This window comes from Heptranchias perlo, chromosome 9 (genome assembly GCF_035084215.1).
Source record: "Heptranchias perlo isolate sHepPer1 chromosome 9, sHepPer1.hap1, whole genome shotgun sequence".
NCBI classification, from domain to species: Eukaryota; Metazoa; Chordata; class Chondrichthyes; order Hexanchiformes; family Hexanchidae; genus Heptranchias; species Heptranchias perlo.
Window position 1 is genome coordinate 9,530,699 of NC_090333.1, and position 72,089 is coordinate 9,602,787.

Sequence of the window (72,089 nt, forward strand, 5' to 3'; positions counted from 1 at the left end):
TGTTCCTATGTTCCTATGTTCCTACCCTAAAGTCCATTTCGCATGCCAATAAGTCTGTCTATATAGAACTTCGTAACATCCACCCTAAATTTGCCTTTAGTTAGCTTGAGCCTGCGGCCACTTTTTACTACTGGTACTTTAGCTCCCAGTTCGCCAACACTGCAAATTTTAAATTCTCATCCTCGTGCTCAAATCCCTCCATGGCCTCACCCCTCCCTTTCTCTGTAATCTCCTAGAGAGCTAGAATTTAAAGGGGAGAAATCTTTGCTCCAGCTATACAAGGCCCTGGTTAGACCACATCTGGAGTACTGTGTACAGTTCTGGGCACCACACCTTAGAAAGGATGTATTGGCCTTGGAAGGAGTGCAGCGCAGATTCACCAGAATGTTACCAGGGCTCCAAAGGTGAAACTATGAGGAGAGATTACATAAACTAGGCTTGTATTCCCTGGAAAATAGAAGGCTGAGGGATGATTTGATTGAGGTTTTTAGGATTTTGTAAGGAATTGATAGAGTAGATAGAGAGAAACTTTTTCCACTGGTGGGGGGGTCTAGGACAAAGGGACATAACCTTAAAATCAGAGCCGGGCCATTCAGGAGAGAAATTAGGAAATACTTCTTCACACAAAGCATGGTAGAAGTGTGGAACCCTCTCCCACATAAAGCAGTAGGTGCTCGCTCAATTAGTAATTTTAAATCTGAGATCGATAGATTTTTGCTAGCCAAGGGTATTAAGGGAAATGGAGGCAAGGCGGGTAAGTGGAGTTAGGATGCAGATCAGCCATGATCTCATTGAATGGCGGAACAGGCTCGAGGGGCTGAATGGCCTGCTGTTGATCCTATGTTCCTATGTTCCAGCGGATAGGCATATGCAGGAGATCCACTATCTGAGCTGGAATGATCTTGATGGTTGAAGGCAGTCTTTATCTGAAATATTCGTACGCAATGTTGATAGAGGAAGCCCAGTTTATGGCTAAAGGAACAGCAAGTAGTCATCGTGTAAAAGCAGAAACTTCCTCTGCAATGAAAGTGCAGGGAAGAGGTGTAATCTTCATGGATCCACCAGGATAATAAAGTTTCAAACCATATCTAATGCAAAGACCTGTAGAACTTCAGTATCTAATATTATTTTGGTCTATGCTTCTCCTAAAGCACTAATTGTTTCTATAAGGGGATAGGTGAGAAAAGGTTTTGGCGTACAGTGTAGACCCAAAAACTATCAGAATGCTAGACAAGGCTCCAAAGAGCCGAGGGCTGGACATCTTGTTGACAAGGAGCGATCCTGGGGCATCAAAGTATAAAGGGGTTATAGTTGAATGGAACAAAAAGAGACCTTTTCTTGAACGATAAAATCCTTTGGGCCTCAATGGGTCGGAGGTCACAAAAGGTTCACGGTGAAACCTGGAAGGGAAATGAAACTTCAGCTTGGAGGCGGATTCGATGGAAGTGAATTCTTACAAGATTTAGATGGGTCAGAGAGAGTCAAGTGATTCAGGGAAAGAGAATATAGCGTAGTCGCTCCACAGTAACCCCAAAATAATTGATTGAAACAGCGATTCTAAGTTTCCAGTACTGAATTTAAATTGTGCTGGGATATGCAGTTCGACGCTGAACACAAAAATTGGCTCTCAAAATAAAAACGTGCCAAAAAAAAAATAAGAGTTCGACATTTTTCTTCTGAAAGGATCCCGGCACTTTTTGTTGGTTAGATACCTGCAGAAACCAATTACAATGCTGAAGAGTCTTCACAGCCAAACTACTGAGAAGTCCTTGTTAGTGGAGTCTGCAGCCTTTGACAAGGTTGACCACACCATCCTCCTCCAACGCCTGGACCCAAAGCTCGGTCAAAGAGGTAGGTTTTAAGGAGCATCTTAAAGGAGAGAGAGGTAGAGAGGTTTAGGGAGGGAATTCCAGAGCTTAGGGCCTAGGCAGCTGAAGACATGGCCGCCAATGGTGGAGCGATGAAAATCGGGGATGCGCAAGAGGCCAGAATTGAAGGAACGGAGAGATCTCAGAGTGTTGTGCGGCTGGAGGAGGTTACAGAGATAGGGAGGAGCGAGGCCATGGAGGGATTTGAAAACAAGGATGAGAATTTTAAAATTGAAGCGTTCCCCGACCGGGAGCCAATGTAAGTCAGCGAGCACTGGGTTAATGGGAGTTAGGATACTGGCAACAGAGGTTTGAACAAGCTCAAATTTACGGACTAAAAGTAAGGACCAAGAGTAAGCACCCCCCCCCATTCCCCACTGCTGGAGTATAATCGGCTAAAAGATCCAGCTTGTCAGTGCAAGTAATTGGCGAGTTTCCTGATACTTGTCCAACTAAAAGCACCCTAGCTGTAAGGAAACTGGCTTGCAAGTGTCAAACGGAGTTACTGTGGATGTACTGGTATCAGATTACTAAGCCTGCCGCAGGGGATTGACTCAGTTCAGTCTTGCAACACTACATATGCTATGGTGAAGCCAATTTGACTCCAAAGAGATCCTGCATATCTCTGCCTCAAGGAGGATAGTTACTAGTTGGCCAATGTTAACAATTGACAAGCATGGGTTTCAGCCCTAGCTGGGCAAATAACAGATATCATGAGCTGTTCATCAGTAGCATAGTAAAGAGTTGAACTCATCATGAAATTTGTTGATGCATTTAGGTTATCCTCCTGTATATAACATGGATATACACTCTACCCCACTCAACGATGTTTCTACCAGTTGGAGATGTGGAGCTTCAAAAGCACCTACTTACAATCCAATTGCGGTAGGCACAAAACCCTGGGTACATGTCCTGGCACAGGCACGATGGGTCGAATGCCCTCCTTTTGTGCTGTACCATACTATGATATGAGCACATGTTCTCAAACCTGACCTCCAGGTAATACCTTCCAGCAGTTGTCCTCCCAATCTTCAGATCTTTTACGTTTGTTATACGATGGACATCTGCCTTTGGTGTGGCGGAAAGATCGTATGGACCAGCTTGCAATGTGCCAGGAGCATGGATGTTTTAGACCTCCAAAACTAATGTTATATCTCAGGCTTACTCGTCACCAGATGCTTAACCCAAGTAATTATGTGACGAAAGGTCTTCGACCTGAAACATTAACTCTTTCTTTCTCCACAGGTGCTGCCTGACTTGCTGAGCTTCTCCAGCATTTTCTGTTTTTATTATTAATTTTGTGAGGGATTCTGGCAAAGGGATTTACCTGCCAAGAGGCTGAAAGTCCCCTTGAGGGTATTAAGCTACAATTGGTGCAAGTCAGAGTCTTCCCTCACTGAAACCATTTCTCCCTTTATTGCCACAAACACACTCACAGCTTAGTCCTGAATCTCACATGTAGGCCATTGCACATCTCGGAGTTACAACCCATGAAGGAGATCTCCCGAGCCCAGGAATTGGATCGTTTCCGAATCGAGGTGTGACCCAGGTGCACGCGCCTAATGAAGCCGGTGGCAGGACCATGGGAAATTGGTCTGCCGGGAGCATTCGTGCTCGTCCCGACTCCACAATAAGGTAAGTAAAGTCAGGTAGCGAATTTTGTAAAGTGGGCCCGAAACAAGCATTAGGCCCCCTGTTCGCATATGTAAAAGGCCTAACCCTTGTTTCAGACACCGGACATGGGCGCCTATGCAGGAGCCTTTAACAGTATGATGGGTGGCACACTTCCGGCGTGGAATGTGGGCACGCCTGCCATGTTGGAATGCTGTAAAACAGGCGCGCCGCCAACTAGGCCTCTGGACTCAATTTATGCGCCACACTCGTAACCCGCACAAGGACTTTCTGTCATTGAAGGATGACGACAAAGTCAAGAGAGCTTTTCGCTCCTTCTCAGCACAATCCCAAAGAACTGTGCTCAAGCTAAAACTGGCATCCAACAAATCATTATTACTAATTAACTGGATTTAGTGGCCTGAATGTGCTATGTGGAAAACAAGCTTACAGTAATTGGGTACAGAATCCAGGTGCGTAGCAGAGTATTACCAAGCTGAGAAGAATTAAAAGCGTTACCTTTATAAAACAAAACCTAGGAGAAACTGGGGAGTAAGCCCTGGCAAGAAAATTAGATGATACAGAACAATATTGATGGAACAAATCCAAACTGCAGCCTTAACTAAAAGAGTAAAAGATGCTGATATGTCAATCTTATCTTCTGGAACTGATTGGTCTAGAGCAAGAAATGAGACAAAAATTTGAAATGCTCACTGTCTGGCGGCAAAATCAGATTCCGCCCATGGTGCATCTATACTTCCAGTTCCAAGACAACAGGTGGATTCTGAAAGCAGCTTGCAACAAAGTCCACTGGGGTTATAGGTGTCAGCCTTGGCTCTGTGCAACACCCTTGCCTTTGAGTCAGAAGGTCACGGCTTTAAGCCCCACTCCAGAGACTTGAGCACCTAATCTAGGCTGATAATTCAGTGCAGAACTGAGGGAGTGCTGCACTGTCAGAGGTACCGTCTTTTGGATGAGACACTAAACCGAGGCCCTGTCTGCCCTCTCAAATGGAAGTAAAAGATCCCAAGGCACTATTTGAAGAAGAGCAGGAGAGTTCTCCTGGTGTCCTGGCCAATATTTATCCCTCAACCAACATCACTAAAAAATAGATTTCTCGATCGTTTATCTCATTGCTGTTTGTGGGACCTTGCTGTGCAATAATTGACTGCTGCGTTCCTCTACATTAAAACAGTGACCATATTTCAAAAGTACTTCAGTGGCTGTAAGGCAGTTTGGGACGTCCTGAGATCATGAAAGTTGCTAGCTTTTTCTTACAGTAGCTACCAAAAAATTGGTAGCTTTTGCAGAATAAATGAGCAGAGGTGCAATAGATAACAGCAGGTTTTTGCTGATCAGGAAGCAACTGAAACAGCTGGGTATTCATTAATGTCTCGTTTCAGGCATGGACTTACAGTGGGGCCCTTGAATTATCTGAAAAAGCTAATGCCCCCCATGGACTGAGCTGGGGTATTTTGCTATAGAAGGCAATACTTCTTTGTTAGGCTTTTCTGCAATGGTGGCGCCTGCAGGGTCCCTTCTTAGGCCCAGCCAAGGTGTGCCAATGAATAGATGAGTCACAGCAGAAATACCGCTGTGTTCTTTTGATTAACAGGCACAGAATTGTTGGTTATGTATAAAGTGAATGGAGCTACATTGAGGCAGCGTGTATGCTAAGATATTAAATTACTGCCACATGCACAGTAGAAGGAACCTCACTCCGCTCCACTGTGGAGTCCGTTTGGGACATTGGCGTGAAGCCATATCTGCTTTGCTCTGGGCACTAAACTTGTACTGTGACTGCATCTCAGGAGGTGGGTCTCATAGGGATATATGACATAGTAAATGGTAGAGGAAAGATTATATCAAATGATACAGTGACAGGTTCAAATTGGCAAAAGACGGACGTAAGACTGATGTCAGGAAGTTCTTCTTCATACAATGAATGGTCAACACGTGTGATGGGCTTCCAGGTATAACAGTACAGCCATAAATCTTGGAATCATTTAAGAAACATTGGATGCTTGACTATTATTGGAATAGTTTCTCCTGGCCAGCCTCCCATCTTCCACCCTCCGTAAACTTGAGCTCATCCAAAACTTTGCTCTCCATATTCTGTTTTACACCAAATCCCGTTCACTCATCACCCATGTCCTCGCTGACTTACATTGGCTCCCGGTCCGGCAACACATTGATTTCAAAATTCTCATCCTTGTGTTCAAATCCCTCCATGGCCTTACCCTTTCCTATCTCTGTAACTTCCTCCTGCCCTACAGCCCTCCGAGATCTCTGCGCTCCTCCAATTTTTGTCTCTTGCGCATCCCCCACTTTCTTCGCCCCTCCATTGGCGGCCGTGCCTACAACCGTCTAGGCCTTAGGCTCTGGAATTCCCTCCCTAAACCTCTCCACCTCTCTATCTGTCTCTCCTCCTTCAAGCCGCTCCCTGAAATCTTCCTCTTTGACCAAGCTTTTGGTCACCTGTCCTTCACCTGCCTAGGCCCTAAACTCTGGAATTCCCTCCCTAAACCTCTCTGCCTCCCTAACTCTCCCTCCTCCTTTAAGATGCTCCTTAAAATCTACATCTTTAACCAAGCTTTGGATACCTGTCCAAATATCTCCTTATGTGGCTCAGTGTCAAATTTTGATTGATAATCGTTCCAGTGAAGCACTTTGGGATATTTTGCTATGTTAAATGCTCTATCCAAATGCAAGTTGTAATACTGTGATGGGGGAAGAGCGTAGCCTTTTTTCCTCTGTTTGGGAGAAAGGATTGAATGGCATTCCTCACCGTGTGAGTTTCTGAGCGTAGAAGTGGACACCAAATACACACTGAGCAAAGATGATCTTGTATTCTGTGCACAGTATGTGTTATGGGTGAGATCCTTACAATCTGGGGGGGGGGGGGGGGGGGCAGGGAGAATTCTAACCAGGCTCCGGTATTGTATATCTGGATGGAACATCCAGAGTCAAACCAGGTCATGGTCAGTAGGGCAGACAGGGCTGACCAAGAATGGACTGAAATAATGCAGCACGTAAAACTTAGTCTTTACTTTTTTCACGAAATACTTATGAAGTAAACTGGCAAAACAACACAATGCAGAGCTGTGTAGTAAAACAAAAGAGCAGCTGTTTGTGTGACTTCAGGGAAGCAGAAAACTAGTGGTGTCAGTTAATTTAGATCCTTAGGGACCGGCAGATATTGAGAAGCCTCTTCACTGATTTACCTGCTTCTTCTTATCTTCCAACGCACCACGTCCAAATTGCCATTAACTTATCCAGCTTCCTGTGGGAGATGATTAGCCGCAAGTAAGATCTCCAAGATAAAAAGCCTTGTGAAATTTCGCCCCTCCGTCCGAAGAAAACAGAGCAAAGATGCTGGATTTTAATCCGACACCATAATTTTCATTATTTAACCGTGATCATTTGCACTGTACAGATGTCTTTCCCATTGTTCAAGAGGTTTGATTATTTATCTCTATATTCATCCTAATAACCTTTGACCCTGTTCTCAGCCAAATGTTAGTCCAAATTATTTTTAAATGAGTTGATTAAAAGGGCGCTGACTGCTCTGCAGCAATTTATCAAATGTCCTTTGACAATCCATATGTACAAATTCCACTGTCTTTCCTTTATCAGTAATTCCTCAAAGAACTCTATTAAATTTGTCAGACACTATTTGTCTTTTACAGATCTGTGCTCTGAACTTTCCCATATCTTTCTAAGTGAGTATTAATTTTATCCTGTATTACTGCCTCAAAGAAGCTTACCCATTGCCATGTTCGGCTGACTGGTCTTCCAATGCATCTCTTTCTCTCTTCTTGAACAGAGAGGTGTTAGATTGGCAACCCTCCAATTCTCTGGCACAACTTCCATATCCAAGGAAGTTTGTAAGATTGTAGTCACAGCTTCTGCTATTTCCTCTCGGACATCCCCGAGCATTGCAGGATAAATGTCTTTTCCACTTTGAGTTCAATCAATTTTTTCAGTACTTCCTTATCCATAGTTACCTCATTTCTCCACTGCCTCCTCTTGTACTCTCTCATTTCCAAAATCACGCTCTTTTTATTTAGTATCTCCACCATTCCTTCATTGTCCACGAGATTTCCTTTTTCATCTTTAATTTCTCCTACCCTTTCTTTAACACTTTGTTTACTTTTTCTATGCGTTTAGAAACTATTTTCCTGTTCATTCCCTTCCAGTCTTCCTCCACAGTCCCTCTTAGCCTTTCTAATTTCCTTTTTTGCTTCCCTTCTTTAACTTTTAATATTCCGCTTGATTCTCTTTTGTGTGATTGGCTTTAGATTTGTCACGTGCCTCTTTTTTAGATCTCATTTTAATTTTTCTACTCACCCTAGAAACTCTGGTGTGTGGGGGAGGGGGTAATTCCTATGGGATTCTCCCACTCATCCAACGTAACTTTGGTGGAAGAGCCATGGAAAGTCCGGGAAAATGGAGTAAATTCACCCCGTCCAGATTTTGCCAAAACAAATTTGCTTCTTACACCTTCACCAAACACCCCAAGCACGTCATTAAATTGTCTCAATATGGATCCCAGGATTTGATGATTTTTGTGGACAATACTCTAGCACTGGCCAGGTACATTCGGAGATTAGTCAGTAATCTTATCGTTCCCCCCTCCATTTTGCAGAAGTGAGCTAAATTTAAATATTTACAAATAAACTCAAATGGGTGAAGATGTCCTCTGTGGATTAGAGGTAATGAGATTGGGTATTCAGGCTTCATGTTTCTGGTGCCAATGTTCATTTCTTGGTCCATCCATTTAAGTCATCCAGATCCCATGCACAAAACCTGTAATGGGGAAGAAGGAGATTGAGACCGATCGACAGACAAGCAGACTGTCACGTCTATAAACCTTTCGCATGATCGATTGTTCACTCCAGCTTGGGGTTTATGTGTTTTCCCAGGACCAGATGAGGTTGCAAATACAAGTGATTAAGGATGAACACATGGGTTCGTTGCAAGAACTATAATTCAGGCCTAGGCAATCTCCAATGCTGAAGCTAAGACTGTATCAGCAATAGGATGGAAGGAATATGAACAAACAAGCCTGCCACCACTGGCACAGAATAGCAATGAATAACCGAAAGTAGACAGACAGAAAAATGTATTCCCTATCTCACCGCTGAAGCCTGATATTCGATGGCCTCATTAGCCAATTTGGGATTCCATGAATAAAGGTTGTTAAAAATAAATTGGATGTGCAGTCTGCTACTAACCCATCAGTAATTCCTCCCACCTATACTGGACAACCAGGTAGAAAAATAACAATCTATCTTCTAAGAAATAACGAATCAAAGTTATTGCTGGTGCAATAGATCCAGTCACAGATGTGAATCACTGCCTACGATAGTGCCAGGAAACTTCATAATGGGACATTGAGAAAATGATGTATAAATTTGACAGCATTAGTGAGATGGATGGCAATGATGCTGCTCAGGTAACAGAATGTAAAGTTGCCCAAACTCAGCTAAATCCAAATATTTAGGAAGAAGCTCAACTGATACAATAGGCAAAGAAATAAAAACAGAAAATGCTGGAAATACTCAGCAACTCAGGCAGCATCTGTGGAGAAAGGAACAGAGTTAACGTTTCAGGTCGATGACCCTTCGACTTTGTTTCTTTCTCCACAGACGCTGCCTGACTTGCTGAGTATTTCAAGCATTTTCTGTTTTCATTTCAGACTTTCAGCATCCGCAGTATTTTGCTTTCAATAGGCAAAGATGTCTTCTGTGGATTAAATGTAAACCCATTGTTTGTAAGAGCGCAGAGAGAAAATTACCCCAAATGTGGACCACAAATTTGGTTCACATCTAATCCCTACAGTTTGTCACTGATAAGAATATGGCATCCAATTAGCCAAGACTATTACTTTTAGCTGCCCAGTAGCTTTAATGGGCACCACACTTTAGGAAGGATGTCAAGGCCTTAGCCAGAGTGCAGAGAAAATTTACTAGAAAGGTACCAGGCTTGCAGGACTTTAGTTAAGAGAAGGTAATGGAGAGATTTAATAGAGCTGTTCAAAATCAAGAAAGGTTTTGATAGAGTAAATAAGGAGAAACTGTTTCCATTGGCAGAAGAGTCGGTAATCAGAGGACACAGATTTAAAGTAATTGGCAAAAGAACCAGAGGCGAGATGAGGAGAATTTTTTTCACGCACCGAGTTGTAATGATCGGCAATGCAATAATTGGATAGCTCTTTCAGGGGCAGCGCACTCGCAGATTTCCTATGAAGCCGCCCGCCACATGCAAGGGCACAGCAACGGTGTGAGATCTCGTAAAACCCCATCCGGTGCGTTCACGGCATCATCCCTTTGTCTGCAACTTCAACGCGGGTGTTCAACCGTTTCTTATTGATGGGTCAACTTTGCAACTGAGATGGCAGGCAGAGGAATATCGGACAAGTACATATTGGGGGTAATTTTGAATTTGGGCGATAGTGTAAGTCAGACGATATTGGCACGGCCGGCCGTTAAGCACCTCTCCCGATTGTCGTTTCCATTGACTTCAATAAAAACGAAAATCAGGAGTGGTGTTCAAAGGGCTGCCGAGGTGATATCACATGTTTTACTCTATCATCCAAAGTCTAAATGATCCCCATTATGTATTTACATAGAATTACAAAGGGCCTACAGCAGAGAAACAGGCCATTTGGCCCAACTGGTCTATGCTGGCATTTATGCTTCAGACAAGCGTCCTCCCACCCCTCTTCATCTAACCCTAACAGCATATCCTTCCATTCTTTTCTCCCTCATATGCTTATCTCACTTCCCCTTAAATGCATCTATGCTATATTTGTTTGCTAATATCGCCAGCAGCGATTGCAAAGATATTAATTCTGCTCACCCTGACTTCTCCTTCCCCTCCTTATTTCTAATCTCCTTCATTCTCTTTCTCTACCATTTTAACTTTAGGTTTCCTTTTGCTATCTAACCTCACGTATTCTAACTTCTTTGCTCCCTTTACAAATAGCTAACTACACCTCTCCTACTGGTTCCTCATGTCCCTTTTTGGTGATGAAAGCCTTGAAAGGCTGTTTCCACGAATTGAAGGTGCCATAGATATGACCAGGTCAATCGTTGCTGTGTAGAAATGCACCAGGCCCTGAAGGAGTGCTTCCTGGATGGGTTGACTCATCAACAGCCTGCAGAACTCAATCACACCTGGCCAATTGGGCCTGGATTTTCCCATAACAAATTGTCGATTCCAGGCGGCCTTCAGAGATAAATGTGTTGGAGACGCCTTGCACCGAATCAAGCCAACGAGTACCAAGACCACCCGGATGCATCCTCCTCCTGGCCACCGCCGCCCGATTGACTATGTTATTGTGCGCCAGCGTGACATTCAACATGTTACGATCGCCCGAGTTGCTGATCTGACCACCGGATGGTGAGGAGCACCATGAGAATGACCATTCGTCCAAAGCAACCTCCGGCATCGCCAATCAGGTGGCGGAAATGTCGATCTGGAGGCGCCGGGCTCCTCGTCACGTGCTTCTCTCCGCAAGCGTTCCGCACCTGTGAGGGACACCAAGGACGCTCATTTGCGGAAGGCGCTCTGTGATTTTCGAATCAGAGAAATGAGGCTGAGCAAAGGCAGAATGGATGCAGAAGGCCAAGGGAAACACGGTCAAGTGCTGGCAGGCGGACGGATGTGAGGAAGTCACCTTCCGCCATTTTACTGACGCTTTTGAGCATCCGTTCGTTTCTTCTCTTTAATGGTTTTGTTTAAACAATGCCACCTTCAAAGATTTGGGCCACAGCTCAGAAAGGGGTGAATTTTTAATCAGCGGGTGTCACCATCTGTACCCCCTTTATAAAAAAAAAGAAACAGGCAGTAATGAAGGAAAGTACTGATGCCATCACCAGGAGACCCGGCTTGTTGTGGTTACTGAGCCAGCCGATTTGTAAAAAAAAAAGATCAATTAACATTGACATGCAGAGTTATACAGTCGCATGTCACATTAATGCCTGACTCTCTACTGATGCCAGTTCAGCCTTGTCAGATTAGTGGTGCTTAGAAGCTCCTTGAAACCAGTTCTCTGAAGGTGGCATCGGCATGTACTGTTTAAAGAAAAACATTAGCAGGAACAAATGAATGCTAAAACATTGATCATAACTCTGTGCAACTCTTTGATTTTTAAAATGAAAGAGTGACGCCAACCCTCATTCTAACAGATCTGATAGGAAACCGGAGGCAACAACTGGCGTGTTACTGAAGGGGTTGCAAACTGCCTGGACAACAGCTGCGGTTTTCTCCATTGTGAATTCAATTCATAACATATGTTGTGGGAAAAATCACCACTCGGAGTCAGACTTAAAGATTCAACATGCAGTTTATTGGACAAAGTACTCTGGGAGAAGGCTGGGCATTCCGCAATGCGCGCAGACAGCTTCTCAACTTTAAAATGGTTGTCATGCTTTTTTATACCTTTGAAATACAGATTTCAGTAGCTTTTACATCATAAATCTTGATTACACACATTAACCAATTAAGTCCGCACAGCAGTTAGTCTAATCTACACAAAAGCGCATTTCAGTGTGGTTTTAGGGTAAATACCACTGTCATATACCCATAAGTCACTTCATCGTTGCCTTTAATTCAACAGTCCAAAATCCACGCTAACACATATTAAGGAAAAAAAAATCGGTGCAAACCACCACAGGTAGTTTTATTTCAATAATTTTAATTTGTTATAATCATCAGCATCACAGATTAGGCACAGCACATTTTAAAAATTTGCTTTCAACCAAACGCCAGTTATTATTTTCCCCATCCTGCTGTCTGGGACCGAGCAGGTCTAATTTTGAATGGTGCACGTAATTGCTACTTTGGGAGGCTGATTACCAATTCAGTAATGCTGAAAGTCCCAACGCTTTCAAAAGTCAGGTTTATATGGCAATCAAAATCAAACTTTAATCTTTCTTCCTTTTAATTCATTCTTGGGTTTATAGATGTAAACAATTTTACAACACCAAGTTATAGTCCAGCAATTTTATTTTAAATTCACAAGCTTTCGGAGGCTTCCTCCTTCGTCAGGTGAACGATGTGAACGAGCGTCATATCCTGACGAAGGAGGAAGCCTCCGAAAGCTTGTGAATTTAAAATAAAATTGCTGGACTATAACTTGGTGTTGTAAAATTGTTTACAATTGTCAACCCCAGTCCATCACCGGCATCGCCACATCATGGGTTTATAGAGGGAGAGAGTGCAAAAAACAAAGAAGTTATGGTAAACTTCTATAAATCACTAGTTAGGCCTCAGCTGGAGTATTGTTAGATGATATTGTCAACAGTCCCCTCTCCTCAGGTACTATCCCCCTCCTCTTTAAATCTGCCCTCATCAACCCCGTCCTCAAAAAACCCACCCTTGACACCTCTGTCAAGCTACCGCCCCATCCCCATCCTCCCTTTCCTTCCCAAAGTTCTTTTAACGTGTTGTCAACTCCCAAATCCATGCCCATCTTTCCAGCAACTCCATGTTTGAGTCCCTCAAGGAACCATCCTTGGCCCCCTCCTATTTCTCATCTACATGCTGCCCCTCGGCGACATCATCCGTAAACACGTCAGGTTCCACATGTACGCTGACGACACCCAGCTCTACCTCAACACCACATCCCTCGACCCCTCCACTGTCTCTGATTTGTCACTCTGCTTGTCTGAGATCCAGTACTGGATGAGCAAAAATTTCCTCCAACTAAATATTGGGAAGACCGAAGTCATTGTCTTTGGTCCCCGCCACAAACTCCGTCCCCTATCCACCGACTCCATCCCTCTCTCTGGCCACTGTCTCAAGCTGAACCAGACCGTTCGCAGCCTTTGCGTCTTATTTGACCCTGAGATGAGTTTCCGACCACGTTTCCATTCCATCACCAAGACCGCCTACTTCCACCTCCGTAACAGCGCACGTCTCCGCCCCTGCCTCAGCTCACCTGCTGCTGAAACCTTCATCCATGCCTTTGTTACCTCTAGATATGACTATCTCAATGCTCTCCTGGCTGGCCTCCCGTCTTCCATTGTCCGTAAATTTGAGCTCATCCCAAACTCTGCTGCCGTATCCTAACTCGCACCAAGTCCTGTTCACCCATCACCCCTGTGCTCGCTGACCAACATTGGCTCCCAGTCTGGGAACGCCTCGATTTTAAAATTCTCATCCTTGTTTTCAAATCCCTCCATGGCCTCGCCCCTCCCTATCTCTGTAACCTCCTCCAGCCCCTACAATCCTCCGAGATCTCTGCATTCATTCAATGCTTGCCTCTTGCACAATCCCAATTTTAATTGCTCCACCACTGGTGGCTGTGCCTTCAGCTGTCTAGGCCCTAAGCTCTGGAATTCCCTCCCTAAACCTCTCCGCCTCTCCACCTCTTTCTCTCTCCTCCTTTAAGACACTCCTTAAAACCTACCTCTTTGACCTGTCCTAATATCTCCTTATGACTAAGTAGCTAAGTGTCAAATTTTGTTTGATAATCGCTCCTGCGAAGCGTCTTGGGACGTTTTACTACGTTAAAGGCGCTATATAAATGCAAGTTGTTGTTGTGTCCAATTCTGGGCACAACACTTCAGGAAGGATGTCAAGGTTTTGCAGAGGGCGCAGAGGAAATTTACCAGAATGGTACCAGGGATGAGGGACAGACACAATGGGCCGTGTGGTCTACTTCTGTGGTGTATGATTCTTTGATTCTATGATTGGTGTATGGGTTTCATTAGCAAGGCCGACATTTATTGCCCATCCCTAGTTACCCTTGAGCAGGAGGCGGTGAGTCGCCTTCTTGAACCATTGCAGTCCGTGTGGTGTAGATACTCCCACTGTGCCGTTAGGTAGAGAGTCCCAGGATTTTGACCCAGCGACCATGAAGGAACGGCGATATGTTTCCAAGTCGGGATGGTGTGTGACGGGAGGGGAACGTGCAGGTGGTGTTGTTCCCATGTACCTGCTGCTCTTGTCCTTCCAGGTGGTGGAGGTCGTGGGTTTGGGAGGTGCTGTCGAAGAAGCCTTGGCGAGTTGCTGCAGGGCATCCTGTAGATAGTACACACTGTAGCCATGTGCGCCGGTGGCGGAGGGAGTGGATGTTTAAAGGGCTGCTGATCAAGTGGACTGCTTTCTTCCTGCTTCTTTGCATAGACTTGCATAGAGGCTTTGATGAGGTCAATAGGGAAAAACTATTTCCACTGGTCAGTAACTTGGTAACTAGAGGACAGAAATTTAAGGCCATCTCCAATAAAGGGAGAGGTTATAGAATCATAGAAGTTACAACATGGAAACAGGCCCTTCGGCCCAACATGTCCATGTCGCCCAGTTTATACCACTAAGCTAGTCCCAATTGCCTGCACTTGGCCCATATCCCTCTATACCCATCTTAGGAGATTGTTTTGTGTGCAGAGTGTTGTTAGAACATGGACTGTCCAATCAGGAACAGTGGTGGAAGCAGATTACATTATAGCTCCTAAAAGAGATGTGAATAAATATTTGAAATTGGGAAACTTAAAGGGCTGTAGGAAAAGGGCGGGGAAATGGAACTAAATGGATAGCTCGATCACAGAGCTGGAATAGGGGCAATGGGCTGTAAAATTCTATGATTATAAGTAAAACCATTCTGCACGGAACAGTTTCATCAGTGATGTGGAGAATAGAGAAGCATTGAATTTTACATGGGCTGCATATTTCCCCAGAATATCACCCAATCTACACCTCTACGAGGGGAGGAGGGGGGGGATTTTAATTCCCCTGCTGGGCGGGAACGGTGCAGGCGAACAGTTAGAATCGGGCGGCTCCATTTCCCGCTCCGTCCCCGCCAGCCTCCGATTTTAACGGTGCTGGTTTTGGCGGCGGATGTGTCGCCTGTCAGACTCAGGCAGGAACCTCGTGCATATCTGCTAACTGGGGACCTACGATGTCAATGGGACCCCGATGGCATTTTAACCGGGGCCTGAGCAGCGAAGTCGTCCGGACTCTCCAGCCGGGCTGAAGCAAGTGGGCAACTGGTGGGAAGGATGAAGAGGCCGCCCCGGGTAAGTGAAAACATTTCCTTTGTGGGGCCCACAAAGTGCTCCTCCGAGCCCCACCAGGAAAGTCACGGCCTCCCTCTTCCCTCCCAGGAGTCCCTCTCGAAACCCGCTACCCGCCACTCAAGCTGGCAGGTGGCCAAGGACTGCACGATATCAACCTGACGGCCAGAATGGGAGGGAAGTGGACAATTGGCATTTAAATGAGGCCCAGGAGTTAAAATACCTTAGGCCTGAACCTTAGGCCAGTCAGTATATTTCTCATGCACTGCACCGCTCCCCGCCCACCATCTCCTGCCCGAAACCCACTCAGGATTAAAATTGACCCCTTTATCTTGGGTCAGAAGGTCGTTGCTTCAAGTCCCTCTCAACCTGGGCTGACTCTCCACTGTGGTACCGAGGAAGTACTGCACTGTTGAGGTACCATCCTTTGGATGAGATAAATCTGGAAATAAAAAAAAAACTGGTGTCAGCAAAAGGGACCACGATGCTATCGGATTGTCCTAAAAACCCAACTGGTTCACGACTGTCCTTTAGAGAAGAAAACCTGCCATCCTTACCTGGTCTGGACCTATATGTGACTCCAATCCCACACCAACATGGTTAACTCTATAAAGGCCCTCTGAAGCGGCCTAGCAAGCTACTCAGTTGTATCAAATGGGCAACTAGGGATGGGCAATAAATGCTGGCTTTGGCAGTGACGCCCACATCCTGAGAGTGAATTAAAAAAAGACATTAACCCAAGGCTCCTACTGAGGTGGATATTCAAGATTCTATTACACTTATTGAAGAAAAGCAGGGAGCTCCCACAGTGCTTTAGGCAATTATTCCTAACCTCAAGCAATACCGCCAAATAAAACAATTAACTGGTCATTCGTTTCTTTGCTCTTTGTGTGATGTTGCTGGCTCAGAATCATACTGCATTATCCTCTATAACAGTTACTAAATCTCAAACAGTAACTCCTTGTGTGGAAGCCTTGACAACATGTTGAGGCACTTTATAAGTGGATGTACTTTTTTCAGTCATTCCCACTGCTGCTGAACCCTCATCCACACCTTTGTTATATCCAGGCCTTGATTTCCCCAATGCTCTCCTCACCAGCATCCCAATCTCCTCCATGCACACATTTCTACTCAACCCTGCCATTCAGAGTCCTGTCCCTAGCCACCGACTCCATCACTAAGACCGCCTACTTCCATCTCCATAACATCACCCCACTCCGCCCCTGCCTCAGCTCATCTGCTGCTGAAACCCTCATCCATGCCTTTGTTACCTCTAGACTTGACTATTCCAATGCTCTCCTGGCCTCGATTTTAAAATTCTCATCCTTGTTTTCAAATCCCTCTATGGCCTCACCCCTCCCAACCTCTGTCACCTCCTCCAGCCCTATAACCCTCCGAGATCTCTGCGCTCCTCCAATTCTGGCCTCTTGTGCATTCCCGATTTTAATCAATCCACCATTGGCGGCCGTGCCTTCAGCTGCCTAGGCCCTAAGCTCTGGAATTCCCTCCCTAGTCCTCTCCACCTCTCTACCTCTCTCTCCTCCTTTAAGATGCTCCTTAAAACCTATCTCTTTGACTAAGCTTTTGGTCGCCTGACCTAATATCTCCTTATGTGGCTCGGTGTCAAGTTTTGTTTGATAATCGCTCATGTGAAACGCCTTGGGACATTTTACTATGTTAAAGGCGCTATATAAATGCAAGTTATTATTATTGTTGCCCTGGCCAACCTTAGCTGGCTCTCTGTCCCTCAGCACGTCAACTTCAAAATCTTCATCTTCACAGGTGTCAGCCACGACTCAGTTGGTAGCAGTCTCGCCTCTGAGTCGTGGGTTCAAGTCCCACTCCAGAGACTCAAGCATGTAATCCAGGCTGTCACTCCAATGTAGTTCTCACCAGAGTTCTGGCCAGTATTTATCCCTCTACTAACATCACAAAAAAAACCAGGTAATCTGGTCATTATCATGTTGCTGTTTGTGGGACCTTGCTGTGTGCAAATTGGCTGCCGCGTTTCCTACATTACAACAGTGACTACACTTCAAACCTATCTCTTTGACTGTGCTTTCAACCACCTTTCCTACCTTCTCCCCTGGCAACGACTTCTACCAGTGTTCTTTATAGTTGAAATCACTTAGGGGGTAAATTTCCTTGGGGCTTCTCCCGCTCTGCCTCTGTAACGTCAGAGGAAACCCTGTTTACATATGCAAACGGGGTTTCTGCCAAACTTCTGCTGAAATTATGCTGGCGGAGTGGGAGAATCCACAGGGAATTTCTTAGCCTTATACATAAAGCCACTTATACAAAGTGGCAGAGTTCACTCCATTTTAAGATGATTGGCAAAAAAAAGCCAGGGGGGAGATGAGGAATTTTTTCTTTCACTCAGTGAGTTGTTCTGATCTGGAATTCACTGCCTTGAAAGAGTGGTGGAAGCAGATTCACTAATAACTTTCAAAAGGGAATTAGATAAATACTTGAAAAGGAGAAAAAATTGGAGGGCCACGGGGACAGAATAGAGGGTGTGGGACTAATTGGGCAGCTCTTTCAAAGAGCCGGCACAGGCATGATGGGCTGAATGACCTCCTTCTGTGCTGTATGATTCTATGATTTTACAGCACATCATCTCCTTTCAGATAATCCTTTAGACAGTTTCCATTAATTTAAACATTTGAAGCAAGGGCTCCAAATCTGACTATTGAGCCCACCTGCTCGCTTTATAGACCTCACATGGATCATTTTAATGCAACAATCTGGGCAGTTTTTGCAGATTGCTCTTATTATGTCTGAAGCAATGGAGATTTTCATTATAAAAACATCAAAGCTCGAACCAAAGCGAACTTTACCCCTTATAACACAAAGTTAATGATCTCTCCTGTGTTCTCTCAATAAAATACGTTTAGCCACCTGTACTTTCTGGTTCAACTGACATTTAAAGATTTATGGTAAACGGTTGTGCAGCAAACCGCAGAGAAATATGTTTGAGTGAAAATATTTATTACTGCGATTAAGGTTCAATCCACACAATGTGGAGATTTATTATAATGAAACCGCCATTACACACTGTATGTGAAGTGGATTTGTTATTTCTTATAATTGGAACAAAAAAAGAATGGGATGCAAAAATGCTCATTTGCAATATATCAAACAAAGGTGTAATTTTAGCATCTTTAACTCAGACCTTTACTATGGCTTAGACTCATACAACACAAAAGGAGGCCATTCGGCCCATTGTGCCTGTGCTGGTTCTTTGAAAGAGCTGTCCAATTAGTCCCACTCCCCTGTACTTTCCCCGTAGCCCTGCAAATTTTTCCTTTTCAAGTAAATATCCAGTTCCCTTTTGAAAGTTACGATTGATTCTGTTTCCACCACCCTTTCAGGCAGTGAGTTCCAGATCGCAACAACTCGCTGTGTAAAAGAAAATTCTCCTCATCCCCCCTCTGTTTTTTTTTTGCCAATTATCTTAAATCTGTGTCCTTTGGTTATTGACCCACTTGTCAGTGGAAACGGTTTCTCCTTATTTACTCTATCAAAACCCCTCACAATTTTGCACACCTTTATTAAATCTCCTCTTGACCTTCTCTGCTCTAAGGAGAACAATCCCAACTTCTCGAGTCCCTCCGCATAACTGAAGTCCCGACACAGGCACAATGGGTTGATTGGCCTCCTTCTGTGCTGTATCATTCTATATCCCTGGTACCACAGTGGCAAATCTCCAGCTTGGTTGTGACAGTAGGAGTTCTCTGCAATGATGGACGTTGTTCGCTCCGTGATAGCTCCGTGCAGCCAGCGCTACCTGCACTGCTGAGAGGCTGCGTGGAGCTATCATGGTAAGTGGCAGGCAGCTCGAAATTCAGGTGCTGCCTGCGTAAGAGCCATCGGGCGTGGGTTAATAACGGATTGCGCTATCCGTGCCCGATAATGGGCCTTATCAAATCTTTTTCCCCCCTATACCTTTGCGATTGTACAAGTGATTCAGTCTCATCATTAGATTTTGTTTAATGAACTGCCTGAGCAAAGCAAATGGCAACTGAAGCAGGGTGATTATATTTATGTTGGTTTGACTCAGTTGGCAGCACTCTCTCCTTCAAAGTCAGTAGGTCAGGGGTTCAGACCCCACTCCAGGACTGGAGCATATAAGGCCCTGAAATTCCATGGGTGGGGTGGAAGGGTTTCCCTCCTCTCCATCTGCATCTTTGGCGGGAGACAGTGTGAACTCTCAGGGAAATGGTGGAGACCCAGTTGGGTTGGGTATCTGCCATTTCTGGGAGTAAGGGATGAAACTTCGGACCGCCCCTTACGAGGAAAATAACAGGCAAGGGGCAGGGCCAGGGGGTGGCAACTCCCAAATCCAGTAATCTCCGCTCCTGATCCATATTGGTGCAGCAGTGGCTGATGGTATGCCCACTGAGGTGAGGTGTACTGCTCAGGAGGGGCGCGCACAGGGCCCCACCGGAGTTTCCAGCTGTGCCGATCAGCCTCCCTTCCCTCCCCTCCCCCGCCCTAAATTGTAAGGGTCAAGCCCAGGTGTGCTGTAATCCTGAGAGATTGCAGCATGTTCCCTTCCCATTGCAGGACTTCCCCTGCTGATTTGCGGGAGCCTGTGGGAGATCCGTCTCCCAGCCCGTTCAGAGTGGAAGAGAGGGTTGAGCCCGGCCTGTTAATTGTTTGATTTATATCAATGAGTGTTAATTGTATTCAGGTGGTGGGTATCGATTGAGGGCTCTCTGGTATGCTTTTGATAGGAGAGCTCATCTAGGGATGGTGTGTAAGGGGAATCTCTATGAATAAAAGCTTGGAAACAGCTAAAAAAAACTCCAGTATCCTTCACTACATGGCTTTCCATTTATAACATGGCCCTTGCCTGAGCATCCCTCAGAGATGCTATAACCGGGGCCACACACTCCTTCCAGGAGGGCCCAGCTGTTGCGTACTTTGAGGTAACCGCCCGCGCCATGGCAGAGTGTCAACATCATGCACGAGATCCCCACACCAAGGTGGTGATGGACTGGTCAGCGCTCTCTGACATGCTGCGGAAGCTCCCCCCGCCAGGCAGTCCAATGCAATCGGTGATGAACGGAAATCATCCTTCTATGATAGGCTGGGCCCCTCTGCATCTTTGTTCTCTTCAGCAAAGCTTGGATGGGAGCTTGGCGGTCCAGCAAGCTCTTTCCTGGTCCATCCTTTCCGTCCGCACTTGCTGCTGCTCATTTTGTGCTTGGTAAATCACCCAGCGCCGACCCACTCTAACTCATTATCTATACCAGGTTGGGGGGTGAGTGGGGGGGTGGTTCTCATCTCTCTGCTGGTCCTGGTGAGAGTGAGTGATGGTACATCTTCAAGAGGGTTCTTCTCCTCCTCACAGTCTGCTCCAGCACAGCCCGAGACTTCTGACGGACCTAGAAAGAGGAGAGAGGGACAAGGGCAAACAGATGATGGCAAGGGTGTTTATTTAATTCATTCTTGGGACTTGGGCTTCACTGGCAAGGCCGGCATTTATTGTCTATCGCTAAGTGCCCTTGAGAAGATGGTGGTGAGACGCCTTCTTGAACCGTTGCAGTCCGTGTGGTGACGGTTCTCCCACAGTGCTGTTAGGAAGGGAGTTCCAGGATTTTGACCCAGCGACAATGAAGGAACGGTGATATATTTCCAAGTCGGGATGGTGTGTGACTTGGAGGGGAACGTGCAGGCGGTGTTGTTCCCATGTGCCTGCTGCTCTTGTCCTTCTAGGTGGTAGAGTTCGGGGGTTTAGGAGGTGCTGTCGAAGAAGCCTTGGCCTTGGTGTCAGTTGATTGGTAGCCCTGTGCACCACACGGGCGGTCATGTTGTCTGTGTCAAGAATAAAGATCGATAGAAGGGAAGATGCCCAGAAATTCCACTGTGTGTGGCCTCCGGCCTCACCATCTCCAAGGTTGCATGCTCTTGCTGTGAGCACTTGCAACAAGGCAGGGCCCCGTCCTAATCATGCGTGCTACAAAAATTGCGCCATTCCTGTTATTAATTTCAGCGGTGCACTTGCTACACATCTGTGCTCTGTCAGTTCTCGTTATATTGGACAGGTTTGCTTTGAAGCTGTCGGCATGGTGACAGCACTCTGTTGTGCATTGTGTCGATCACTGCGTCAATGGGCCTCGAAGAGGCACAGGCTTCAGCTGAGGCGAGTCGACTGAATTGTCTTCATGCCAGTGGGTGAACTGGATCTTGACGCTGGATTTTCCACGAGCGAATGAATTTCTGACCGTTGAATCTTTATCATCCGAACCAAATTACTTTTTGGTCAAATGCGCCAGCAACGGTTCACGTTAAATATCGAGACGAGATGATAACCAAAAATAATTGAGGCCTGCCAATTAGAGGACGCGCGAGTGCTGGGATGCAGTGAAGTATCAAGAACTGAGCTTTTTGCAGAGTCCTCATTACAATAACACCTGTTCAGATGTCATTTTTATTTTGAGAAATACCGATTGCAATATTTACATTTCTATAAGTACTTTGGAAAAAAACCTTTTTTTTTCCTGTGAATTTTATGCTCATCGGTGTTAATGTTGGGAAATGGAGCCGTTCCCATTTCAGGCACACAATGTCAGCATCGAGCACGCCCAGGTCAGGTAGAGTACAAGTTGAATGCACAGTAAGGCTTCTTCTACACCGCTCCAGCACTGTCTCAGACCCAACCTCAGATGAGCACACCCTACTATGGAACTTTTCCATTACACTAGTATCCCGTGCTCCGAGTGAGATTGACAGTTTTGCTGTCAAATTAGGGGCAGTTTTATGCTGTAGGCCGAGCCCAAATTCAATCCACATAGGCCCTGAAAAGTCTCTCTGCTACTTTAATGGAGCCGTTAACCCAATAGCAGAGAAAGTTTTCATAAGGAAACAGCAAGTGTTCATGCAACAACAAAATCTTGCATTTATACAGCGTCTTTAACATGGGAAAACTTCTCAAGGCGCTTCACAGAGATATGAAGAAAAATGGACGCCGAGTCAAAGGAAGAGAGGTTAAGTGGTGTGACTAAAAGTTTGGTCAAAGGGTTTGGCTGGATACCCATTTCCCCAAGGTTAAAGGCCAGTGTCTAATAACCCACTGCACTATCCACAACCCTTAACAAAAATTCTATTTACAGTTTTGTCAAAGGAAACCATTTAATGGAGTAGGCCATTCAACCCCTTGAGCCTGTTCCGCCACTAAATTAGATCATGGTTGATCTGTACCTCAACTCTGTTTATCCGCCTTAGCTCCATATCCCTTACCTAATGGAAGGTTGTGAGTTCAAGCCCCTACTCGAGAGACTTGAGCAAGGCTGACACTCCCAGTGCAGAGCTGAGGGAGCGCTGCACTGCCGGAGGTGCCGTCTTTCAGATGAGACGTTAAACCGAGGCCCCATCTGCCTTCTCAGGTGAACGTAAAAGATCCCATTGCACTATTCGAAGAAAGACGGGGGAGTTTCTCCTTGGTGTCCTGGTCAATATTTATCTCTCAACGAACACCTAAAACAGATTATCTGGTCATTGTCGCATTGCTGTTTATGGAACCTTGCTGTGTGCAAATCGGCTGCCGCATTTCCCACATTACAAAAGTACTTCATTGTATGCAAAGTGCTTTGAGACATTTCTCAAAGATATGCTAAGATGGGATATAAATACGAATCTTTCTCTGGTGTTGGTTGTAAAGCACTTTGGGATGTCCTGAGTTCGTGAAAGGCGCTATAAAAATGCAGGTGTTTCTTTTTTTTCCCCCTTTGGCCTATGGAACTACACACCAGCATAACCCAGCGCTTTCAGAAAAAAACAACTCGTGTTTAGCAAACTTTTGCATCACGATAGCACAACTACCTGCAATGCAGCCAAGTCATTCCGCAAGGAGCCTGTCCCTTAGCAGCGATAAGAGGTTCAGAAATGCTAAGCAACAAACTGTGCTTTAAAACACCAGGCAAGAACGTTGCCAAGGTCAAGACCTCGGTGACACCTCGTGTAACTGTGACTTTGCTTGTTTGTCACCCTCTGCCATAAAATATATTGCTGCCTTCATTACTGCAGCCTGCCCCAATTACACCAGTTTTTTTTTATCAGACTCTGCCATTCCCCCAGAGCACCATGAACAAGACAGTCTTCGCCAAGTGTGATTATTAAAATACTTAAAGGAATACTCAAAGGCTCATCTCTCAGCCATCTTGTGTTGCTCAGCGTAATTAAGAATGCCAATTTCAACTTGCAATGTCTTCACTTTATAAAAAGTTTTTTTTTTCTCTAAAACAAGTCTTTGACCCCTGGCAGATATTTTCTTTTGCACAATCAGCAAGGCTTCCTCACCGCAGGGTGTCTATGTTTTTTTGTTGTTGATTGCACCAGGCATGAAATATACAACGTGTTTCCCTTTTAACTTGGTAAATTTATACCAACACCAGTCTGCTCTGCTCAAAGAAAGATTCGCATTTATATCGAGCCTTGTCATATCTTTGCAAAATGTCTCAAAGCACTTTTGTGTACAATAAGTAATGTTGAAATGCAGTGACTGTTGATGTGCTGGCAAGTGTAGCAGCTCTTATGCACACGGCAAGCTCTCACAAACCAGCAATGAGATGAACGTCCAGTTAATCTGTGTTTTGGTGATGCTTGTAAGGAGTCGTACAACACCAGGTTATAGTCCAACAGCTTTGCTCCGAAAGCTTGTGATTTCAAATAAAGCTGTTGGACTATAACCTGGTGTTGTACGACTCCTTACATTTGTCCACCCCAGTCCATCACCGGCATCTCCACATCATGGCTACTTTGGCGATGCTGGTTGAGGGAAGAATGGTGGCCAGGGCACTGGAAGAACTTGCTACTCTTCTTCAAATCGTGCTATGGGATCCTCTACATCTGGCAGTACAGGCACTTGATTTGAAAGGCGGCACCTCCAACAATGCCGCCCCCTCGCAGAAATGAGCGGGAGTGTCAGTCTCGAGCTGAAGGCCTGGACTGGGAGCTTGAACCCACAACCTTTTGACTCGAAGACTAAAGCCGTAGCTGGCACGTAGGCTGGGAATTTCCTTGAAGCTGCTCCTGCTCAACCGCTGCGCCTTGGCTGGGTGCGCGTTGGTGGCTCCGTTTAAACGCGCGATTGGGGCTTATGCCCAACTACCGGCAAAGTTACAGCGGCGGAGCGGTAAGCAGCCCCGTGGAAATCTCCAGCGTTCGGTTTATCTATGCACTCTCTGTCCTGGACACATCCTGTCGGGGACCTTCGATCATAGTAAATTATCAGCAATGAATACAAGCACTTGGTCACTCCCATAGTCACCAAATATATAGAGATTGTGGTGTCTCAAATTCACCAGCAACTAAAGTAACGTCACCATCTTTGAGGTCTTGTGGAAAACCATAAAGAAATGCCTGACCATATTAACTTTCTAATACACCTAAACCATAAAGAGATTCCTGACCACATTAATGTAGAAATACGTGATCCTTTGTTCAGTGAAGAGGTTGTTCTGACCATTGTTCAGAATACAGCTTCCCTTGTATACAAGTCAATTAAAGTAAAACTTTTCCCTTTGTGATACTGGTCTGAGTGTGTTAGTGCATTGGTGTAGTGTTAAGTTTCGACAGTCTGAGTTATTCCAAAGAGCTGTTGATAATTGACCAGCCAGTCTGCCCCTCTGATTGGAACTGAAGAGATAGATCGACCACTGACTCTTGACTCCTCCCACTTGGCTCCAGATAATCTTTGTCAACAATTTTACAACACCAAGTTATAGTCCAGCAATTTTATTTTAAATTCACAAGCTTTCGGAGGCTTCCTCCTTCGTCAGGTGAACGATCGTTCACCTGACGAAGGAGGAAGCCTCCGAAAGCTTGTGAATTTAAAATAAAATTGCTGGACTATAACTTGGTGTTGTAAAATTGTTTACAATTGTCAACCCCAGTCCATCACCGGCATCTCCACATCCAGATAATCTTATAAGCCAACGGCCGAGCTGGACAATTAGCATTTATTCACCCACCGTTCCAGCTGCCCCGTGCTAGTGCAGCTACAGTCCTTCAGTGCTCAGCAACTGCGCAAGGCTCTATAGAATTACATAGAAATTACAGCACAGAAACAGGCCATTCGGCCCAACTGGTCCATGTCAGTGTTTATCCTCCACATGAGCCTCCTCCCTCTCTACTTCATCTAACCCGATCAGCATATCCTTCTATTCCTTTCTCCCTCATGTGTTTATCTAGCTTCCCCCTTAAATGCATCTATGCTATTCGTCTCAACCACTCCCCACATTCTCACCGCTCTCTGAGTAAAGAAGTTTCTTCCGAATTCTTTATTGGATTTCTAGGTGGCTATTAAAATACACTCGTGGACCCAATCCATTAATGAGTGTCCTTTTCGAGTTTTTAAATTGCTCGTCAGCTAGTAAAATCCAGCGAACCATGGATCAAGGGACAAGCCACGATGTAAAAACAGTGTCATTATAAGCAGAACTCATCAAGCAGTGGAGAGACTGAATAATTAAAATAAGCTAAAAACTACCTTTATCAAATAATAAAATAATTAAAATAAGATAATAAAATGATCAAATATATCCATCTCATCTCTCCACAGAGTCGATGAATTGCTAAAACCAGAATTATAAAATATCTTAGTACGAGCTTGAGCGCTCCCGTCGGGAGGACCCCGATTGGTAATCACCTCACAATACGTACTGAAGTCACTTCTTTCAGCTCTATTAACCAAGGAACTCCTCGGTGCCAAAGGCTGTTCAGAAATTAAAACAGGTCTAATGTCCAAATGGTCACCCTCGTATGTTTGCGTACACGAGTCTTTTGATTGTTGGGACCTCAGGAGCAATTCCAACAATAGTGCAGTTAAAACATTTTGCACCGACAGTAACTGAATATATAACGGCGGGGAATTTTCTCCCCGGGACCTTCCCGACTGGATGTAATCACCCCGTGGGGTTGTCTAATAATGTTTCTCTAAACATTTCCTCTCTCCTGCGGGTACTTGATCTTCACAGATCACTGTGACTTCTGCATGGAGATATCAACTTTGCCACACACAGAGCATATCATGTGTATGTTGCCCAGCGGGAACCACGTGGAGGTACGACACCAAAGACCAAGAAGTCTTGAAGGTCTCTCTATCTATAACCGATTGTCATAGTTACCCTCTTTATGACCTCTAGTTTTGGACTCTCCCACAAGTGGAAAAATCTTCTCTACATCTATCCTATCAAACCCCTTCATAGTTTTAAAGACCTCTATTTGGTCACCCCTCAGCCTTCTCTTTTCTAGAGAAAAGAGCCCCAGCCTGTTCAGACTTTCCTGATAGTTCTAACTTCTCAGTTCTGGTATCATCCTTGTAAATCTTTTTTTGCACCTCCTCCAGTGTCGCTATATCCTTTTTGTAACGTATTTAAACAATCATTTCCTACCTGACAGTCGAACAAGCCTTTTAACCTATTGTTTCTCTAAGTGCTGTTACGAGCAGTACTGAAATGTTGAACAGTAAGATCTGTTTTTGATAGTCCGTTTATTGAGTCCTGGAGTGAGTCACCCAAAGGAGCAATGCTGCAATGTTAGTTTTCTCTTCACTTGCAGGTTTGATGATGCTTAAACAGAAATGTCAGTTGCACAATTTCCTCATCCTTGCACTGGAATTGTCTGAGGCTCTATTCACTCTTTTCTTTCTACTAGGTTCAGGCTGGTGCTATGTGGGATAGGATGGATAGACCAAAGGGTCATTTCCTATCCATCATTGTTTGTGTGAATTCAACTCCTCACATTCATCTTTTCCAATGAAGGATCCAGGTGGGATTGATTGATAGATTTTTGTTAGACAAGGCTATTAAGGGTTACGGAACCAAGGCGGGTAGGTGGAGTTAAGATGCAGATCAGCCATGATCTAATCGAATGGCGGAACAGGCTCTAGGGGCTGAATGGCCTACTCCTGTTCCTATGTTCCTATCTGGCTTTTTATTATCTAGAAGCTCCGTGGGGAGGCAATGCCCAACTCTACGTGCCATATAAATCAGTTCTTATTGTTGACCCTTCCTGGAGATCATTTGATGGAGTTCCTATGCTGGCAGCCAACCAGTTGCTTTACCCAAGTATGGGGTGGGGTGATTGGGTTTTAGGCCCAATGCAGGGCTTAAGGTTGTTTCCCCACATCTCCACTTCATACTGCTGACTATTGCTGTGCCATCTCCTGGGGATGGGGGGAGTTTTAACCCCCCCCCCTTACCCCCACCTCCACAGGCAGTAGTCTAATGTAAGGGTGCATTTACATTGCCAGTTTAGTGTTGGTGTGAAGTGATTTCCGTTTCACACCGATACTAAACTTTCAGTGTAAATCTGGAGTCAGGATGCAACCTGATTCTGGAGCAAGGACTAAGACTCCTTGGAGGCAATAGTCTCACGTTGCTTCAGTTCACAGAGCGAGGAGAGCAAGTCCAGTGCCTTGTCAAACCTGGTTTACAAGGTCCGCTCAACGTCCTGGGCACTTTTTAAATCTCCCTGACAGAAACATAAATGTTTACAGAGCAGGGAATCCTCCTCTTCCCACACTCTAATCATTGAAAGTTTGAGGATACAGCTCTGTGCCGGCACATATGGAGGCACGGACGCCAGTCTCTCCTGGGTGTGACGCCGAAGCCGAAGCCGAAGCCGACGACAACAACAACAACAACAACTCACATTTATCTCACGCCTTTAACGTATTAAAAGGTCACAGGAGCGTTATCAAGCAAAATTTGACACCAAGCCACATAGGAGGTATTAGGGCAAGTGACCAAAAGCATGGTCAAAGACTTAAGTTTTAAGGAGCCTTTTAAAGGGGGAGAGAGAAGTAGAGAGGCAGAGAGGTTTAGGGAGGGAACTCCAGAGCTTAGGGCCTAGGCAGCTGAAGGCACGGCTGCCAAATGGTGGAGCGATAAAAATCGGGGACGGTTAAAGGTCTAACGCAGCAGGAGCTAAGCAATGTGAACAAGAACCAGAACTGCAGCAATTGCCCTCAGACCAGTAGCACCTTTATTGAGCACCCTCCGTCCCTCCAACAGCAGACAACATGACTTCTGGAGGTAGTTTGGTTCCTTGCCTCCACAGGCAAAGATACCAGGTTACTGTCGGTGCCGCTTGTTACGTACATACAAACATACGAACAATGGCAGACAGGAAAAGACCATCTGGTCCATCTAGCCCATCCCACACAATTGTGACACCTTGTTGGTTCTGATTCCACAGCTCTCAACCCACCCATAGAGGCCGGCAACTTGACTTTGATTGCGTTGGCTGGACAGGCCTCCCTCCAACATCTATGTGTTCAGTCATTCAGGTGGAGCTCTGGTGGCACCACAGGTACCAGTATGGAAAGGAGATTAGGATATGTGCGACCAGAATTCCTCAAGATATCTAATCACTAAGAAAGAAAGATTCGCATTTACATAGGGCCTTTCATGACCTCAGGATATCCCAAAGCATTTTACAGCCGATTAAGTACTTTTTCAAGTGTAGTCACTGTTATAATGTAGGAAACGCGGCAGCCAATTTGCGCACAGCAAGCTCCCACAAACAGCAATGTGATAATGACCAGATAATCTGTTTTAGTGATGTTGGTTGCGCAAGAATATTGGCCAGGACACCAGGGAGAACTCCCTTGCTCTTCTTCGAAGTAGTGCCATGAAATCTTTTACGTCGACCCAAGAGGGCAGACATGGCCTCTGTTTAATGTCTCATCCAAAAGACAGCACCTCTGACAGTGCAGAACTCCCTCAATGCTGCATTGGAGTGTCAGACCTAGATTACGTGCTCAAGTCCCTGGAGTTAGGGACTTGAACCCATGACCTTTCAACTCAGAGGCAAGAGTGCTATCAACTGAGCCGCGTATGACACCTGACACTACGCTTGCTTTGTTTGACCCTAATTTCCAGCTTTATATGCATTGAATTGGCATCAGGGCATACTCTACTTGCAAACTTATCCCTCACAGGTTAAAGCTGGAAGTGTGAAGATAGTGAATATATTGCAGTTTCTTTGAATCCCAGTCTAAAGTTTAGTCACAATTCAGTGACCGCACACTCCACTGCACAGTGACGAGCTGTGGACTGAAGGATGCTGTACGCCAAAGAGCACTGCTGACTCAACAACACATTACAGAGGGAGGCTCTCTACACTCGACGGTAACCAAGCTCGTATGATTGAAAACCCTGCAGTAGAATCACTTTTCGCTCTGCTTGCTTCTATTCGATTTAACATATAACGCTCCATCCTGCCCATTTGAAGCCTAAACTGTGAACTACGTAATGATGAATCGGTGGCTTTCTGTAAACTCTGAAGTGGGGGGATTTTAGATTCTGGAAACAGGGCTCCCTGGGGAAAGGAAGTCCCAGCCAGTTTAAGAACTGATTTAAAAAAACAGAAAATAACGCAGCAGGTCAGGCAGCATCTGTGGAGAGAGAAACAGAGTTAATGTTTCAGGCCAATGACCTTTCATTGATTGCTTTTGGTTTTGTTAAGAACCGATTTAATGCTTCAGCAGGCACAGCTTGTCTGCTTCACATTTGGGACCTACCTCAGTACTGCACTGGGAGCGTCAGACTAGATTTTGTGCTCAAGTCCCAAGAGGTGGGATTATGAACCCATGACCTTTTACCTCAGAGGTGAGGGTGCTAGCCACTGACCCACAGCCAACACCTAGTAGGCCCAATGCTTTTCCTTTACATCACTGCTTTTCAAAATGAGCTTTGTGGAAGACAAATATTAACACATTTCCGGGGATCCCCATGAAATAATGACACATGCCTGGGGGCCCCGTGCAAATATTGACGCGCTCCTCGGGACCCCTTTCAAATAATGACGGACTCCTCAAGATCCCTTCAAATGCTGACACACTCCCTGAGACCACCTTCAAATAATGACACACTCACGGGGACCCCCTTTAAATAATGTCACACTCCCGGGGACCCCCTTTAAATAATGTCACACTCCCGGGGACCCCCTTTTAAATAATGACACATTCCCGGGGACCCCTTTTTAAATAATGACACAGTCCCGGGGACTCCCTTTAAATAATGTCACACTCCCGGGGACTCCTTTTAAATAATGTCACACTCCCGGGGACTCCCTTTCAAATAATGACACATTCCCGGGGACCCCCTTTTAATAATGCCGCACTCCCGGGGACTCCCTTTCAAATAATGACACAATCCCGGGGACCCCATTTAAATAATGATACATTGCCTGAGACCACCTTCAAATAATGACACACTCCCTGGAATTCCTTTCAATACTTACACACTCCCGGGGACCTAATGACACACTTCCGGAGAACCGTTGGAAACACTGACACACTCCCAGGGAACTCAGTCATGACTTCTGGAAAAACAACAGTACCTTGCAAGGAAAATGATGGTGTCATTTTAAACATGGAAACATAGAAAATAGGAGCAGGAGTAGGCCATTCGGCCCTTCGAGCCCGCTCCGCCATTCAATATGATCATGACTGATCCTCTATCTCAATACAATATTCCCGCTCTCTCCCCATACCCCTTGATGCCTTTTGTGTCTAGAAATCTATCGAGCTCCTTCTTAAATATATTCAGTGACTTGGCCTCCACAGCCTTCTGTGGTAGAGAATTCCACAGGTTCACCACCCTCTGAGTGAAGAAAATTCTCCTCATCTCAATAAAAAAAATTTTTTGGGAGGTACACAGCCCAGAAATGCGAGTATATCAGCTAATACAAAGAAAAATATATGTATATAGTTCTCGAGACACTATGCTCAAAGCATGCAGTATACCCAACCCCAGCTGGTGAGAAATTTGATGGCCCTGCAGATCCCCAGCATTTGAAAAGAATAGACAATGCTGGAAACACTCGGCCGGTCAGGCAGCATCTGTGGAGCGAGAAACAGAGTTAACGCTTCAGGTCGATGACCTTTCATCGGAACTGGAAGACGTAGGAGATTTAACAGTTTTTAAGCAAATGCAGAGCCAGGGAAAAAGGGGTGGGGGAGGAAATAACAAAAGGGAAAGTCTGTGATAGGGTGGAGGGCAGGAGTGATTAAATGACAAAAAGGATGATGGTGCAAGGCAAAAGGGGGTAGTAATGAGACAATAAAGAAACCAAAGATGGGTCCAGAGGCAGTGTAAATGATTACAACAGAACCATTACCAGTACCTGCTGTCTGAGAAAATGGGAGACCCTTCCTTTTTTTGCTGGCTCTGTACTTGCTTATAAATTGTTAAATCTCTAACAGTTCTGGTGAAAGGTCATCGACCTGAAACGTTAACTCTGTTTTTCTCTCTCTCTCCACGGATGCTGAGCTTTTCCAGCATTTTCTGTTTTTATTTCCGATTTCCAGCATCCGCAGAATTCTGCATTTGATTCAATTGCGGAGGTTACCTGACTAAGAGCAGGTTAAAAATGAAATGAAAAATCGAGAGGTACATGAACTTCAAATAGAAGGGAGCGGGCGGCAGGAGTTGGGAGGCAACTTGCAAAAAAAAACAGAAGCAGCGGGGAAGGGGGAAAATGATATGATTTAAATTTAGCATTGAAAGGGTGGATGGAAGTGAGATGGGTGAAAGGTTCAGAACAGCCAATGAATGTGTTGGGAGGAGGAAGCCGCGAGCAGGAGGAACCAACAATGAGATTATAATAAGATGTAACTGGGGCTGAGATGAAGATACGAGCTTAATGAAGAGTGAAGCTGAGAAACAGACGGAAAAGTGAAAGACTTTCAATCATGAGATTGTCACTTTGACTAGTTTGACGGGTTATTCTGAAGCTTGTAATAGTGACATGCTAATGACTATATGCAAAAGGTTTGCTCAAAATCAGAACAGGCCCCTTAGAATGGGTGGCACAGCAGGATGGATACTGGCTTTTTATTTCTGGTACCTGAAATCAAATCCAACCCAGACTGATGGGACAGAAGCCTCCTCAGCCTGATGCCTATAAGGTCCCATATGAAATGGGAGGAGATAGGGTTAGATTAAGTAGTTAGATTGAGGACTAGAAGGATATGGTGATAGGGTTAGATGAATTAGGGAGGGAGGAGCATAAACACCGACAAAGACCAGTTGGGCTGAATGGCCTGTTTCTGTGCTGTACATTCTATGTAATGCTATGAAACGAATTTGGGCAGCTTGAACTCAGGGTTTATGGCACAAAACAACTCCTGATTCAGCAATGATCGACAGTCTTACTCACAGAGTAACGATTGGCGTGGGAAAGGGGAAAATATCGCATTGGAGGAGTAGAGGGCGCGCTGTTCGGCCCATCGTGCCTGTGCCTGATCTTTGAAAGAGCGATCCAATTAGTCCCATCTCCCTGTTCTTTTCCCATAGCCCTGTAAATGTTTTCCCTTCAGGTATTTATCTAATTCCCTTTTGAAAGTTACTACTGAATCTGCTTCCACCACCCTTTCAGGTAATGCATTCCAGATCATTACAACTCACTGCGTAAAAACTGTTTCCTCATGTCGCCTCTGGCCCTTTTGCCTTAAAGTAGAGGGAGCTTTATTCTCTATACCTGACTTGGAAGTGCTTGATCCTGACACTGGGTGCCTGCAATGTTGGTTACTCTCACTAGTTTTCCATGAACCTCCTTTTGCCTGTTAAAATGCTTGGCAATTTGATGATTTCAAAATATCATCACCCTCCGAAACAAAAAAGAAATTAAAGAATTAACGCAAAGAGGAACAACAAAAGTGGTCGCAGATCTGCAATAATTCCAACTCCAGTCTAGTTATGGAAAAATGGACAGGTAAAACAGTGAGCAAATGGGATTTGGAGGTAGCTGGTTTTTTTTCTGTCCATTTAAAATGGCTGCTTAAATTTTTAGGCAGATTTTTTAAAATATAGAAACAGCATTGAAGAAGGCCATTTGGCTCATCATGTCTGTGCTGTACATTTGCTAGAACTATCCAAACTTAATCCCTCCGCCCTGCTTTCTCCCCATAGCCTTATGTCTCCCTCCGCTTCAAAAAATTATCAAATTTTCCCTTAAAAGATGCAATGGGCTCTGCCTCAACTATTCCCTGTGGCAAAGCATTCCATGCCTCAGTAACCCTCTAAGTAAACTCATTTCTCCTAACCTCTCTTCTTACTCACTTAATGATAATTTTAAATTGATAAGTCCTTATGACAGACTATCCAACCAGAGGAAGTAATCTTTCACTGCTCGCCCTATCAAAACCTTTCACAATTTGAAAAAACCTCCATTAAATCTCCACTTAGCCTTCTCTGCTTCAGTGACAACAGTCCAAGTATCTTGAGTCTTTCTTCATAACTAAGTTTCCTAGCCCTGGCATCATCCTGGTGAATCTACATTGTACGTTCTCTATGGTTTTAATGTCCTTTCTATAATGGGGCAGCCAAATCTGCATGTAGTATTCTAATTATGACCCAACCAATGTTTTCAATAAAGTTATCATTACTTCTACTTATACTCTATGCATCTATTTACAAAATCCAAAATCCTGTTGGTTTTTTTTTATGGCTTTATTCGCCTGCACTCACATTTTCAGGGATTAATGTATTTGAAACCCTAGGTCTCTCTGTTCAGCGTCTTTCCATTAAATGTGTGCTCCTAAGACTGCCAATGGTGGGGCGAAAGGAGGGGAGGATACACAAAGGGTGGAGTCAGAGGAAATGAGAGTTGTGCAGGGGGGTTGTAGGGCCGGTTACAGAGAGAGGGAAGGGCGAGGCCATGGAACTATTTAAATACGTGGATGAGAATTTTAAATTTGAGGCTTTGGGAGACCGGGAGCCAATTTAGGTCAGCGAGCACAGGTGTGGTAGGCGAGCGTGACATGGTTCAGGATGGGATTCGGGCAGCAGAATTTTGGATGAGCAGAAGTCTATGGAGGGCAAGGCAGGCCAAGAGAGCACTGGAGTAATTGAGTTTGAGGTGACGAAGGTGTGGATGAGGGTTGCAGCGAATGAACAATCTGCTTTGGTGGTGCACACAGGGAAGCAACAAAAGGTGTGGGAAAATAATTGCAGAGGAAACAATGACCTTGATGCGAGGAGCGTTCAAATCATAGGAGTTAAATAAGATTTGATTTATCTAATAATATGTAGCTGTTATTCAATGCGTGGTGTTAACATGATTGAGAGGCAAGAAACAACTGATGTCTTTGGAAGACCCACTTAATAGACCCTGGTGGAAATCAATCATTACATCTCTGGTACAAGAATTCATACTTTTTCAAATGCCTATTACAGAGTATTCAAATTGCTCTCGGGCTGCAGAGAAGAGCCAAAATAATGGTGCCTCTACCAAAGTGTGATAGCTTCTGATCATAGAGCTACATGTCAGTAATTGATCCCAGGTGACTGAAGTGCAATGCCCCACAGTTACTTTTGCTCAGGGTGTTTTTTTTCTCTCTCACCCTCGCTTTTTATTTCAGTGGGAAAATGAAACAAAAAAAAAAGTAAAGTAACTCCCAGGATTTAAAAAAAAAAGAAGCCGATACTGAGCTGAACCATCCAAATTTCGTTTAGAATAGATTTCTGGCCCTGAGATTCGCGTTAGTGTCTAATTCTACTCGAAGGGGTTTGCCGCTCATTTTTGATCTTTTCTCTGCCTCGGAGATAGAAGGTTTTAACCAAGGCATTAATATATATATATATATATATATATAGACACACATTGTTATTGAAAACCTTTCCACTCATCCCAGGGCCAGTCTGACAGGTAATCTTTGAAAGAATGGCTGGAGTGAAGTGAAGATTTTTGTTTGTGTCTTCTCACTTGTGGAAATGCTGAGCTCAGACTTCCTATTAGGCAAAATATATGAAGTACCAAAATCCCCTGAACAATCAAATCCGGTCCAGACTTGAAGCTGACAGCTTGCCACAGATTCAGCGCCTGTCAAACAGGGCCGGTGATTGAAAATCTTATTACTATATATTACTGGGACCTGTGTGGAAAGTTCCTTTGACAGGACTTTTGAGGAGAATTGTCAGTGATAGGAGAGTTGCTTGGCACAATAAAATTGTGTGTGTGTTTTTTTTTGAGAGCGCGGATCAAAGTACAATGAATTATCATAGAGGCAGATACTAATTTGGAGCTTTCTTTACCTCACAGGGCTGATGTGGACTGACTTTTGGGCAGATTTATACCGTCAATCGATTTTAGAGGATGAAATCTCGCAAATTATTGCTCGGGTTTGTGGGGGGGGCGTGGTGGGTTGTGGATAATAACTTTCAATAAGTCTGACTTTTAAATAATATTTCCCTTTTTTTCAATAACGGCTGCACGTTCCGTTGATATCACTTAGCGCAGGATCCAGAAAGATTTACTATGCACTTCATCGATCTGATGAGGTAATCATTTATTTCAGAGTTCAGATGGTTTATGCTTAATTAAACAAATAATTTAACACTGGGCCTGTTAGGAGCCCACATGACACAATTGTCATTGCGTTATGTATTGCTCTCGGTGGCCACCCTTTCATGATTTACTGAGCGGAAGAGTATAATTATCTTCAGACAGAGATCGAGCAGAGCTTTTGGACTCGTAGGTCGGGGGTTAGTCGGTTAGTTGAAACCGTAGATCCACAAGCAGGTTAATGCCTCCGAGACGCATAGAAAATAGGAGCAGGATTAGGCCATTCATTACGATCATGGCTGATCCTCTATCTCAGTACCATATTCCCTGCTCTCTCCCCATACCCCTTGATGCCTTTTGTCTCTAGAAAAGGAATGCGCACAGAGATGTAGTACGATTTGCATTAAGCGTTTGTACGTGAAATAGGCCGCTCGGAATTTCTGCACATGGTTGTTCTTTGTAGATTTTTTCCCCTCTTTGATTTCAAAGGCCGGAAAGAACTTGCATTTATATAGCGCCTTTCATGACCTCCAGAGGTCCCCGCACGCCTGCTCAGCCAATGAAGTGTTTTTGAAGCATAGTCACAGCTGTGAGGTTTGGAAAAAGGGCAGCCAATTTGCGCACAGCAAGGTCCCACACACAGCAATGAGAAAAATAACCAGATAATCTGTTTTAGTGATGTTGGTTGAAGGATAAATATTGACCAGGACACCAGGGAGAACTCCCCTGCTCTGTTTTGAGAAGGACTTTTTACATCTACCCGAGAGGGCAGACGGGGCCTCAGTTTAAATCTCATCCGAGGATAGGGCTGTTTTTAATGCTGTTGCCTCTTTGGTGAATAAATTTCAACTTAGCACACAAACATATATTATCCTATTGATATGTATATATAATGGGAATATTGATTTTAAATTTGTACGTAGCCTATGGGTCGAAGCAGCCCACAAAGGCAAAAAGCTTGAACACTCCTGCTGTAGAATAATTGATTCAGGGGGTGTTTAGATAGATTATCCAATAGATTAACTATCACCAATTGGAAGAACATAACTCTCAAGCTTTTACTTTAATTGTGTAATGCACTTTACATATTCCTACAATGTGCTGTACACATACCTGTAATGTAGTTTACACATACCTGTAATGTACTTTACATATACCTAGCATGTGCTATGCACATACCTGTAATGTACTTTACATATATCCAGAATGTGCTTCACATATACCTGTAATGCGTTGTACACATACCTGTAATGTACTTAACATACACCTGTAATGTATTTTACATATGCCTTTTTTAAATTCGTTCATGGGATGTGGGCGTCGCTGGCGAGGCTGGCATTTATTGCCCATCCCTAATTGCCCTAGAGAAGGTGGTGGTGAGCCGCCTTCTTGAACCGCTGCAGTCCGTTGGGTGAAGGTTCTCCTGCAGTGCTGTTAGGAAGGGAGTTCCAGGATTTTGACCCAGCGATGATGAAGGAATGGTGATATATTTCCAAGTCGGGATGGTGTGCGACTTGGAGGGGAACGTGCAGGTGGTGTTGTTCCTATGTGCCTGCTGCCCTTGTCCTTCTAGGTGGCAGAGGACTTGGGTTTAGGAGGTGCTGTCGAAGAAGCCTTGGCGAGTTACTGCAGTGCATCCTGTGGATGGTACACACTGCAGCCACTCTGCGCCGGTGGTGAAGGGAGTGAATGTTTAGGGTGGTGGATGGGGTGCCAATCAAGTGGGCTGCTTTGTCCTGGATGGAGTCAAGCTTCTTGAGTGTTGTTGGAGATGCACTCATCCAGGCAAGTGGAGAGTATTCCATCACACTCCTGACTTGTGCCTTGTAGATGGTGGAAAGGCTTTGGGAAGTCAGGAGGTAAGTCATTTGCCACAGAATATCCAGCCTCTGACCTGCTCTCGTAGCCACAGTATTTATGTGGCTGGTCCAGTTAAGTTTCTGGTCAATGGTGACCCCCAGAATGTTGATGGTGGGGGATTCGGCGATGGTAATACTGTTGAATGTCTAGGGGAGGTGATTAGATTCTCTCTTGTTGGAGATGTTCATTGCCTGGCACTTGTCTGGTGCGAATGTTACTTGCCACTTATCTGCCCAAGCCTGGATGTTGTCCAGGTCTTGCTGCATGCAGGCACGGACTGCTTCATTATCTGAGGAGTTGAGAATGGAACTGAACACTGTGCAATCATCAGCGAACATCCCCATTTCTGACCTTATGATGGAGGGAAGGTCATTGATGAAGCAGCTGAAGATGGTTGGGCCTAGGACACTGCCCTGAGGAACTCGTGCAGCAATGTCCTGGGGCGGAGATGATTGGCCTCCAACAGCTGAGCTCCAGCATCAATGGATGGAATCAGGAGAAGAGAAACTCTGCAGGTTTCTATTTTGAACTATAGAACCGTATAGAATCATAGCAAATTTAAAGCACAGAAAGAGGCCATTCGGCACATTGTGTCCACGCCAGCCGAAAATGAGCCACCCAGTCTAATCCCACTTTCCAGCACATGGTCTGTAGCCTTGTAGGTCACGGCACTTCAGTTGCACATCCAGATACTTTTTTAATGAGTTGAGAGTTTCTGCCCCTACCACCCTCTAGGTGAAAACATTTTTCCTCAGCTCCCCGCTAAACCTTCTACCAATCACTTTAAATCTATGCCCCCTGGTTATTGACCTCTCTGCTAAGGGAACTAGGTCCTTCCTATCCACTCTATCTAGGCCCCTCATAATTTTGTGCACCTCAATTAAATCACCCCTCAGCCTCCTCAGATCCAAAGAGAACAACCCCAGCCTATCCAATCTTTCCTCATAGCTAAAATTCCCCAGTCCTGGAAACATCCTCGTAAATCTCCTCTGTACCCTCCCTAGTGCAATTACATCCTTCCTGTAATGTGGTGACCAGAACTGTACGCAGTACTCAAGCTGTGGCCTAACCAATGTTTTATACAGTTCCAGCATAACCTCCCTGCTCTTATATACTATGCCTCAGCTAATAAAGGAAAGTATTCCATATGCCTTCTTAACCACCTTTAAATCTGAGATAGAGAGCTTTTTGGCAACCAAAGGTATTAAGGGATATGAGCCAAAGGCAGGTATATGGAGTTAGATCACAGATCAGCCATGATCTTATCAAATGGCGGAGCAGGCACGAGGGGCTGAATGGCCTACTCCTGTTCCTATGTTCCTATGTTTATCTACCTGTCCTGCTACCTTCAGGGATCTGTGGACATGCACTCCGAGGTCCCTCACTTCCTCTACACCTTTCAGTATCCTCCCTTTTATTGTGTGCTCCCATTGCCTTGTTTGCCCTCCCACTTCTCCGTTTATAAGTTTACATCACAGAAAGAAGCCTTTTGGCCCTATGTGTCTGTGGCGGCTCCTTGCTAGAGCAACTGAAAAGTAATCTCACTGCCATGGTCTCTCCCCATAGACCTGTATCTTCCTCTGTTTCAAATGCTTATGTACTTTTCCCTTAAAAGCTGTAATGGTCTCTGTCTCAACTATTCCCTTTGGCAAAGCATTCTATGCCCTGTGTAAAGAAATGTCTTCTAATCTCTCTTCTAACTCTTAGTGATTTTTAAATTAATGACCCCTCATCACTAACTCCCCAACAAGAGGAAATAGTCTTTCCCTATTCGCCTAATTAACACCCTTCATTATTTTAAAAAAATCTTTATTAGCCTTCTCTGTTCCAGTGGAAATAGTCCTACTTTCTCAAGTCTCTCCTAACAATTAGAGTTTCCCCCTCCCTGGAATCATCCTGGTGAATCTATGCTATATGCTCTCTATGACATTAATGTCCTTTCTATAAATGGCACAATGTATTATGGTAAACAGGGTCAAGATTAGATTAGATTTGGATCGTAGCACAGTTTGATCCCTCAGTGAGCCAGGCTAGCTGTTCCGTCACCGAAAGCGCCCTGGAGGTTTTTTTTCTGAAAAAAGATAGGACGAGCCTGTCCCATCCTGACATGGTGCAACCAACATGCATCATCAATGCAACCCCCGGCCCCCCTCCACACACACTCACACACACACACACACACAGTCAAACAGTCTTCTGGGAGAGGCAATAAAACAAGGGGGAAAGAACCTTGAACCAACTGCGGAATGGGAAATTCCTCTCCAACCCCCACAGGCAATCAACCAAGCTCCATGGAAACCATACTGATTGATATTGCTCGTCCCAGTTCATGCATCTACCTTCTATAATTGGAGATGTCTTCCACTCGTCCAACTCCCTTTTCAAGGGCAGAGAATCCATGTACTTGCAACCTAACCAGAGGTCGATGACTCTTTGCAAAAAAATAATACTTCCTGCAATCTAACCTAGCTCCATGATTTTGTAATTTAAACTGATGACTCCTAGTCCTCTTCTGCCCATCTAACTCAAATATCCTATCCACTTATACAAAATGTAATCCCTTCATCATTTTAAAGATGCAATCATACCCCCTTGAAGTCAACGCTCTTCCAAAGTAAAAAAAAACCCAGCTCCTTAAGCCTATCTTAATGACTAATGAATCTTGAACCAGATATCAGTTGAGTGGCTCTCCTCTGGGCCTTTTCCTGGGCCTCAATATTTTCCCCCATGTGAGGGGATAAAAACTTGGCACAGTATTCTAGATGGGTAGGAATTGTATTTCTAGTTTTATATCTAATTATCCTACCTATACACCTGAACAGCCTATTCTATTTCACAACACGAGACACTGGTCACAGGCCTTCAATGTCTCATGATCTACATCCCCCATGATCCTTGTCCCGCTCAGCAGCCTTGAGCAGGCGACTCTCTATGGTGTTTACATGCCGGGAATCATCACTGCTAAAATGCATCACATCGCTCTTGTCTACATCGAACGGCATCTGCCACACATCAGCCAATTCCTTCCGTGTGTCTAGATCAGAATCATAGAATGATACAGCAGAGAAGGAGGCCATTCGGCCCATTGTGCCTGCGACAGCTCTTTGAAAGAGCTATCCAATTAGTTGCACTCCCCTGCTCTTTCCCCATATCCCTGCAAATGTTTCCCCTTCAAGTATTTATCCAATTCCCTTTTGAAAGTTACCGTTGAATCTGCTTCCATTCCCCTTTCAGGCAGCGCGTTCCAGATTTAGTCTAAGGTGCTAACACCGGCACGATATCTTGGTGTCATCAGCAAATTTGTGAACTGTTCCCTCCAGTGCCTTCATTGAGATCATTCATAACGATAGTGAAGGCCAATGGCCCTAACATGGGTCCCTGCAGGGCTCCACCAATGACTAGCTCCCAAGCAGAACTGCGACCAGAATGATACCAGGGCTAAGGGAGTTAAATTATGAGGACAGGTTGCTTAAACTTGGATTGTGTTCCCTTGAGTATAGAAGATTGTGTGGGGGTGGGGGTTGGTGGGATCTAATCGAGGATTTCAAACTGATAAATGGATTCAATAAGGTAGTTAAAGGGAAGCTATTTCCTTTTGTGGGGGGGGGGAGGGAATCCAGAACAAGGGGGCATAATCTTAACATAAAGGGTAGTGGAAATCTGAAACTTTCTCCCCAAAAAAGGCTGTGGATGATGGGGGTCAGTTGAATCTTTCGAGACTGAGATCGATAGATTTTTTTTGTTAGATAAGGCTATCAAAGAACATGGAGCAAAGGTGAGTATATGGGGTTGAGGTACAGGTCAGCCATGATCTAATTGAATGGTGGAACAGGCTCAAAGGGCTGAATGGTCTACTCCTGCTCCTATGTACCATTAATAACTGTCTTCGGTCTATATTCAATGGCTGTATTCAATTTGCTATCCACTGCCCTCCAATTTCTGAGGATCTGCTTGGCTCAGGTGTTGGATTACTGAGTCTGCCACAGAGAATGCGCTCAGTTCCAATCTCCCATTGCCAGGCTTGTCATCTTAGAGCCAATTTGACCTCAAAAGACCTTGCACATTTTATTCTGTGATGCAAAATTCATGGCTAGCTAATCTCTGTAGCTGTTTACTGACTGGTATCTCGTGGGTAGCAGTTTACTTTGCCCTTTCTAAAACGATTTAATTCTATTCCACGTCCATGATTGGACATTTTCGCTGCTCACAGGATTGTTATTTCTCATATTTTATTTTTTTTTAATATGAAAAAAAAAACGTGAAAAATGATCAGTCAAGCATATGAAATAAGATTTGAGAATTCATGTCAAGATGTACTGCCAGGAGTCATGCTGTCCAAACAAGCAGAACATCTCCTCAGTGACAACACGTTGGAATAAAAATCTCACAGCTTTCTCACACCAGTGCTGCTCATCATTCATAAGGCTCCTGCACTTATGCAGGAACTGCCATAACTGAACAGTGAGAAATCCCCAACATGATATTCTACACCAACTGCACGGAGTATAAACCCATCATTAGCTGGGCCAAAGTGAAGCAGAAAAGCAATACAGATCCTGGCACAGAAACTGGATCGGGCAGCGCCCGTTACTCAGGGGCCGAGGTACAGATCGGCCTGTTTTTTAGGCCCCTCATTAGCATTAAGACTGGTTTCGCTCGCCTGGGGGGGACGGAGAGGAATTTTGTGGAGTATTTTTTTCCCTCATTGTCCCGGGGCTTTTTCTCTGTTTGTTTTGCCTCTCCTAGGAGGTTACATGAGGCCTAATGCCAGGTTCAGACAGCCGCCAGTGATGCCTGAATATCGCCTGACCTAATATGGCGTTAACGTATTTAAGGCTCCTTTGGACGCAGGACATAGCCCCGCGTAACGGGGTCCAATTTCTCCCCCATGTCACGGGCAAAGATTAATCTATTGTAAGTGAAGCTCTTTTCTGTTGTATAAATGTTTACCTAGTCCTGGCTACAAACAGTAGAATCATAGAATCATAGAAGTTACAACATGGAAACAGGCCCTTTGGCCCAACATGTCCATGTCGCCCAGTTTATACCACTAAGCTAGTCCCAATTGCCTGCACTTGGCCCATATCCCTCTATACCCATCTTACCCATGTAACTGTCCAAATGCTTTTTAAAAGACAAAATTGTACCCGCCTCTACTACTGCCTCTGGCAGCTCATTCCAGACACTCACCACCCTTTGAGTGAAAAAATTGCCCCTCTGGACCCTTTTGTATCTCTCCCCTCTCACCTTAAATCTATGTCCCCTCGTTATAGACTCCCCTACCTTTGGGAAAAGATTTTGACTATCTACCTTATCTGTGCCCCTCATTATTTTATAGACTTCTATAAGATCACCCCTAAACCTCCTACTCTCCAGGGAAAAAAGTCCCAGTCTATCCAACCTCTCCCTATAAGTCAAACAGTAGCTTGAATTTGTTAAAGGGAATAATTGAGTAGTTATATCCATCCTCATTTTTTTTCAGTGAAACATAGAGGAATTGCAGCAGGTTTCCTTCCCTAAAGAACATTACTGGACCAGTTGAGTTTTTATGACAATCTGACAGCTTCATGGTCATGGTTTGATTTTTTTTAAACAGAATTCAAATTCGAGTTCTCCATTACCATGATAGGATTTGAACTCATTCTCTGGATTATTAGTCTAGTGCTGGTCCTGTGACACCAGTGACGACACTGCCGTACCCCGGTGACGTCTAGTTTCAATTGTAGCACTCGCTGTGCTGTATGATCTCGTCTCCAGCCCCCCCCCCCCCCCCCATGTAGTGACGTCAACGTGTTCAGAAGTGAAGCTAACTCAAGTGTTATCACACATGAGAACACAAGACCTGAAAAGAAATTAGACATGACATGTCCCTGTAATCTGCTGCTAATTAGTTTTGATTAATTTGTACTTCTCATTCACCAGTAAAATGATGGAAAAATTCTAAAAATGGCAGCAAAATCCCAAGATGCCACAGAAGCAATTTGGATTTAAAATTTCATAGAAAATTATACTTCTCTTTTCCCTCCTTGCTATGTGTCCACGGCACTGGTCACCCTCTGGTACTTTGCTCACGTGGCCATTATCAACAGCGAGTGTCCGAAGGGGGGTGGGGCATTAAAGTTGAGTCCAGTCCTGTTCTCTCTTGACGTCCACACGGTCACACTTTCACTACGGGGTAACCGGACAATCAGGAGGAGGAGGAACCCTGGGCGATTTTCCCCCTCCATAACCCAGGGCCATGATGGTCAGTTACTACACACTCCACCGTACTGCAGCTCGGCCTGAGAACAGCTAACTCACTGCTGAGCAGAGATGATGGAGGCAGAGATGTGTTTGTATAAGCTCAGCTACTCATTGTATAAGCTCGCTGAGCCATCAAAAATAATATTCATTACATATCTGCTTTTCTTGCAAACTAAGACCAAGGAATTCCATTGCATCTGTCCAAAGATATATTGCTCGCAATGAGTGCTTGTGTTTGAAGATGGCTAAAGATTCTAACATTGTGAATAGGTTGTACTTTTCTTTGTGTAATACAATGCTGTTTACTAGGCTTCAAGACTGATACAATATTTTCAGTTCGAGGCAAGTCTTAGGAATTTTCTACCTTGTTTTCAGTTGAAAGTTCTCGAATGAGATTGGGCTTACTTCCCTTGCCACCAGCAAGGTGCATCTTCCCCTTTGTTGCCGCTGGAGTTCAAGGTTTTCCATTAAATGCACTGCGAGCCTTTCTAAAGACACTTACAGATTTGGATCCACTTTTAAATAGCATGTAGCACACAACAAAAAGATATACAGGTTTAGTGAACTGGATAATGGAGCTTACCTTCAGACAGGTTCAACGTACGGTACCTTTGCTGTAGGATGTCAGAAATTCTTATCAATTGGATTTTCTTTGCAGCAGCAGCACAATGTACTTGTGCCCCTCTAGGGTTTCAGAGCAGTGCAGAGATGTTAAGAACCATGTCTTCAAACTGTAACATTTGTCCCCTGGGAGCCATTCAGTCATCCAGCCCATTCAATCAGTTCCGTTGTTCAAAAAAAAACTTATCAAGACCAGTTGACTCAGTGGAAAGGAATTACAGGCCAGAGAAACTGACAGGATTTATTGCTTCACGATACGAACAAGCTCGGCGTTGAGCGAATATTGTACCAGCACACAAACAATGACGGACAGGAAAAGACCCTCTGGTCCATCCAGCCTGTCCCACACAATTGTGATACCTTGCATATCACAATATATACAGTCTCCACCCCACTCAAAACCATGTGATCTCCTGGGAGAGGCTAAAAATGATGGAAGGTGTCATCGACAGTGCTATCAAGCGACACTTACTCACCAATAACCTGCTCACCGATGCTCAGTTTGGGATCCGCCAGGACCATTCGTCTCCAGATCTCATTACAGCCTTGGTCCAGACATGGACAAAAGAGCTGAATTCCAGAGGTGAGGTGAGAGTGACCGCCCTTGACATCAAGGCAGCATTTGACCGAGTGTGGCACCAAGGAGCCCTAGTAAAATTGAAGTCAATGGGAATCAGGGGGAAAACTCTCCAGTGGCTGGAGTCATACCTAGCACAAGGGAAGATGGTAGTGGTTGTTGGAGGCCAATCATCTCAGCCCCAGGACATTGCTGCAGGAGTTCCTCAGGGCAGTGTCCTAGGCCCAACTATCTTCAGCTGCTTCATCAATGACCTTTCCTCCATCATAAGGTCAGAAATGGGGATTTTCGTTGATGATTGCACAGTGTTCAGTTCCATTCGCAACCCCTCAGATAATGAGGCAGTCCGTGCCCGCATGCAGCAAGATCTGGACAAAAACCAGGCTTGGGCTGATAAGTGGCAAGTAACATTCGTGCCAGACAAGTGCCAGGCAATGTACATCTCCAACAAGAGAGAGTCTAACCACCTCCCCTTGACATTCAACAGCATTACCATCGCCAAATCCCCCGCCATCAACGTCCTGGGGGTCACCATTGACCAGAAACTTAACTGGACCAGCCACATAAATACTGTGGCTACGAGAGCAGGTCAGAGGCTGGGTATTCTGCGCCGAGTGACTCACCTCCTGACTTCCCAAAGCCTTTCCACCAACTACAAGGCACAAGTCAGGAGTGTGATGGCATACTCTCCACTTGCCTGGATGAGTGCAGCTCCAACAACACTCAAGAAGCTTGACTCCATCCAGGACAAAGCAGCCCACTTGATTGGCACCCCATCCACCACCCTAAACATCCAACTCCCTTCACCACCGGCGCACTGTGGCTGCAGTGTGTACCATCCACAGGATGCACTGCAGAAACTCGCCAAGGCTTCTTCAACAGCACCTCCCAAACCCGCGACCTCTACCACCTAGAAGGACAAGAGCAGCAGGCACATGGGAACAACACCACCTGCATGTTCCCCTCCAAGTCACACACCATCCCGACTTGGAAATATATCGCCGTTCCTTCATTGTCGCTGGGTCAAAATCCTGGAACTCCCTACCTAACAGCACTGTGGGAGAACCTTCACCACACAGACTGCAGCGGTTCAAGAAGGCGGCTCACCACCACCTTCTCAAGGGCTATTAGGGATGGGAATAAATGCTGGCCTTGCCAGCGACGCCCACATCCCATGAACGAATAAAAAAAAACCCAGGCCAATTTGGTGGGGGAATAAATCTGGGAAATTCCTCTCTGACTCCCCCTCTGCCCCACCAAGCGATAGAAACTAGTCCAGGAGGTCACACTAACCCTGATAATTCCATGCAGTATCTACCTTGTGTATGAGGTGATCTGCACCCCAGCCAGAAACAGGTCCAGCTTTCGCTTTGAGGAATTCAGCGAATTGGCATCCACCGCACGAGCTGGCAGTCTGTTCCAGAGGCAACGGGCACTGATCCAAGCCAGAGATTTGTGCCATTGGTCCTGATGCTGTCACACAAGATATCCAGCACTCGAAAGGCGAAAGGGAAATCTACCAATGGCGCAAATGCGGTATTGGATAGAAATCCGCCCCACAGAGATTTTGAAAGGCACAACAATCTCCCCTTCTTTTCTCATCCATCACCTCCTCAATGCAAATGGACACTACACATTGAAGAAGATTGACGGAAGGATTAGAGGGGACATGAGGAAAAACCTTTTTACCCAGAGGGTGGTGGATGTATGGAATTTGCTGCCCGAATTGGTGGTCGTGGCAGGGACCCTCAACTCTTCTAAAAAGTACCTGGACCTGCACCTAAAGTGCTGTAAGCTGCAGGGCTATGGACCGGGTGCTGGAAGGTGGGATTAGAATGGGCACCTGGCTGTTCTTCGAGCCGGCGCAGACACGATGGGCCGAATGTCCCCCTTCTGTGCTGTATCTTTTCTATGGTTCTATGATTCTATTGATGATACCACAAGAATTGTTTCATGCTGACTGGAATCACACCTTCACTGCTACTGGTAAGGTTATAGCAATGAGGGATAGAGATTCATTACATTTGCTCTCTTCTCCTCAAAGTTATCTCTGATTTTGTGACCGCAGTGAACACTTCACTCGTATGAATAGTCGCTAAAGTCATAAATATGTTAAGGGTATTGAGCCCGGACAATGACATTGAACACCATTTCAATTATGACTAAACGTTTTGGAATGAATTTTAAGGATCATAAATTTTTTAAATTATTTAGTCAAATCTGCTTTAAGAGGGCTTTTTTGTCAAGTGTCAACCTTGGTGTCAGTGGGTAGCATCCAGGCTGACACTTCAGTGCAGTACTGAGGGAGTGCTGTACTGTCAGAGGTGCCGACTTTCAGATGAAATGTTAAACTGAGACCTCGTCTGCCCTCTCAGTTGAATGTAAAAGGCACTATTTGAAGAAGAGCAGTGGAGTTCTCCTAGTGTCCTGGTTAACATTTATCCCTCAACCAACACCACTAAAAATAGATTGTCTCATTTCTGTTTCTGTGCGCAAATTGGCTGCTGTGTTTCCTACATTACAACAGTGACTGCACTTCAAAAGTACTTCATTGGTTGTAAAGCACTTTGGGATGTTCTAAGGTCATGAAATGCCCTGGACTAATACTAGTTCTGGATAGATCTTCTAGGCCTATGAAATTAAAAGAGGAAAAACCTATGAATAAGAACTATGGCCTTGATTGTAACTCCCTCCAATTGCCAGATGTCAGACGGGAGCTGCCCATTTGCAAATTAAATTATAAGTGACGAGGGCATCCTCGTCAAGCTGATGTGGTCCTTTTTAAATAAAGAAAGAAAGACTTGCATTTATATAGCAGCTTTCACGACCTCAGGATGTCCCAATGCGGTTTACAACCAACGTAGTAATTGTACTGTTGTAGTATAGGAAAGGCGGCAACCAATTTGCACACAGCAAGGTCCTACAAACAGCACTGTGATAATCACCAGATAATCTGCTTTAGTGATGTTGGTTGAGAAATAAATATTGGTCAGAAGACTGAGGGGGGGGGATCTCCCCTGCTCTTCTGTGAATAATGTCATAGGATCTTTTACATTCACCTGAGAGGGCAGACAGAGCTTCGGTTTAATGTCTCACCCGAGAGACGGCATCTCTGGCAGTGCAGCGCTCCCTCGGTGCTGCACTGGGAGTGTCAGCCTAGATTTTGTGCTCAAGTCTCTGGAGTGGGGCTTGAACCCACAAATTTCTGACTCAGAGCTGAGAGTGCTACCCACTGAGACACTGCTGACATTTCCCGGCCCTTTTGGTCGGGAAGTCGACAAGCAGCATGCAAATGATGCCTGGCGGCCGTTAAATTGCCCTGTGCTTGCTCGGGATTAAAAATCGAAGCTTATGTTTCCTGTATCCCTTATAAATGCAAACTTTACATGAGGCAAATACATCACAATGCATATAATTCATTTTTATAAAAAATTCTTGACAAACCTAGGTGGAGGGGCAAAGGTCATAGTGCATGTTGGAAAACCACCAAGGTTAAAAAGAATAGAAGATAATATAATCAGGAGATATCAAGCAGGTCTTCAACACATAAAGTGTGCTGAATTTGTGGAATGGTCTTCCCGGAAAGACAAGAATCTGGATATCATTTAAGAAACAGTCGAATTCTGTAATAAGGACAGGATTGTGGTCGTTGTCTGGATGGATAAACTACAAGTGCCCCCTCTAGCCTTATTTACCTTAGTCTTGTGATCTTGTGATTAGTCGGTGACAAACTTTGGGTTTTTAAAGCCTGAAGGTTGTGAGAGAAAAGAAAGGCTGACAGAAGTAAGGAACTCTTTTGAGTTTAAAGATAACAGCTGAAGAATCGAAGAGCGTCAGAATTAAGAGAACGTATGAAAATGGCTCCAGCTTGTCTTTCGAGAAAAAAAATGAGATTGTCTAAAATGATCCATCAGTTGAACTGAAAGCATTGGAGCAGCAATAACAATAATTAAGTTTGGATCAGCAATACCAAATAAAACATAGTCTTCTGAAGCATGTTGCTTATCGGGCCTGTGAACCAGTCACACCAGCAGGATAGAAAAAATGTATTCCAGGGTAACGTGAGCAGGTTTTGTATGCAAGTACTCTTTTTAAAATAAAACGGGGGCTAAATTGGACCGTGTAGTGCCCGTTGTGTAGGTGCTACACGGACTCCTAAGCCCTGAAAATGGCGTCTGAGATGCATGCGCACACTTCTGGCGCAATGTGCGCAGGACGCCATCTTGGTAAAGGCATTTGCGCGTGCGCGCCTAATGAACGCCGGCAGCATGTAAAGTAGGGAGATTATGATGTTGATCAGTGTGCAACGCTGATTTGAAGCAGCTGGCACCATTTTCGAACTCCCTGCTCCAGCCAACGCACTGTCCTAACCGCGCACAGCTGAGCAGGAGTTAAAGGGCATGAAGGACCCCCCACCAGCGCTATTTAAAGGGATCAGGCAGGAGTTACAGGTTAGTTGCTGGATTAGTTATTCTGGCTACTGGGTACAATTGTGGGTGTTTGTGGAAGTTTCCTATGCTTGTTACATTCTAAAGAGAGTGATCTGGCTGGTCGTGCAGTACGTTAGAGACATTTAAAACGGTGTGCTGAACAAGGTTGCTGCCAGACATGTGTGGCCTGCTAGGGCTTCCTCTGAGAATTGAACATGACTGGGAGCGTGCAGAGAGGCAACGCAGAGCAGAACAAGCTGCCAGAAGAGGGAGGAGGAGGAGGAGTAGGGCACTCAGCAGGAGGCCATATCCAACGAGGGCCTTCAGGGACCAATTCCCCCACCTCAACTTCAGTGACGACCAATGCATCCGACAGCTGCAGTTCACGAAAGAGGTCGTGACTGAGATTTGTCAACTGCTGCAACCACAACTGCAGATTCGTAAGCAGGGCAAGGACAGCATTGCCTGTGGCTGTCAAGGTAACCGTGACCCTTAATTTTTACGGCTCTGGCTCCTTTCAGGCTGCTGCTGGCGATATAAGTAACATCTCGCAGTTTGCAGTGCGCTGCTGTTTGAGGGAGGTCACGGGGGCTCTGCATGCACTCAGAAACAGATTTATCACGTTCCCTCTGGACACAGACAAGCAGCATGAGCGAGCACAAGGGTTTGCTCGCATTGCACAGGCTTCCCCATGGCGCAGGGTGCCATTGACTAAACGCATATTACCATGCGTGCTCCACGTCTCAACTCGGCCACATTCATGAACAGAAAGGGGTTCCACTCCCTCAATGTGCAGCTGGTGTGCGACCACACGCAGCACATCATGCAGGTCAATGCCCACTATCCTGACAGCAGTCATGACACCGTCATTCAACGGCAGTCCAACGTGCCACCTATATTTCAACCAGCATGGCAAGGCAAAGGCTGGCAACTGGCCGACAAAGGTAACCCCCTCATGAAGTGGCTCATGACTCTGGTCCGGAACGCATGCACCCGTGCGCAGCAGGCGTACAACAAACGCCATGCTGCCACATGGAACATCATCGAGCACACCATAGGTGTCCTCAAGCAATGCTTCGGCTGCCTGGGACGCTCCGGAGGAGCCCTGCAGTACTTAGCTGAGCGGGTATCAAGATTTGTCATTGTATGCCGCACAACTTCGCCATTGTGAGAAAATAATCCTTGCCACCACCTGAGAACCTGAGCCAGAGGCAGAGCAAGAGGAGGAAGAGACGGAGGAGGAGGAGGAGGAGGAGGAGGAAGAGACGGAGGAGGAGGAAGAAGTGCAGCAGGAACCATAGAATCATAGAAGTTTACAACATGGAAACAGGCCCTTCGGCCCAACATGTCCATGTCGCTCAGTTTATACCACTAAGCTAGTCCCAATTGCCTGCACTTGGCCCATATCCCCCTATACCCATCTTACCCATGTAACTGTCCAAATGCTTTTTAAAAGACAAAATTGTACCCGCCTCTACTACTGCCTCTGGCAGCTCGTTCCAGACACTCACCACCCTTTGAGTGAAAAAATTGCCCCTCTGGATCCTTTTGTATCTCTCCCCTCTCACCTTAAATCTATGCCCCCTCATTATAGACTCCCCTACCTTTGGGAAAAGAATTTGACTATCGACCTTATCTATGCCCCTCATTATTTGTGGAAGTGGAGAAAGAGGCAGGGAGGCAACAAGTAGACAGGCCCTGTGTGCCAGGGCTCTGTGTGATCAGATGATTAATGAGTGACACCAGTAACCTCAATGACACCTCCCCATTCACCAACAATCCCACACTCCATACCCTTCCGCTCCCACATGACCATCAAATCATACTCACATTGCTTCCTCCGTCAGCCCATCGCAGAAATGAAAACCAACACCAAATGCAAATTCAAATCCAAATTTAGAAATTAAAACATGTCATAATTCAAACAAAATGAGACTATTCACTCTTATACATTGCCTTAGTGCCTTTCGTTCATGTGCCTTTACCTTTCCTAGTGCTCCCACAAGGTACATCCCCAGTGGCTAGAGCATGGGTGTTGGAAGGCTGACCTTCAACTGAGGAGCGTGCAGGTGTCCTTGGAGGACGACCTCGAACAGCTCTGGGCCGAGGGGGCCCGGCTTCAGACTGCACTATCTCGTCCTGGGCTGCAGCAGTCTGGCCCGGCTGGCTGACAGGCAATGGCAAAGGCAAAGGAATGCTGCCATCCTGAGAGAGGACAGCAGGTTCGACTGCCACGGCGCCACTGCCTCTCTCCCAGGGCGGCGCCTCAGCAATCCTGGTGATCTATTGGAGAACAGATTGCTGGACTGCTGTGACGCCCTGGAATCCCCGTGCCACAATGGAACCCAGAGTCATGATAGCAGCAGTCAGAGCTTCCAATGCAGCAGTCAGACCTTGGATTGCAGATATTTGTGCTGCGATGGAAGCTATGACGTCGGCCATCAGATGCTGCACCATGGTGGTTTCCACAGGTGTGCTGATGGAGGTGACCACCCGTTCCATGTGGGAAAGGATGGGCTCTAAGCTCTGTGCAAAGCCCTGTGCCAAGTTGGAGCTGGACTCCTCCATGCCCCTTGACATTGTGTTCAGGACTTCAGGCAGGCTTTCCAGTGCTCCAAGCATTTGGTGGTGTACGCCCATCAACCTTCTTCTGCAGCCTGACCAATCGAAGTCATCATCTGACTCCTCGGCAGCAAAACCAGTGTGCAACCTCGTCCTCCGGCGAGCTGGCACCTGTGGTATCCGTTCCCCCCCCCACCTACCCGCCCCGGCTCCTGCGCACTTGTGCCCGGTGTCTCACCTCCTCTAACCTAGCCTCTAAACTACGCAAGGTGTCGGTCTCTGAGCTTTTTGTTATATTCGTTCATGGGATGTGGGCGTCGCTGGCGAGGCCAGCATTTATTGCCCATCCCTAACTGCCCTTGAGAAGGTGGGGGTGAGCCACCTTCTTGAACTGCTGCAATATGTGTGGTGACGGTTCTCCCACAGTGCTGTTAGGAAGGGAGTTCCAGGATTTTGACCCAGCGACGATGAAGGAACGGCGATATATTTCCAAGTTTGGATGGTGTGTGCCTTGGAGGGGAACGTGCAGGTGGTGTTGTTCCCATGTGCCTGCTGCTCTTGTCCTTCTAGGTGGTAGAGGTCGCGGGTTTGGGAGGAGCTGTCGAAGAAGCCTTGGCGAGTTGCTGCAGTGCATCCTGTGGATGGTACACACTGCAGCCACTGTGCGCTGGTGGTGAAGGGAGTGAATGTTTAAGGTGATGGATGGGGTGCCAATCAAGTGGACTGCTTTGTCCTGGATAGTGTCGAGCTTCTTGAGTGTTGTTAGAGTTGCATTCATCCAGGCAATTGGAGGGTATTCCATCATAAACCTGATTTGTGCCTTGTAGATGGTGGAAAGGCTTTGGAAAGTCAGGAGGTGAGTCACTCGCCACAGAATACCCAGCCTCTGACCTGCTCTTGTAGCCACAGTATTTATATGGCTGGTCCAGTTAAGTTTCTGGTCAATGGTAACCCCCAGGATGTTAATTGTGGGGGATTCGGTGATGGTAATGCCATTGAATGTCAAGGGGAGGTGGTTAGACTCTCTCTTGTTGGAGATGGTCATTGCCTGGCACTTGTCTGGCGCAAATGTTACTTGCCACTTATCAGCCCAAGCCTGGATGTTGTCCAGTTCTTGCTGCATGCGGGTACCGACTGCTTCCATTATCTGAGGGGTTGCGAATGGAACTGAACACTGTGCAATCATCAGCGAACATCCCCATTTCTGACCTTATGATGGAGGGAAAGTCATTGATGAAGCAACTGAAGATGGTTGGGCCTAGGACACTGCCCTGAGCAACTCCTGCAGCAATGCCCTGGGTCTGAGATGATTGGCCTCCAACAACCACTACCATCTTCCTTTGTGCTAGGTATGACTCCAGCCACTGGAGAGTTTTCCCCCTGATTCCCATTGACTTCAATTTTACTCGGGCTCCTTGGTGCCACACTCGGTCAAATGCTGCCTTGATGTCAAGGGCAGTCACTCTCACCTCACCTCTGGAATTCAGCTCTTTCGTCCATGTTTGGACCAAGGCTGTAATGAGGTCTGGAGCCGAGTGGTCCTGGCGGAACCCAAACTGAGCATCGGTGAGCAGGTTATTGGTGAGTAAGTGTCACTTGATAGCATTATCGACGACACCTTCCATCACTTTGCTGATGATTGAGAGTAGACAGATAGGACGGTAATTGGCCGGATTTGATTTGTCCTGCTTTTTGTGGACAGAACATACCTGGGAAACTTTCCACATGATTGGGTAGATGCCAGTGTTGTAGCTGTACTGGAACAGTTTGGCTAGAGACGCGAATAGTTCTGGAGCACAAGCTGGTGACTGCGAGTGTCAGATCAAGTGACGGTGTGACTTCATCAACACTGTCATCATCCTCTGCCTCCTCTGGCTGTGCCAGTTCCAGTTATTGGGTATCTGCAATGACAAAGGGACACGAGTTGAGTTGTGGTGAGGGAGAGGAGAAAGCAAGAAGTGCATGCTCATACCATCTGCAGCACATGAGTCAGAAAAGATTGTGGGATGGGGGAGTAGTGGGGAGCAAGAAGGAGGATTAGGTAGGCAGAGACCCTCGTCATCGATACCTCCAGCAAAGCCGGTGTCCACGGCCGCAGCGACGGCTCGTCCAATGATGGACAGCACTGTCTCCTCCATGGGGGTGAGGATGTGTAGGCGTATCTGTCCACCCTCAGGCCTTTCCTGCTGCCTGTTGTTGTGTGCCAACTTCTCCTGCAAGATAGAGGGAAGTGGTGTGTCAGTGGGTGTCCTGCAAGATGTTTGGGTGATGTGGCTGTCATGGTTGAATAGCTGCAAGTGTATGTGACCTGTGAGTTGTGGGTGTGCGGCTTGCAAGTGTGGTACTGTGTGAGGGTGAGATGCAGCATCCGATGTGCAGTGTTGCGTACTGATGGAAAGAGTTTGTTGGTTGGTGGACGATGGGGGGTGTAGCGCATGAAGCAGTGGATGAGGCTAGTGGTGCAGTTGGCAGGATATGCCAATTGACAGTTGAAGTCACTCACCTTGACCACTCGTGTCAAATCATTGAACTTCTTCCAGTTTGACCCCCAACTTGTTTCCAGTGGTTGCCAACATACAGCGTTTCCAAGGCTGCATTACCATAAGAGAGTGCTTAAAGAGCTTAACAATGCCATTAATTGGGGGGAGGGGTGGGGAGGGGGAGATCTTTTTGGTTGTCATTTGCTGCAGAGGATGTTGGGCATATCACAAAATAAGGCATCTTCCCCAAGTAATGCAATACTAGCTGATTGATGTGTACAATTGCTCTTGCTGAAATCTGAAAGATACTATAGCATCGAAGATGAAAGCAGCAGTACAACTTCACTGGCAGTGCCAGAGGTGGGGGGGGGGGGTGCGGATTGGACTTCAAATCCTCCTACCCCCTCACCCAGGCTATGTGGCATCCATCAATTGGCAAAAGATCCAGAGGCGAGATGAGATTTTTTTTTTAACGCAGCGAGTTGTTATGATCGGGAATGCACTGCCTGAAAGGGTGGTGGAAGCAGATTCAATAGTAACTTTCAAAAGAGAATACTTGAAGGGAAAACATTTGTCGGGCTATGGGGGCAGAGTAGGGGAGCGGGACTAATTGGATAGCTCTTTTAAAGAGCCGGCACAGGCATGATGGGTCGAATGGCCTCCTTTGGTGCTGTATCATTTTATGATTCTATGAATTGTTTCATGATGTCCTAACCATAACACCAATATCCAGTTGCCATTTTACAAAACATTAACTCCTGTCAATTAAATAACCTCAGTGTCAGCCTCGGCTCAGTTGGTAGCACTCTCACTTCTGAGTCAGAAGATCATGGGTTCAGACTTGAGCTCATAATCCAGGTGGACACTTCAGGGCAGTAGTAAAGGGAGTGCTGCCCTATCGGAGGTGCTGCCTTTTAGATGAGACTTTAAACTGCGGCCCTCTCTGACCTCTCAGGTGGACTTAATGCCGGTGCGGTATGGTGGTTATGTTACTGGACTAGTAACCCAGAAAACAGGAGTTCAGCATCCCACGACCATTTGAGAGCTTGAATTCAGTTTGACAAAAAAGTCTGGAATAAAAAGCTGGTATCAATAAAAGTGACCATAAAGTTGTCAGATTGTCGTAAAAACCTAACTGGTTCACTAATATCCTTTAGGAAAGGAAACCTGCCGTCTTTACCCGGTCTGGCCTATATGTGACTCCCATCCCATGCCAATGTGGTTGACTCTTATTTGCCCTCTGAAGTGGCTGTGGCTGAAACTACTCAGTTGTATTAAACCACTACAAAGAATACAGACTGCAGTGATTCAAGAAGAAGGCCCATCACCACATTCTCAGGGCAACTAGGGTTGGGGGAGAAATGCCGGCCGGCCTTGCCAGCGATGTCCACATCACAAGAATGAATATAAAAAAGGAAAAAAAGATCCCACGGCACTGTTCGAAGAAGAGCAGGGTGCTGTGGGCAGCATTTATCTCTCAGCCAACATCACTAAAAAAAAGCGTTATCTGGTCATTCATCTCATTGATGTCATGGGATCTTGCTGCATGTAATTTGGCTGTCATGGTTCCTTACATTACAACAGTGACTGCACTTCAGAAATTACTTAATTGGCTTTGAAATGCTTTGGGATGTCCTGAGGATATGAAAGGTGATATACAAATACGTGTTCTTTCTTTACTGATGTAACAATTCAACAGAAATAGGACAGTTATGTCTTTGAATAAATAGATTCACTAATTCATTGCAGACTCCACACCAATAGGGTAAGAAATGGCTCCAGCACTTTGTGATTGCCACCTCAAGGCGCTTCGCAGGTGCGATTATCAAACAAAATTTGATGCCGAGCCACATGAAGAGATATTAGGACAGGTGACTAAAAGCTTGGTCAAAGAGGTAAGTTTTAAGGAGGAGAGAGAGGTAGAGAGACAGAGAGGTTTGGGAGAGAATTCCAGAGCTTAGAAGCTAGGCAACTGAAGGCATGGCCGCTAATGGTGGAGCGATGAGAATCAGAGATGCACAAGAGGCCAGAATTGGAGGAGCGCAGAGATCTCGGACGGTTGTAGGGCTGGAGGAGGTTCCAGAGGTAGGGAGGGACGAGGTCATGGAATGATTTGAAAGAAGTGCTTCCTGACATCACCCCTGAACAGCCTAGCTCTAATTTTAAGGTTATGCCCCCCTTCTCCCAAAGTCTTGAATTTGGTGAATATTGTTTGAGCTTGTTTTGAGCTTTATTGGAACAGTGTTAAAGGTTGAGAAGTAAGAATGAGAAAGGGATGGAAATTGAAGTAATGAGCAATAGGGAGCTCGGAGTTGCATTTACAGATAGGACGGAGATATTTGTTAAAGCTATCGCCTAATCTACATTTTGTTTTCCCAAGTGTAGAGATGACTACATCGTGAGCATTGGATGGATACAGGTTGGAGGAAGTACACATAAATTGCTGTCTCACCCAGAAGGAGTGTTTCAGGACCTGGACAATGGTGTGGGTGGAGGTAAATAGCCAGGTGTTACATCTTCTGTGCTTGCATGGGAAGGATGCCAGGGAAGGACAGCAGGGGAGGGCGTGTTGGAAGAGCAAACATGGAGGATCGCAGAGGGAATGGTCCCTTCACAAAGCAGAGAGAGATGGGGAGGGGAAGATATGTTTGGTGCTGGCATCACGTTGGAGGTGGAAGAAATAGAAGAAGGTGATCACTACCTGTAGGAACTGTCCTCCCAACGCAGCACCCAAGATATCAGCTTGTTCTTTCACCCATGGAAAAATAAATGCAACAAAATTAGCAACACACTGACAAATAGTCAGATTGGTTATTGATAGAGTTCTGCCAATCACAGATAGTCTTATCAACACATCATTGACACCACCTCCCTCCAGGGGAGAACGACTATCTGCAAAGGATGAAGAAGTAGGGACTGGAGTCTGATAGAAGGCGGGTGTTCAGACTCATTGAGGATGCCGAATCTGAATAGTCGCTACTCACCATCTCTCCCCAGAAGGGGGATGGGAACCAAAGGTCAGGTACAGATAGGACAAATTCAGACCAGGAAACGGGAAGTAGAAAAGCAGTTAGTGACGTAGTTTGCGATTCAGAAAGGCAAAAGAAGCAAAGGTTAAATGGTGTTCAGCACAGGAATTTGACGGGGTTAAAGGGTATATACTTCAATGCAAGGAGTATTACAAACAAAGCAGATGAGCTAATGGCACAGATAGACACATGGCAGCATGATATCATTGCTATAACGGAAACCTGGCTTAAAGAGGGGGATAATTGGCAGCTCAATATCCCTGGATGTAGAGTTTTCAGGCAGGATAGAGCGGGTGATAAAAAAGGAGGGGTTATTGGTTAAAGAATCAATTACAGTCGTAAGAAGGGATGATATACTAAATAAATCATCAATCAAGGCCATATGGGTTGAGCTAATATATAAAAAAGGGGCAATCACACTACTAGAAGTGTACTATAGACCCCCGAATAGTGAAAGGGAGATAGAAGAGCAAATATGTAGGCAAATTTCTGAGTGCAAAAATAAGAGGGCAATAATAGTAGGGGACTTCAACTACCCTAACATCAACTGGGATTCAAACAGTGTGAGGGGCACAGAGGGCGCAAAATTCTTGATCGGTGTCCAGGAGAACTTTTTTAGCCAGTACGTGACAAGCCCAACAAGAAGGGATGCAATTCTAGATTTAGTCCTGGGAAATGAAGATGGGCAAGTGGGTGAAGTGACAGTGGGTGACCATACTGCGGATAGTGACCACAATTCAGTTAGTTTTAGCATTATTATGGAAAAGAACAGAGTTAAATCAGGGGTAAACGTTTTAAATTGGGGAAGGCAAATTTTACAGAACTGAGAGGTGATTTGGCAGAAGTGGACTGGACACAACTACTTGAAGAGAAATCAATGGCAAGCCAGTGGGAGGCACTAAAGAGTGAAATTCTACATCTCCTCAAAGATAAAGGGTGGCACTGCCAAATTTAGAGCCCCCTGGTTGTCTAGAAGTATACGGAACAAGATAAAGCAGAAAAAGAAAGCTTATGACTGTCACAGAAAACTAAATACTGCAGAAAGTCTGGAGGAGTGTAGAAAGTACAGGGATGATGTAAAAAAGGAAATAAGGAAAGCAAAGAGAGGGCATGAAAAAATATTAGCAAGTAAGATTAAAGAAAACCCAAAGATGTTTTATCAGTACATTGAGAACAAGAGGATAGCGAAGGAAAAGGTGGGACCTATCAGGGATGATAAAGGTAACTTGAGTGTAGAAGCAGAGGATGTGGGTATGGTTTTAAATGAATATTTTGTCTCCGTATTCACAAAGGAAAGGGATGATCCGGATGTAGTAGTTAAAGAGGAGAGGTGGGAAATATTGGATAAGGTAAACATAATGAGAGAGAAAGTACTAGAGGGACTGGAATCCTTGAAAGTTGGTAAGTCACCAGGGCCGGATGGATTGTTTCCTGGGCTATTGAGGGAAGCCAGGGAGGAAATAACGGATGCTCTGAGGATCATTTTCCAATCCTCACTAGATACAGGGGAGGTACCAGAGGACTGGAAGACAGCAAACGTAGTACCATTGTTTAAAAAGGGTACGAGGGAAAGGCCGAACAATTATAGGCCAGTCAGTCTTACCTCAGTGGTGGGCAAACTATTAGAATCAATACTGAGAGATAGGATAAACTGTCACTTGGAAAGGCATGTTTAATCAGGGATAGTCAGCATGAATTCTTTGAGGAAGTGACAAGGAGGATTGATGAGGGTAGAGCAGTGGATGTTGTCTATATGGATTTTAGTAAGGCATTTGACAAAGTCCCACATGGCAGACTGGTCAGAAAGGTAAAAGCCCATGGGATTCAGGGAAGTGTGGCGAATTGGATCCAAAATTGGCTCGGGAACAGGAAACAAAGGGTAAAAGTCGATGGATGTCTTTGCGAATGGAAAACCGTTTCCAGTGGTGTGCCACAGGACTCAGTGTTGGGTCCCTTGCTGTTTGTGGTATATATTGATGATTTGGACTTGAATGTAGGGGGCATGATTAGCAAATTTTCAGACGACACAAAAATTGGCCGTGTAGTTGAAAGTGAAGAGGATAGCTGTAGACTCCAAGAAGATATCAATGGGTTGGTGGAGTGGGCGGAAAAGTGGCAAATGGAGTTCAACCTGAAGAAGTGTGTGGTAATGCACTTAGGGAGGGCAAACAGTAAAAGGGAATACGCAGTAAACGGAAATATATTGAGAGGGGTAGAGGAAGTGAGAGACCTTGGAGTGCATGTGCACAGGTCCCTGAAGGTGGCAGTACAGGTAGATAAGGTTGTGAAGAAGGCATACGGAATGCTCTCCGTTATCAGCCGAGGTATAGAATACAAAAGCAGGGATGTAATGATGGAACTGTATAAAATGCTGGTAAGGCCACAGCTGGAGTATTGTGCGCAGTTCTGGTCACCACATTACAGGAAGGACGTAATTGCTCTGGAGAGAGTGCAGAGAAGATTTACAAGAATCTTGCCAGGGCATGAAAATCGCAGCTATGAGAAGAGATTGGATAGGCTGGGGTTGTTTTCCTTGGAGCAGAGGAGGCTGAGGGGAGACTCGATTGAGGTGTACAAAATTATGAGGGGCCTAGATAGAGTAGACAGGAAGTACCTGTTTCCCTTAGAGGTGAGTTCAAGAACTAGAGGACATAGATTTCAGCTGATTGGCAGAAGGATTAGAGGAGACATGAGGAAAATCTTTTTTACCCAGAGGGTGGTGTGTGTATGGAATTTGCTGCCCGAATTGGTGGTAGAGGCAGAGACCCTCAACTCTTTTAAAAAGTACCTGGACCTGCACCTAAAGTGCTGTAAGCTGCAGGGCTACGGACCGGGTGCTGGAAGGTGGGATTAGAATGGGTACCTGGTTGTTCTTCAAGCCTGCGCGGACACGATGGGCTGAATGGCCCCCTTCTGTGCTGTATCTTTTCTATGGTTCTATAAATCTAAGCCAAGGTACCAGTAGACCAAAAGCAGTTCCTGGAGACCACCAGTAACGAGGATGCTCCAAATGTGTCCATGGGCTAGATTAGACCCATAGGTAAACAGGTTTAGCTATGCTAAAGAGGCTGAGATAACTTGCTGAGAGTCCATGGGTGACCCATGCTTACTTGGAGAACATATTTATCTAGATGTTCTCTTTCTAATAGGATGAGGAGGTTACTATCAAAATTGACCTGTACTTGAAGACCACGGGCCCTACCGATACCTGAGGCTGAAGTCTCATTTCCTGTGTGTTCAGCTGCTCCCAGCAGAAGAGAGGCCAACTAGAAAATGGCTTGGACAATTTCTCTGCTTTGGGGCTTCAGGGTTCAGGGCCCAGGTTAATTTAAGCACCGTATCCTAGAAAAACCACCAACCGCTGGTATGGTACACTCGGAGCTCGCAGTAAGTAGATGAACACACATCGCCGATCCCTCACTCCGAAGGTGAGCAATGCTCTCCTGACTGGCCTCCCATCTTCCACCCTCCATAAACTTGAACTCATCCAAAACTCTGCTGCCTGTATCCTAACTTGCAGCAAGTCCCGTTCACCCATCACCCCTGTGCTCGCTGACCTACATTGGCTCCCGGTCTGGGAATACCTCGATTTTAAAATTCTCATCCTTGTTTTCAAACCCCTCCATGGCCTCGCCCCTCACTATCTCTATAACCTCCTCCAGTCCTACAACGCTCCGAGATCTCTCAATTCTTACCTGTTGCACATCCCCGATTTTAATCGCTCCACCATTGGGGGCTTGCCTTCAGTTGCCTAGGCCCTAAGCTCTGGCATTCTCTCCCTGAACCTCTCCGCCTCTTTACCTCTCTCTCCTCCTTTAAGATGCTCCTTAAAAGCTACCTCTTTGACCAATTTTTTGGTCACCTGTCCTAATATCTCCTTATGTGGCTCGGTGTCAAATTTTGTTTGATAATCGCTCCTGTGAAGCGCATTGGGACGTTTTACTACGTTAAAGGTGCTGTATAAATGCAGGTGGTGGTTGTTGTTGTTGTTGCTGTTGTTGTTGTTGTTGAGGTGACAATTGACTTCCACTGATTCATCTGTCCTTCTTTAAGCAGAGGGCTGGTGGAATTCCATTTCCCCGTTCTGTTCTGAGTTCTCTATTGCACAGTTCTTCCCACAGTGTTAACAGATGAGTAAACGATTATTCATTGAACAATTAATCACATTCTGTGTTCAATTTTTTATGTTGTTGGCATCGGTCACAGCAATATTTTAATATTAATGTGTTTATGTGTTTTGAATTTAACCATAGTTTGCTTTGACTGTGATTTTTAAAAAAAGGAGAAAGATTGCATAAATGTTGGTACTTATACAATATGTGTTTTGCTACTTAATGATTTATAATGAAATAAGGTTGCATTAAATACTTTTATAACGATCGTCAGCAAAATGCAATGAAATTATTCATTAATGTCAATATTTTAAAGGCTGGCATTGAGTTAAGTACTGATATTTACAGGATTTTATAGCAAAGAGTGGATAATCTACGTACTCTACCACCACTTGGGGAGGAGATGTGGGTAGAGTGAGACTACTGTCTGCCATGCATGTCAGTGTTCCTGTTAATAAGCAGTACACAATGGTTCAGTTGTTAAAGGCAGTGCACAGCTGAGCCATACAGACCATAAGGTCTGGATTTGAATCCCGACCTGCACTTACATAGCCAATTTCAGCTGGGGGGGGGCAACAATTTTGAACACAGAGGAAGGCTAAGAAAAGACTGCCATGCTCACCAACGCTTACCTTATCTATTAGACCACACAATCTCATGCTCTCTTCTCCCCAAACCCTGATAATGCTAACACTTGGTGGGCGGGGTGGGGTGGGGGTGAGAAACAAAACTGCGGCCAATTTCAGAAAAAGCTCCCCAACTCCAAAAGCCAATCAAGCACTTTCGGCATTCATGGAAAATGAGCAGTAGCAGATCGGCCGCCCGTTATTATACATCCCACCCAATTTCCCTTTCCATTGAAGTCAAGTCAAAGGTGAAAATCTACCCCATAATTGCCCATCATGCATCATTAGACAAATTGAACTAAGATTTCCCATTTCCTGATATGCCCCAATGTCTTCCTCCCTCAGGAGCTTGTCAAGTCCCATCTTAAAAGGACTGTAACACCCATACTTACCACATCTGTCACTAGTATGGTTCAGAGAATGACAAACCTGTGAGACCAGAAACATCTTGACATCTAGTCCGACTTTCTGTGTATATATTTTAGATACTCACCCTCTAATCCTATCGCTATCAATTCGAAATATCTGATTCAATCCTCAATCCGTTCCTAAATTTAAAAACCCCAGCCGTATCCCTCCTGAGCCTGCATTTCTCCAAAGTGATTATTCGTGAAATCCTGGATATTACGATTGGCGTCATTTTAACACAAGGAGAATGGGTTGCTGTCGGCATTAATACAATGCCATTTGGAAAATGCAGAGGGAACTCTCAAAGCCTATCCTTGTAACTTTGAGATCTAAGTTTAGGTATCATTCTCGTTGCCTGCTTTCGTCCCCTCTCTAGAGCCTCAATATCTATCACCTGCTGTGGCTTCAAAACTAGTCAAAAAAAAACTCCAAGTGTATTCATATGCCTGAAATGTAGTGTTCATAGTTTTTATTTAATTTAGCTGGCAATATTTCCTACTGCCTTATTTGCTTCTCGGACAGCTACCTCCCACTGCTCGTGAACTTTTGGTTATTGGCCAATGACTATCCTCACATCCCCTTTCTCCTCTGTTACTTTTAATGAACACCCATGCATGGAATAGAGAGGTCTGGAGTTGCCCAGCGCCATGTGCATAACACAGGACATCTCCATATTAAATGACATCTGCCCATTCACAGAATTCTGCTTGCAATCTACTCATCTTCTCCTCGTTGCCAACCCATGCAAGTGTTTTCACTTCATCCATAAATGTAATAGTCTTATTGATGCTCTCCTCAGATTATTGATTAAAAACAACGAACAGTAAAGGACCAAGCACAGAGCCCTGGGGAACTCCACTTGTCAACAGACTCCTATTTGAACCCTTCTGGTGAATGGCCACTCTCTGATTATATTATTTCAACCAAGTACCGATTCATTCCACTATTTCATAGGCACATAGGAATTGTTAGATGATAAAAGACCAAGGTCCATCTAGTTTGCCTTCTACCATCCCGGTGAGTCGCATGATGTGATAATGAATCATAGAATCATAGAAGTTTACAACATGGAAACAGGCCCTTCGGCCCAACATGTCCATGTCGCCCAGTTTATACCACTAAGCTAGTCCCAATTGCCTGCACTTGGCCCATATCCCTCTATACCCATCTTACCCATGTAACTGTCCAAATGCTTTTTAAAAGACAAAATTGTACCCGCCTCTACTACTGCCTCTGGCAGCTCGTTCCAGACACTCACCACCCTTTGAGTGAAAAAATTGCCCCTCTGGACCCTTTTGTATCTCTCCCCTCTCACCTTAAATCTATGCCCCCTCGTTATAGACTCCCCTACCTTTGGGAAAAGATTTTGACTATCTACCTTATCTATGCCCCTCATTATTTTATAGACTTCTATAAGATCACCCCTAAACCTCTTACTCTCCAGGGAAAAAAGTCTCAGCCTATCCAACCTCTCCCTATAAGTCAAACCATCAAGTCCCGGTAGCATCCTAGTAAATCTTTTCTGCACTCTTTCTAGTTTAATAATATCCTTTCTATAATAGGGTGACCAGAACTGTACACAGTATTCCAAGTGTGGCCTAACTAATGTCTTGTACAACTTCAAAAAGACATCCCAACTCCTGTATTCAATGTTCTGACCAATGAAACCAAGCATGCTGAATGCCTTCTTCACCACCCTATCCACCTGTGACTCCACTTTCAAGGAGCTATGAACCTGTACTCCCAGATCTCTTTGTTCTATAACTCTCCCCAACGCCCTACCATTAACAGAGTAGGTCCTGGCCCGATTTGATCTATCAAAATGCATCACCTCACATTTATCTAAATTAAACTCCATCTGCCATTCATCGGCCCACTGGCCCAATTTATCAAGATCCCGTTGCAATCCTAGATAACCTTCTTCACTGTCCACAACGCCACCAATCTTGGTGTCATCTGCAAACTTACTAACCATGCCTCCTAAATTCTCATCCAAATCATTAATATAAATAACAAATAACAGCGGACCCAGCACCGATCCCTGAGGCACACTGCTGGTCACAGGCCTCCAGTTTGAAAAACAACCCTCTACAACCACCCTCTGTCTTCTGCCGTCAATCCAATTTTGTATCCAATTGGCTACCTCACCTTGGATCCCGTGAGATCTAACCTTATGTAACAACCTACCATGCGGTACCTTATCAAAGGCTTTGCTAAAGTCCATGTAGACCACGTCTACTGCACAGCCCTCATCTATCTTCTTGGTTACCCCTTCAAAAAACTCAATCAAATTTGTGAGACATGATTTTCCTCTCACAAAACCATGCTGACTGTTCCTAATTAGTCCCTGCCTCTCCAAATGCCCGTAGATCCTGTCTCTCAGAATACCCTCTAACAACTTACCCACTACAGATGTCAGGCTCACCGGTCTGTAGTTCCCAGGCTTTTCCCTGCTGCCCTTCTTAAACAAAGGCACAACATTTGCTACCCTCCAATCTTCAGGCACCTCACCTGTAGCTGTCGATGATTCAAATATCTCTGCTAGGGGACCCGCAATTTCCTCCCTAACCTCCCATAACGTCCTGGGATACATTTCATCAGGTCCCGGAGATTTATCTACCTTGATGCGTGTTAAGACTTCCAGCACCTCCCTCTCTGTAATATGTACACTCCTCAAGACATCACTATTTATTTCCCCAAGTTCCCTAACATCCATGCCTTTCTCAACCGTAAATACCGATGCGAAATATTCATTTAGGATCTCACCCATCTCTTGTGGTTCCGCACATAGATGACCTTCATCTAGTGTGTTAGTCACCTCCTCAAATAACCTCGGTACTCTGAATGTACGTTTCTAATAAGGTCATTCTCCCACTTGCCATTCCTGATGAAGAATTTCACCCATCGGGAGCGTACATTAGAAATTTGGCCGTGTGTTGCACACAATTCTCCAACCATCATTTTGTAAGGTTCTAAAGATCATGTGCATCACAGGCCTTGATTTCCAATATGCACTCGCAGCTAGCAAAGGTCCCAGCACAAAGTCATATAACACTTCTTAAAATCTTCCCTACAGCTCAAGGTCGTTGGCCTACAGTTCCCACATTCTGATTTATTACCCTTTCAAAATAACAAGAACCCACAAGTTACCCTCCGATCTACTGACACCTCGCCTATGACCACCCCCATTTTCTTGAACACTCTAGGATAAATTGAATAAGATGTTGCAGCACTATTGACCTTAAGTTCATCCTAACTTGCACCAAGTCCCATTTACCCATCACCCATGTGCTTACTGATCTTCATTGGCCCCCAGTCCCCAGCAACGCCTCAATTTTAAAATTCTCAACCTTGTGTTCAACTCCCTCCATGGCCTTGCCCATTCCTTTCTCTGTAACCTCCTCCAGCCCTACAATCCTTGGAGGTCTCTGCATTCCTCCTTCAGCTGCCTTAGTCTTAAGCTCTGGAATTACATCCCTAAACCTTTCTGCCTCTCCACCTCTATCTCTGCCTTTAAGATGCTCCTTAAAACTTACCTCTTTGACCAAGCTTTTGGCCGCCTGTCTTAATAGCTCCTTATGTGGTTCGGTATCAAATTTACTTTACTACATTAAAGGCACTATATAAATGCAAGTTGTTAAGATCACATTCTTCTATTTTACTAATTTCACCTAAACATCTATCCTGTAAAATGCAGATTTCTCTATTGCCTGCAGAAGTGAAAACACAAAATATCTCTCTCCCTTATCTGCCTATTTCCTTATCCTCAATTTATAACCTGTCTGCACAAATCTTTCAAGCGTTGAATCAGATTTTTAATTGTTCGCCATTTCCTCACACAGAAAGGAAAGACCGACTTGCTGATAACTGACCTTTTTTGTCATTGTATATTACATAAATTATAAATTAGGACTATAATGAGGACAAAGACAATTTCTGCTCAGTCAAAATCCCTTAATATCCAAATTAACTCTCTTCTCAATTACAATAGGATTACAGTTGGTCTCAGTGTCCTTAACAAAAATTAGCCAGTGGTCCCACTCTTAATTGCTATCCAGTGACTCCTACTGGGAAATGCCTTCGTGCAGATATGGGATGAAATCAAGATCAGTGTTGGGTGCCATGCCCCCACCGTGTGGTACAGCCCACTTGCACTCACTATTTGGCTCACAGTTCCAGAGTGACTACTTGGATGAGGTAACGGAGGGTGAATGTTATCAGTAGACACATATTCCAGCAAGAGTCAATGGGGGTAGTTTTGAGTTTAGACAATGGTGTAAAATGCATGATATCGGCTCAGCCAGCCGTTAAACACCTCTCCTCATTTGCGTTTCATAAAAAGAAAAAAAGAAAGGCTTGCATTTATATATCGCCTTTCTCGACCGCCGTAGGTCCCAAAGCTCTTTACAGCCAATGAAGTACTTTTGAAGTGTGGCAGCCAATTTGCGCACAGCAAGGACCAACAAACAGCAACGTGATAATGATCAGATAATCTGTTCTAGTGATATTGGTTAAGCGATAAATATTGGCCAGGACACCAAGGAGAACGCCCCTGCTCTCCTCCAAAACAGTGCCGTGAAACCTTTTACATCCACCTGAGTGGGCAGTTGGGGCCTTGACTTAATGTCTCAACTGAAAGAAGGCACTCTCTCAGTACTGCATGGAAGTACCAGCCTAGATTATGTGCTCAAGTTTCTGGAGTGGGACTTGAACCCACAACCTTCTGACTCAGAGGCGACTGCGCTACCCACTGAGGGAAGGCTGACACCGATGGGGGTCATACATGGGAGAAGTCATCAAAAGGGGGTCATCACACCTGAATCGGACATTCTCACACATACTTGCCAGAAGGAGTCTGGAACAGTAATCAGGAGGAGAAATAGTAGTTCATTTTCCCCCTTCCCAGCCCACAGGCACCAAGGTTAAATGTAGCTCCTTCAACCAGCTAACAACTAACTCAGTGCAGATTGACATGGGACCGACTAATTGAGAGAAGGGTTAATTTGAACATTGAAACCTCTGACTGAGCAGAGATTGTGTTTGTACTCATTATACTTCCAATTCATAATTAATATAGTGAGGGAAAAAAAGGCATCTTAGAGAAAAGGTCAGTTATCATCAAAAGGATGTTTCCTTTCCCTGTTAATCATTTGACTGTTTGTAGAAATGCAGAGTTTTTGCTTCATGTGCGAAAAATAGAAAATGGATTGAAGTGCTGGTGAGTTGGCAAATGTACGATTTTAAAAGTTTAATGCTTTTGCAACATGTTCAAAGTAAGCTTGTTTGTGAAGCATGCATCACGCATAATTCATCCTCATCAGTTATATTTGAAGTGTAAACTCAACAATATTGAATTCAAATTTTAATGACCTCGAAAAATATTTTACTTGCAATGAAACATATTCAAAGCATACATTTAACAGCCGCATAAAAAATTTAGACTTTAAAATAAATTCATAAGAAATTCATGAATTTAATACAATTCTAATGATTACTCCTGCGTCGTGGTTTAAATGCAGTAAGCATCCATTAAAAAGCTTTATTTACATTTGCTGAAACATTAATCAGAAATCTCTTTCAATCTAATGTCTGAGTTATGTCTGGCAGTGGAAAATATCAAAGCCCGAGGAAAAAGAGATAGATTTTTGCATTAGAATGGTACTTGAAAAAGAAGGGCTTTCAAAAGACAGCACGAGCATGCCAGAAAATCACTCAGCGCTGCCCGCAGTTTACCATCCGTCGATTTTAATGGACTCGCCGCAATTTTACGGTACTCAGTGGGGACGGGTAAGGTTTGTCACCACCATCGCCTACTTGAAAAATTAGTCCCATAAGCTACTGACAAGTTCAGGGCAACTTCTGTCTCGCTGGACTGGTTGGTTTTAGAGTCATAGAGTTATACAGCACGGATAGAGGCCCTTCGGCCCATCGTGTCCGCGCCGGCCATCAGCCCTGTCTACTCTAATCCCATATTCCAGCATTTGGTCCGTAGCCTTGTATGCTATGGCATTTCAAGTGCTCATCTAAATGCTTCTTGAATGTTGTGAGGGTTCCTGCCTCCACAACCCTTTCAGACAGTGAGTTCCAGACTCCAACCACCCTCTGGGTGAAAAAGTTCTTTCTCAAATCCCCTCTAAACCTCCCGCCTTTTACCTTGAATCTATGTCCCCTTGTTATAGAACCCTCAACGAAGGGAAAAAGCTCCTTATCTGTGCCCCTCATAATTTTGTACACCTCAATCATGTCCCCCCTCAGCCTCCTCTGCTCCAAGGAAAACAAACCCAATCTTCCCAGTCTCTCTTCATAGCTGAAGCGCTCCAGCCCTGGTAACATCCTGGTGAATCTCCTCTGCACCCTCTCCAAAGCGATCACATCCTTCCTGTAGTGTGGTGACCAGAACTGCACACAGTACTCCAGCTGTGGCCTAACCAGTGTTTTATACAGCTCCATCATAACCTCCTTGCTCTTATATTCTATGCCTCGGCTAATAAAGGCAAGTATCCCATATGCCTTCTTTACCACCTTATCTACCTGTTCCGCCGCCTTCAGGGATCTGTGAACTTGCACACCAAGATCCCTCTGACCCTCTGTCTTGCCTAGGGTCCTCCCATTCATTGTGTATTCCCTTGCCTTGTTAGTCCCTCCAAAGTGCATCACCTCGCACTTTTCCGGGTTAAATTCCATTTGCCACTGTTCCGCCCATCTGACCAACCCATCTATATCGTCCTGCAGACTGAGGCTATCCTCCTCGCTATTTACCACCCTACCAATCTTTGTATCATCAGCGAACTTACTGATCATACCTTTTACATTCATATCCAAGTCATTAATGTAGACCACAAACAGCAAGAGACCCAGCACCGATCCCTGTGGTACCCCACTGGCCACAGGCTTCCAGTCACAAAAACAACCTTCGACCATCACCCTCTGCCTTCTGCCACTAAGCCAGTTTTGTATCCAAAGTGCCAAGGCACCCTGGATTCCATGGGCTCGTACCTTCTTGACCAGTCTCCTGTGGGGGACTTTATCGAAGGCCTTACTGAAATCCATGTATACCACATCCACTGCGTTACCCTCATCCACACGCCTAGTCACCCCCTCAAAAAATTCAATCAAATTAGTCAGACATGATCTTCCCTTGACAAAGCCATGTTGACTATCCCTGATTAATCCTTGCTTCTCCAAGTGGAGACTAATTTTGTCCTTCAGAATTTTTTCCAATAATTTTCCTACCACTGATGTTAGGCTCACTGGCCTGTAGTTCCCCGGTTTTTCCCTACTCCCCTTCTTGAATAATGGTATTACATTAGCGGTTCTCCAGTCCTCTGGCACATCCCCTGTGGCCAGAGAGGTTCTGAATATATGTGTCAGAGCCCCCGCAATCTCCTCCTTTGCCTCACACAGTAGCCTGGGATACATTTCGTCCGGGCCTGGGGATTTATCCATTTTTAGGCCTGCTAAAACCGCCAATACCTCCTCCCGCTCGATGTTAATATGTTCGAGTATATCACAGTCCCCCTGCCGTATTTCTATGTCTACATCGTCCTTCTCCATCGTGAAAACAGATGCAAAAAATTCATTTAGAACCCCTCCTACATCTGCCGGCTCCACACACACATTGCCATTTTTGTCCCTAATGGGCCCTATTTTTTCCCTAGTCATCCTCTTACCCTTAATATACTTATAAAACTTCTTAGGATTTTCCTTTATTTTGCTCGCCAGTGTTATTTCATGGCCCCTCCTTGATCTCCTAATTTCTTTTTTAAGTATCCCCCTGCACTTTTTGTACTCCTCTAGGGCTTCCTCCGTCTTTAGCCTTTTGTATCTGCCAAAAGCCCTCCTTTTTTTCCTAATCCATTCTCGTATATCCCCTGACATCCAAGGTTCCCTGCAGTTCTTGGAACCACCCTTGACCTTTACGGGAACATGTTGCCATTGTATGGTCTCAATCTCCCTTCTGAAAGACTCCCATTGCTCTGATGCGGATTTTCCTACAAGCAGCTGATCCCAGTCCATTTTGGCCAGATCCTGCCTTATCCTATTAAAATCGGCCTTCCCCCAATTTAGAACCTTTATTTCCGGCCCCTCCCTGTCCTTTTCCATGACCACCTTAAATCTCACCGAATTATGGTCACTGTCACCAAAGTGCTCACCTACTAGCACTTCTTCCACTTGGCCGGCCACATTCCCTAGAATTAGGTCCAGTACCGCCCCCTCTCTTGTAGGACTTTCTACATGCTGGCTCAAAAAGTTTTGTGCATTATCAGTCCGCATACTGTGAGGCTGAAGCCCTCCACCCAAAAATGAGGCATTAATGCGAATAAAACATCAGCACCGGCTTTGTTACTGTAATATTAACCCTAAAGGAAGAAAAGATATAGCGCCTTTCAAGAGCTCAGGACGTCCCAAAGCGCTTTACAGCCAATGAAGTACTTTTGAAGTGTAGTCACTGTTGTAATGCAGGAAATGTAGCAGCCAATTTGCTCACAGGAAGATCCTACAAACAGCAATGATTACCAGATAATCTGTTTTTAGGTGTTGTCTGAGGGAATAACGTTGGCCAGGACACTGGGGAGAACTGCCCTGCTCTTCTTCAAAATAATGCAATGGGATCTTTTACGTCCACCAGAGAGGGTAGATGGGGCCTCAGTTTAACCTCTCATCTGAAAGACGGCACCTCTGACAGTGCAGCCCTCCCAGAAGAGGAACTTAAACCCACAGCCTTCTAACCCAGAGGCAAGAGTGCTACCACTGAGCCACAGCTGATTCACCCTAAAATGCCATCAGAATTTACATTAAGAAAAAAATAAATTTACGTACTTCACCACTGCTCATCCTGTTGTCCATTTTATCCTGCTATTCGTTTTGCCCTTTTCTAATTTCAATTAGCTAATATATTGTGTTCTACCTATTTTAAGCTTTATTTCCCTTCAGCTTTCTGCTCCCACGATCATTTTGAAGTTGAGAGCAATTTTGAAAGGATACTGGCTTCACACTTCTAAAACATGGATTCAAATCCAGCCCAGATTTATGGGATGAAAGTTTTTTCCTCTGCTGCCCATAAGAGTCCTTTGTGAGATAGTTTTGGCCAATTTTTATAGACCCAGAGCACAAAAGTGCATCCAATTTAGCATTATAAGAACATAAGAAATAGGAGCAGGAGTTGGCCATATGGCCCCTCAAGCCTGCTCCACCGTTCAATCAGATCACGGCTAATCTTCGACCTCAACTCCACTTTCCCACCCGATCCCCGTATCCCTTGATTCACCTAGCGTCCAAAAATCTATCCATCTCAGCCTCGAATATATTCAATGACTCGGCATCCACAGCCCTCTGGA